Below are 62,596 nucleotides of genomic sequence, written 5' to 3'. Positions count from 1 at the left end.
AATAATCATCTCTTACATAGTCAAGTGTTAACAAACTCAGTAAGCATCAGTACCTATTTATAATATTATATAATACTTGTACGTCATTAAATATTCGTGCTTTACATTCGCGGGGGTAGGGCGCGCCAAACTTACATAACCGGAGGCAACCAAGATATGAAACTCACCCCAGTTTGTGTTTGATAATAATCCAAATTAGATATATAAATCAAAAACAACTATTATAGCGCTAGCTGATGCTACGTTCAAACCTGCCTTCCTACTTCATTTAGATTCATAGTTTTAATTAGTGTGTTTATAGTAAAAAATATAGTATTATATTATCAAAGTAAAAGTCAAAAATCTTTATTCAATATAGAAGTGTTTACACTTGCTTATTGATTATCAAAAATCTACCACCGGTTCGGAATTTAGCACCTCGGACCTGAGAAGAACCGGCGAAAGAAACTCAGCGGGATATATATATTTTTTTTTTTTAACCAATTTCCATGTACAATGATAATTATATTTTAGTTATTTGAAACAGCCTGGAGGCGATCATTTCATTCCCAAGGTGTGCAGTCAACTAAAAAGTCATTAGTGTTGTAATATCCTTTAGCACACAAACGCTCTTTAACGATTCTTTTGAATTTTATAATTGAATAATTTTGAGCGTTTTCTGGGATCCTGTTATAAAAACGTATACATTGCCCCAAAAAAGAGTTACTAACCCTGTGTAATTGGGTACTTGGAGTAACAAGTCTATTCTTGTTCCTAGTGTTAATAGAATGTACGTCACAATTTCTGGGAAAATCGTTTATGTTTTTGCGTACATACATAACATTATCAAAAACAAATTGAGAAGCGACAGTCATTATTTTAATTTCTTTAAATTTACCTCTTAACGAATCTTTTGGGCCCTGGTTATAAATTGCACGAATAGCCCTCTTCTGCAGTACAAAAATAGTATTAATGTCAGCTGCATTACCCCAGAGTAGGATGCCATACGACATTATACTGTGGAAATAACTGAAGTCAAATCAAATTAACAAACATCATCACCATTAAGGAAAAATTTCCACATATTTAGATTATAGAAGATTTACATACAAAAGCCACTAAATAAAATAATTTAAAGGAAAGATTGAATTATCTATACTATTTAATATACATACTCGTAGACTTTAAATACTCAACATAGTTATACTAATAAGTCTATTTTTAATATAAGTTTATAATAATATTAGTTTAGTTCGTTAGCTATAATATAGGCGTAATCAATTAGACAACCTACGGACCGTCTAATATTTAGAGATAAACTTTGGTCGGCGATAGGAAAGAGAACCTGTAATTTACTAACCGTGTCGATTAACATTACCATTGTACGACCATTGCTTTAATACTCGAGAAAACTCTATCTCTATCTCCTTTTGACGACCTCCGTGGTCGAGTAGTGTGTACACAAGTTTTCATGGGTACGCCACTCCGAGGTCCCGGGTTCGATTCCCGGCCGAGTCGATGTTAGAAACTTTAGAGTTTTCTATGTATTGTATTGGATCTAAACATAGTGTTTGTGGTATCGTCGTTATTTCTGATTTTCCATAACACAAGTTCTTTAGCTACTTACATTGGGATCAGAATAATGTATGTGATGTTGTCCAATACATATAATGAAAAAAAATGTAACCTGCATATAACACTGTACAGCAGTTTAAAGAGATGAACAATGTATATGACTATAGACTTCAACGAGTAATATGAAACTATGACGATAGCGATGAAAAGAAACAAATGAAATGGACAAATCTCAAATCGTTATGTAATAATCGTATACATATATACGTGTTATCGAATCGCTAATAGACTATTGCTCTAAGGTTGCCAGAAAGACATATCTCTTTAGCTATAAGGTCCGCTTATTTCCTATTTTATTTTATTGCTTTTACTAAATTGTTTTGTCTCGATGCAACAAAGTGTATTAATTTTATTATAACCTTCATTAAAAGTATAACACCTCCTCCTCCTATCCTCTCCTATATTGCCTCCACTAGTATATATATACAACGGCCGGTTCATTTTCCGCCCAGGGGATCGGCACCACGAATGGTGGGATGAATTTCCACGTTGAGTAGCAATTGCTATTCCACGAAATCATGATTTATACAGTACCTATTTTTAATATTTATTTGTACATTATTAAGGATTTAATGTAAATAATCATGAAGTAAATAAATGTTTATCATATTACATATCAGTAATATCAATCGAAACTCTGTTTTTAGTAAGATTTCATAATATTGAATTCTTTCATAACAATAAAACTAATTTTCTTAAACATACCAAAGATCTCATTATTCAATCTCATACCTTATGAGTAATATATTTAAGTTTTATAATTTGCTTTTATATTCCACAGTACAGTATTTTATCTTTGTTGTCTTAATTTGTTATTAAAATTTGATTTTATATATCACTTTGAATGTTACCCACATCAGATACTAATTTTATGTGCTTAGTGATAAGTGGATGGTAATAAATGAAATAAAAAAACAAGATCTAGTTTAGTTAGACCTGATTTAGTTAGCCCTAAGCTAAGATAATGCTAAGTTAAAAGAGATAACTATCATAATTACATTCGTTGTCTTTACTAACATTAACTAACATAAGATTATAACTGACATTCTCCTACTGTCGCAAACAACTCGCAATCAAAACTTTCTGGTACTATTATATGAGTGCGCTACTTTGTCCAATGACGCGAAGGCAACTGTGTTATTGTTATTAATAATGTTTTACTTTAACTTATTACAATAACAATTTTCTATTACTAACTGTCCGCTGAGATATCGCAAGAGTAAATTAACTTTTCTTACGTTTATTTATATTACTAGATTTTTATTTTTTATTAGCAATTTATGTTCTTTAGCATATTTAAAGTGAACATTACATTTAAGTATATTTATTTTGATATGTGCAATAGGTTTTTATTTATATAAGTAATTGTGCGAATTATATGAAATTGGTATGGAACTTTATTAAAGTACTAGCTGCTACCCGCGGCTTTGCTCGCGTATAATATGAAATATTTACAAATTAACTTAAAATATAAGTTAATGTAAGACCTTTTGTATACCACATTGGTGTGTATTTCAGCCTTGAGGGTAGAATATCCAGAAACGCTTAAATACGTATCTATTCATTTTTAATCGGTGGCCTAAAAATAAAATTTCGCGCTTCTCACTTCAAAATGACGGCCTTCCAGACTAACCTGTATACGAAATGTCAACACTTATTTTTCCCTTTAGGCCTAAAATATCAAAAACGCTTAAATAGGTATCTACTCATTTTTAATCGATAGCCCTAACATAAAATGTCATGCTTCTAACTTACTTTGTATAATTACTACTATAAGTACTTGCTGTGCCGTACAACAATATCATGTAAATAATGTTGGATCACTCTGCATCTTCTACCGAAATTTTCACGGGGACTGTTCCGAGGAATTGTTTAGATTAATCCCGGTTGCTGAATTTCACTTTCGGACATCTCATCAAGATCCAAATATCACCCGTATCATCTAGATGTCCGAAAATCCTAAAAAGCGCGTTTTTTAAGACATTTTCTGCCTCGCAAAACGACTCTGTGTAACCAGCTTTCGTCGGCGGTTTTTTCGAAACAATACGAACTGGGAACCTTCAAGAAAAGAACGTACTCATTCCTTAAAGTCCGGTACCGCACCTGCAAGCTCCCCGATGTTGCAGATGTTCATGGGCGGTAGTAATCACTTTCCATCAGATGAGCCTCCTGCTCAACTCCACAAAGTCAAAATAATTAAATTACGAACTTTTAAATCTTATATTAAATTATAATAATTAATGCATAGATAGTTCTCTATACAAAATTAGGTATTGGTATTGGGTACAAAATTTCGTAGAGTTATGATCATTCACTTTCATACCGAACATATAAATAGCATTCTATATATTTAACATATATATATCGTATATTTTATTGGTGAAAAACAACTTCTACTAAGTTTCTAGCAGTTCCCGTCTTCTCTATAGAATCAATATTTTTTTCCAAACCGGTAGCGTTAATTAAATAAAAATCACACACACACACACTTATCATACAGCATGGTTTCGCTAAAGTAGTACCCTTAAATCTGTGAGTGCCGTAAGAGCCAAGTAAGGAAATTTATGGTAACCACATTAATCTACCGAGTACGTAAGCGTTCAACCAACATTACGGTGCTATGTAACCTGTCCATTGGCAAATAATTTCCAAAGTCAGTCCTAATAATTGTAAGCAAACAATATTTAAACTAATTATAATCTGTGAATTATTTTATAAATAATAAATATTAATTACTTTATATTGCGAGAAAAAAATTTAATAATACCTATTGGAATCAAATGTTCGTTTTACTAATAATCGACTTATAACCGAAATTAGGATTTTATTATCTGTCGAAAAAAGATTGATATTTTTGGCGGGCTTTTACTAAAAAAACACACTGACAACAATAAAAATGGCGGCCTTCGAATTTGTATAATAAATTCAAAGATTACTGATTAGTGTTTATTTACATACATATTAGAGTTTGAAATTAATGTTACAGTAAATTATTTAAATAACTTAAACGGTAGAAAGATATTTTTCTAACAAAATCCTGATTCGATGTTACGAGCTGCTGATCTGGTGTTATGGGAACTCTATTATCATCACTTAATTATGCTCCATAGGAAGAAAATGCAAAAAAAGGTACACATGATGACAAACTTCCAATAAATATAAATTATCAACATAGCAGTTGAGTTATACTCCATACGATATATCGTAATACATATCTTTATTGGTCAGTATATCTCAGTGAATTTACACAAAACCTTAATAAATTATACACCTACGTTCCTCATAAACCAGTACGTCCATTGCTGAAAACCTTACAAAAAATCTGATTGGTAGACCTTTATAAAATAAATAAAAAAAGTAAAATAAAATATATTTTTTTTTACTATATAGTTAGGCGGACGGGCAAATGAGCCACCTGGTTGTAATTGGTAACCTTGACATTTGCACCGTTGGAAATATTAACCATTCCTTACAACAGCTTGTACAAATTTATGTAAGCCCTTTCATACTCTATTAATGAGATTTTAGGTGTTAACTACTTTCATTTATAAAAATAATTTATTAAAAAAAAAGATTTCCTTGGAAGATCATGATTTGAATAGAGTATACATGATGCTCATAATGTAAACCAGACGATTCGAAGAATACCTAAGCGATACAATGATAACAAAAACAGCACGAACCCAAACTTGAAGCAAGAATTAAGACAAAAGTGAACACATATTTATAATAACACTAAAAAAATACATTTTACGCCTTATCCCATGGTCAGCGGTAAGTACTCAGAAATATGATTTCATCTGATCGGAAAAAACAAAATTTTTAAATAATAAATTACTAATTTCAAACAAACTAAACTTAACGTCATGTATAAAAATCATAAAAGTAGCCCTTATTCCGCTACCACATGCTTTGTAGAACTGACTCTTGATACTAGATGAACCCTAAAATTTAAATATCATCACAGAATTAAGAATAAACTTAAATAATATTAATATTTTTTTGTTTATTATTTTTCTAAAGAAAATACACACCATCCAAAAGATTATTGTGACTTTGTACGCAGAAAACCTCCTTTCTTAACTGCTAATCTATGTAAATCCCAGCTCTTTGATTATATAAAAAAACTTTTAAACAAAAGCTTAAGAAACTTGTTGTGAGATTGTAAATATATATAAATATGTAAATACGGTTCAGTTCATTTATAACAGGTGATCCTTTAGCGCTGCTCTGTTTTCATGATATAGTCCATAATTTACTTACATCGTTTTTCCGCCTTTCAAAGACAATCTTCCATAGAAAGTTTATGTACACTTAGGTAACTGTCTCTCTGCAATCTGTTAAAGTAGTAAAATAAAACTGCTTTGATAAGTAAAGTAACAGTTGGTAAGTGCCCCACGGCTTGAGTAGCACCTCGTCTCCTTTTTTGTAGATAGATAGATAATTCCATCTGACATATACAGGTTTTCTACTGACATTTTCCTTCACCGCAGAGCAAGAGCAAAGTAATTTCCCAGTTACTAGGTCATCTCGACCTAGTACCTTAGTATCCTGCATTTTCTACGTAAACCATAACTACATATTTTCTCCTTATCGACACCCGGCCGATATTATCCTGCCTATTTTTATATATGTAACAAATATCATAGCGATCAGTTGAATCCAATAGTAATCGTAATATTCATCTTGTATTGATCTGTTGCAGCGCCATCTAGTGGCAACTGGCAGTCAAACCGTGTGAAAATCCATTTACATTTTTCGCATTAAAGATTATGCGATGTCAGATAAAATACTCAAAATATCTTGTATTTTAATATATATATTAAAATTTAAAAAAATATATTCGACTGTTTATAGATTTTGTCAACAGCCTCCCTTTTGAAAGAGACGCCCAATAGATGAGTAGGGTTTGTGAAATAATGCAATAGTCTACAATAGTTTTTGTTGTACTGTATTAATGTTTTAGTTATTTATAAAAATAGGCCTTTCCAGCACATTTTTATAATTTAAAACTAAAATTAACAGTAAATTAAATAAATAAATGTTCTTATTTAGTTTAATGTTTGAATATATCTTCTCTCTGGATCTAGCTGTACCCCTTCTGGTGGAATTAACGTGACGTACGTTCATATTATTCAATGTAACTATAACTGATATGGAGTCAATATTATTTTTATTTTGTTTGTTAATATCACACAGGAAATGAAAGCGTTCTTCGTTCATATAAAAATTGTATTTTCATGTTCAATGTCCGCAAACAAAACTGCTAAATAAAATATTTATCTATCTTATCTATCTTATAATTATTTTATATCACATTTTACGCATAAACACAAACGTAACACTTACAAATTAATATCAAAATATAATATATATTCCTTTTTGCCTAAAAATATAATTACTTATATTGCACTACCACTTCTTATATAAACACCTTAATATTATATATCAAAGTACATCACATTTATGCCCGGTTACTTTATTCAAATAATATTTGTTACGCTTATGGGTAGTAAATTTATCTAATTGACGTCAATTTTTTTTTATTTATACACTGATATTTTTATCATTTACCGCACTATCCGTAAGTAGCAACGCAATGGAAGCTGAATTTATATTACGTCTCGCAAACGTACTTCCGTGAGCCAAACAAATTGTCTCTGAAAATAGTAACCGGGCGTTATGGTATAAGACCTAGCAAAGTCGCGAACAAAAATCGTTTACCGTTACTAAAATCGGACTCCAGTGGTCCGGAGTTAGCAGAGTCAAAATTGTCTGGCCATTTAACTTTGTATTACTAAAAGAATAACAGAAAATTATGATGAAATGAAAATTAGACTGTATAATTATTTAAAAATTCGTATTTAGCAACAAATGTACAAATGGGATACGCACAGGGAAACGTAACCGAACCCAGCAGCCAGGCGGGCAGCATCCCCGAGCTTTAATAAGAAGAGAAAACCAGTTGACTAAAAATTTTGAAAAATTTAAACTTTGCTAACTCTCATACTATAAGACGACACAAAATAATGTATTATCAACATGAAACTCTTTTTTTCATTCGCGTTATACATATAACAGACACACAGTATCTCGTTTATTTAAATGTAAAAATGAATGTGTTTTTATTTATCCTGATTCGGGTTTAATACCTAAGTTGCGCGCGAGTTGTATCGAATGACTGTTTAAAAAACAATTTAAAGCGGCATTGCGGCCCATGCCGGGTATTAGCTAGTTACTGATTTCATTTCAAATTATCCTTCAAAAATGAGTTTAGGATGGTCTATCGAGCACCCTAAACTGACGTGTCTCAGGTAATTGCGCCAATATTGCAGTTGACTTGGTACATGAAGGTTGCTAACTCCTCTCTACTTAGCTCCTTATCGAGTTCATGAAGACTGGAATTTGAAATGCTTCGTGGTGAGGTGCAGGAATCTGATCTCTCGGGTGGATGTTGCTTCCAAATCCAACTGACGTCTGGAACCTCCTTTACGATGGTGAGATCGGACCGATGATAGGACTGAAAATAAAAATAATTAAAGATTAGTTTATTGAAAGTGTAATCATTATCTTATTACATTTTAATATTTAAAACATTACTATCTACATATCATAACTGGCATTTGCACACGCACAACAATGTCCTTTTATATAAACATATGCTTAATTTAAGTAGGCTCTTACGAGCAATATTGAGTGATCATTTTATAAGATGCATTCAAAGCCATCGTAGATTCTATCGAACAAGCTAAAAACACAGTTGTTACTCTTTTCCAATAATGAAATTGCATAGCTTGAATAAAATAAAATAATTATATGTCCTGCATGAAATGAACGAATGCTCTCTACTTTTTAGAACAAACTCGACGTAAAAGCCAACTAAGATAAGCGTTCCTTGAAACAAAAAATCGCAACAAACAACAAAGATAAGTTATATAACAGAGTCGTACGCTTGCGTCGATTTACTTAACGATATCGTGGTTTGGAAAATACAGTTTTGTTTTCTTTTTGTTCTTTTTTTATATTTAGAAATAAACGACAATTTATTTTACTAATCAAATCTGGGAAAAAAATACGCCCTCAAATGACGCTACCTAATTCAAACGCTTTAATAACTCCGAAATATAATGATAATGTTATGGCAGTTTTAGAAAAACTTTTTATCTTTCTTTATTTTAAGAATCTTGCCCTCGACGTGCCATGGATTATATTTGTAGTAAAACTGTTCCGGTCGTAATTTTCTCTACCTTTCAGCTTAGGAATACGAATATCTACTTCCATTGAATACAAATGAAGTATCAAGTCAGGAGTAGAAGTAGTATTCATGTAATTGACTTCCCGTTGGTTGAATAGCTAGTCTTATAGTTAGCCAGCTATAGGGGCGCTAAAAACACTTTCCAGTCATATCGGATTACTGTCCTTTCAGATTATGAGAGTGACGATAAAGATACTCTCATTTGGGTTTATGCACACACTTCTATATAATCCCTTTCCCAATTGTGTAGACATAGCCACCTAATACAATTAGTTGGAATAATTTTATGAAGTAAAACCCAAGAAATTAACTTCAAGTGTAAATGGGAACGGAACTACGGAGAATAGCACACAGATGAGTCTTGTAATTAATAATAATAAATGAAAATCAAAAGTGTCAGAAAAACAAAAAAACCTTCTTAAAATTAATTAATATAACATATTTTAATTACTCTATTATTTTATTGTGTTCTGACATTTAAAATGAAGGATGAGAAAAATGGCGAACATAAAACTTGAAATAAAAAAAAACTCATAAAGCAAACAGGTACTTATTGCTCACATTTTTATATAATATCCATAATTATATTCATTTTGTTTCCCAAAATACAACTTTGCTGGGAATTTATTGAATAAAACATTGTTTAAGAATAATATAATATATATCATAATGTTTATCTTCGAATCCGCTTCTTCAATATAGGTACGTAATTATAATCGTAATGTATTTTAATTTAAAGTATTGTAATATTTCATTCTTTTTCACGACACATTCGTGTAGTAATTTTTGTTATAAAAATAATATTTAATGTATATTTTTAAAACTCGTATTATATTTAATTTATTACTTAATAACCAAAAAATAATATAAAAATATGTATATTATTTTTTGTTATATTTATGTGTCCACTTCACGTGTCTGTCTGCATATTTTTATGACCAGGTAGAAAACCATATTAGAAGTATTAACTCAATATAACGTATATTCTAATTATAATTCAACGGGGAAATGCTGCTAGCATTCCTGCCACCATTCCACGCTGTCAAGATTTATAGAGTAACAATTTTTAATTCATATTTGTATACATATTTAAGCACTTAATGTTATCAATTATTGTGTTAATAAATATAAAAAAATATAATTATACGTTTTAACTATGGCATTCTCATACATTTTAGGACGTTGGATATTATCAGGGATTTTTAGAAATTTATAGAAATCTAGCGTAATTGCAATGGTTTAATGTAGCGTTTACATATTCGTGTAGCTTATCAAAATATAAATTTAGTAGAAGTATTCATTATTTTTTCGATTTTTATATTTATATTTTCTATAGAGACACATTTTAGATTGTTCATATATTGCATCAAAATCAAAGAGTCCAAAAACAACGAAAATTTAAATATAATTAGTATTCAAGTAGGCTTAGTCATTTTAAGAGATATTGCCGGAGAGATCGGACAAGGAACTCGAAAAAATATAATTTAAATATCCTTTTAAATCTGTTTTTAACCGTCCAACCATTTATTTTACTTTTGACAGCTCGAGCGCCAATCGAACAGTGTTCCTAATGCATTACCAACTCCATTTCTTACAACCATCGGAAATTTTATATGAAGTTTGAATCGATCTTCCCCGTAAGCTGTAATCTTGCAAAATATCGAATATCGAATTTTGTTATCATTTTAAACCAGTTATTGGTCTACATAAACTTTTTCGCTAATATCTATGTTATTATTTTATCTTGTATTCAATTTTTTCATATCATACATGTACAGGTGTGCTTTAAATTATGAATAAAAATGAATGAAACCAACCTAACCCGTAACAATGCTTCTTGAACACATCTACTTACATTAAAAATAACGTATTAATCCTATTAGATATCTTTATAACGGAAACTGACAGATGACAGCCATTGTTTTGTAATGCACAAGAGCATACAAGCACTTCAATTCCTTGTTCCTTTAACAATTCTACTTCGTGCTATTTACCACTTAGGTCTTGTATACCTTGATGTTATAATATTTAAGTATGAAGGACTTCTTTCTGCTGTGTGTAATTTGAATATATTTTTTGTTCTTCTTAATAATATAAAATCAAATTGCCATTTCAATCAAAATATAATTCATAGTAATATCAGAAAAGAGTTATAAATGCTACTATATGCTAAAAGCTAAATTGAGTCTTTTATGTCAAGAATATACCACTACATAATATAAAACAAAGTCGCTTCCCTCTGACTGTTTGTACCTATGTATGCTTAAATCTTTAAAACTATGCAACGGATTTTGATGCGGTTTTAGAAGTTGGAGTGATTCAAGGGAAAGTTTTATATGTATAAACATTGATAACTTTAGAGGTTTATAATGTGACGTCGCAAAAAAAAAATTTTTTTTTCGCTTCCACTTTAAACCCTGGCTGAACCCTACGAGATAGATCAAAATAAAGCTGTGGACGTTCTATATAAAGACAATCGTAGTATATTTAGTAACAGCATTGAACCCGTGCGAAGTCGGGGCGGGTCGCTAGTTTGATATAAATTTGTTTTTAAATTTAAGTTGGCATAAAGGTGGCTATCGAATGTTCATGTTCACAATTGTCTAGGTTAAGGGAATTATTATACTGTCTATAAGTTAATAATCTATGTGAATTATGTAGTTTATTATTTCATCTGTTTGAGGAACCTCGGTTTATCATAAAAACGAAGAAAAATAAAGCATCTGACTTAAGTTACACAGCAATGTCACACTTTAGAAAATCTTATAACAGGTTTATTTTTAAAAAAGTTAAGGGCAAAACATTTTTAACGTACTTTAACATAAACTATAATTCAACTATTATTTAATTTATTTTATTACTAATATCATAGTACCATATTTGACAACTGTTTTAAAGTATTTAAAATTAATAATAATGTCAACATATAATTTCACATGCTAAGAATATGATTAAAATAATTCGAAAGCGATTCGATTAAATTGATTTATGAAAATATAATAAACAGAAATCGAAATTCATATTCCTATATGAAATCAAACTTCCTAAGGCATCCTCAAACCGCAACAAGATGTCATAAAGTAATTATAAATCAATAGAATCACTACTTTTAATGCGACAGTTACCCTTTTCTTCTTTCTGGTTCTGATGAGACGCACTAAAACATTTTCTTGCACATTATTTTTTATACTATCCAATATTCGATTATGTCCTTTAAACTAGACACAATCAAGCATATTCTGTATATTTGTAAGACTAACGTAGTCTCAATGACGACTATCACAAAACAGAGTGGCGCCAAGTCTTGTGCAAAACCCTTCGACGTATTATTTTTGGTGTCTATTTCAGAATTTCTTTCCTTTTCCTTAACCCGCTTCTTCAGACATTCAGATTATTCGCTAATATTTTCACATGTATGAGCATGGAGGAATATTTTCCATTTTCATAGACTTTGCCACCATAAAACACTTTAATGATTTCTTTTCCTTATGATATATTCCATCGTTCTAATCCTGATATACCGATGTAGAGCAATTATCGAATATTATCCCATAATATATTTTATTGAATCTTGAACCAGCCCATACACAAATGTGTTCAAAGAGCGACTTTCTTACAAACTCACTTACACCAAAAATATTTATATATCAAAATATTATTATTCTAATAATAAAAATGTTGTTAGCTTACTAATTTTATTTCAATTCTTAGTTGCGATAACGTAAAACAAATACATAGGTATGGTTTTAGTTTCTTTTTAAATCATTTTGACATAAAAAATATAATTTATTGCAACTAAATATCTTGTATACACATACGTACATAGTTGGCCCGCATAGTTCTATGCATAGAAAGACCTACTTGATATGAGTCGTTCCATGGACACAACTATGCGCAATATGCAAAACTATAAGAAATATTTGAAATATAAGTAGTTTTACTAAGTGGAATTTTCATTGTTTTGTCTTATCGATGACATACCGTAGCCACATAAGTATCATATTTACGAAGCAAACTTATTCAATGACATCTCCATGTTAAGTTTAATAAAAACATGATTATGCAATAAAATTGTAAAAGCTTAACTATTTGACTGAGTGACTGAATTCTGTCGGTGGTCAAATGTTTAAACGAAATCAGAAATAACAGTGGAGCTAACGAGGTTCAATAAAAGTTATTATATTTTGATAAAAATATAGCAAGACGTTTGGCTTTGCAAAATACGTAAAGCCGTTCAGCAGCTGATTTCCTCTCACATATCGTGTTAGTGTGAGTTTACCCACACACTCGTGCACTATATTAGACTTGATATTTTATTCATGTGATGATTGTTTAACATGATATAATTGTAGTGGATCTCACAATTGAATTGATTATGGTCTGTGTTTTAAGTTGAGCAAGGAGCATAACATCTCAACTTCTAGAGACTCCTCTAATCAAAAGGGGAACAAATAGACACATTATCTGCATTATCTAATGGACAGTTATAAAATCATTGATCGTGTTATTTAGTCAGAACATTATTATTATGCCTAATTAGGTACTGCAATACAAACCCATCATTTGGCAACAGGAAAACCGAAATTAATTTATTAATTCATATGCAAATATTCAAAGTTATACAAAAATTAAAACATAAAAACTTATACAATTAACAATTACTTAATATCATTTGGTTTGTAAACATTAATTTTATTAATATTATGTACATTCATACAATTACAATTACTGCATGAAAAATATATAACGACGAAAATATGTATGGTATTTAAAGATGCTGTTATTATTATGTATTTATATATATTTATGTATTACAGTAAAACGAACTTTTATTCATGAAAATAGAAAATACATGATTATATCCTCGCCTTAATGCCTACACTGGTGACAAGAGGGCTGGTTCGTTTTTTGCGGTCATGATTTATTCTAAAACCATTTTGACATCTTATTTGTATATAGTTAAAGACTTAATGCTTATTACACAACCAAAATATAAAGCTAGAGAAAGAGAAAGATATACCTAATATACTATGACTGATTCGACTTATTACCAATATTAAAAACATCATACCGACATTAAAAGACTATACACGCAAGCGTATCAGGAGACTGTTTATACCAACAGCGATACGACAGTGCTGACTCACTTCTAGCTCGCAAAATTAGGTATGATGCCCGTGACGATTCCTGGCTTGAATATGTGAAGTGATTTATGTTATGATTTTCACGAAAAATCTAGGGCACACACCCGAACTGCCCTTTTCTATCATTTGTAAAAATTTTCATTCAGAAATATGACCTATTTACTTAGTAATTACTAACTATCGAGTATGTTACACTCTTCGGTGACTATTTTGCCTAAACTAAACTAATATAATTCTGCAAGAATTACATTACTGTCTGGGTTCTTTTAATCTTTGGTTAAGATATACCGTGTTCTATCCACTGGACCATTTTAGCTCCAAATTAAAATATAGGAATTTCGGCAACCAATATCCTGCAATTGGATATGGAAGTTACGAAAACCAGATAATGGTTTTTGTAATATAAATCACGTTATAATTAATGTGCGCATAAAATGCGACCCTTAAATATGAAACGGCAGTTAGTTTAAAGGATTGACATTTCCGCCTCTCGACCTTTTTTCGAGGTAGTAAGTATAAAAAAAGCAAATTTTTTGTCATTGAAATATTCACGTCGAAGATATTTATTATGATGTCACTTTTCATCGTACCCGCCAATAAATAAAAGTTAAACAGGAGATTTTTTTACAACTTAAAAGCAAATTATCGTATCCCTCATGTGTAGTAATAGTCGAAAATTTGTCTTCCAAATTTTAAATCTTTGAGATACAGAGTTAAAAAAGGTTATAAAACAGGGAAGCTAAGATTTATTGTTTTGAAACCTCCTCGACCCACTTCGAGATTATTTTTTGTAAGTGCTCGTTTAAATGAATATCTATAAAAGGATCTAAAGCTGTAATTTCGAGTTTACAGAACTGCCTATAAGTATATCAACTTTCCTTGCTTTTTGTTTAGTGGATGTTTGTTAGTGACAAAAAATATTTGCTGTGATTTTATTGGGCGAGGCATAATTTTTAAACTCTATAATATAAAATATTTTTGGACAACTTTTACAAAGTTTTGGGTCTTTAGGATCAATAAAATACAATTAATTTATCTTAGAATTATTAAAATACTTTACAATAAGTCTATATTTGTTACTTTACTAACATTATACTTGTCTTCGTTCGCCCTCTGAGTATAGACCCTGTGATGTTTAGATTGGCAACAACATAAATACAGACGTAGCATACGGACGTTGCACGCTCTCTTGCAATGTAATGTCGCGTATACCGAGATTGCTGCGGACGTATTCGTCGTCCTACTACTTCTTATCAATAATAAGTAACACTTATAGATATTAACATTACATGCGTAATATTAAAATCGCCTTCATAATCGCCAAAAACAAATGTAAATAACAAAAAATGATGCAGTTAGATAATAATTCAAATATATCGAACAAAACAATTCTTAGCATTGCTATCGGGCGGTAGAATATCAGACGAGTGGAGGTACACAGACGGGCTTGCTCAAAGCCTTAACACCAAGGAAATTTATCTCCTTCCGTCATATTAGTCGTCAAAATACAGAATCTAATCTTATCTAGCAAAATCCGGCTAATGTAAACCTGCTTTATGTATGTCAATTGTTGAATAAATCGCGTCATCTACCTAAAACAAAACAAAACCATCTTCATAAAAAAAATCTATACGTATTTATATATACTTTCTTTATCCGGTGATTTAAAAGTGCCAAAGGCGTTACAATCATTTATGCGATATAAATAAAAGTATAAATCCTACTGAAGGACGGGCAGCGCATGTAACGTCTATCCATCCATCCATTTGTAAAAAACATTGTATTGTGCAAAAAACATTTAAATATCGCTAGCCTGAAACAAATTTAAAATGTTCAGAGTCGTGAAAAAAATAGCGGAAACATAGTCATAACCATGAAAAGAGACGAGGCGGGTGACTCAAATTTTTAGATATTTATATTCCATTTTGCATCTAAAAGTATATTTTATTTTGCAAACCAACACCAACTGACGCGCTGTGTGCTGTAACCCAAAGCTATAATGAATTTTATTTGCCTGACCTTACCTGCGCTATGGGTGGCGCGTCGTACAGTTGCGAGGAGGCGGTAGACAGACGCCGGAGCAATCGGGAGTTGGGAGGTTGCCTTTGACGCTGTGCAGCTCTTATCGCAACACGATGCCTTTGAGAAGCTAATATAGCGCTGTATGATCTTTCTAGCCGCGAGCCGCCTCGCCTACACCACTTCGACAACGTCACCTAGATAAAAAAAATATATGATATCATCAAAACCCAATAAATACAACAAAAAACATTTATATTTGTTTTTATATTTTTGATTCTGATTAATTTACTAATTTAAAGTTTTATCTTGTTAGACGTAGCAATAAAATATTTTTTTAAACGAATTATTTACAAAAAAATATTACAATTAAAGGTTTCGCAACATTAATTTGATTAACATAAAGATTAAAAGTGTAGTTAAGAAACCACATGAGTGTAAAAAGGATGTTTAGTTATACTTTATACAACGATAAATCGGCATTTCTTGTGTACAAATATTAAAAGTTCATTTGGTCATTCAAATGAATAAAAAATATATATTACTACACCGTGTTTTATATTATTCATGAGCAAAATAATAGACTCCATAACAAGTTGTTCACCCAAACGACCCAAAGTCAGAGCCTCCCTACTAAAAATAGATCAGATTTATAGTTGGCCTTCGCTAGAGGAAATGAGTTCAATAGGTCCCGCTCATGCCATAAAACGATGTCGATATATACTTACTACTATATAAGTCTGTAGAGTCTGTCTGTGCACTCAAGTTTTTTGTCGAATTTCGTCAAAAATATTCGTTTTATGGCTCACTGACTTTACCATTTTTGAATTTTTTATGTCTGTCTGTATGTCCCGGTATAACTCAAGAACGGTTTAACCGATCCTTATAAAACTTGGTATAAAGTAAGAACATTGGAATGCGCAAATGATAAACTATATATAATGCCGGAAAATTCATGGCAGCTATAACAAAAATACAATAATATAACAAAAGTTTGTATGGAAATCCGTATTTTTTTAAGTTAGAAACATTAAACTTTATTTTTTGGTTACTAATTAAAGAAAAGGATATACGTATTTAAGCCTTTCTGGATATTTTAACCCTAACGGGTGAAATAGGGGTTGCAATTTCGAATATAGGTTAGTCTTGAAGTCCGTCATTTTTTAAGTTAGAAAATTGGCGCGCCAATAATATATACTGAGGAATTTAAGACCTAGAAGAATATCTTTGATACCATCAGAATATCCCTTTAAATTCAAGAGAGTACAGTTCGCGCTTAAACTCTGCTTGTGATGACAATTGATAAAGCAAAATGTCAAATCTTTAAAATGGCAAGAGTAGGCCTAGGGGAAGATTTTTTTTCGCATGGACAGTTTCAAATAGCCTGTTCGAGAGTGAACTCTACGAGCCGTCTGGTTGATCTAGCCCACGAAAGTTGAACCACAAATATTGTCTTGTGGTATACAAAGAGGTCTTATATTAACGTAATATTTTAAATTATTCTGTAGATAATATATCAATTTCCACGCGAGCAAAGCCGCTGGCAACAACTAGTTATAAATAAAATTCGTTTAACTTATTGTCTACATAGAACATAAATAATAAATATATTTAATATATTTATATAAGGCAATCATACACAGAAGGATTTTTATTTGGCTCTGAACCTTGCCATTATAATAATAACTGTTAGCGAGTAACCCCAACCTCCAACACGGTGTTATATCATAATTAATAATATCACATTGCATATAATGGTTATAATCGAAACTATTTATTTTATATTATTATGTAATTATAAAATTATTGTTGTAATTAGTTGTTGTTAGTGAGCTAAGATGGCCCAGTGGTTAGAACGCGTACATCTTAACCGATGATTTCGAGTTCAAACCCAGGTAAGTACCACTGAATTTTCATGTGCTTAATTTGTGTTTATAATTCATCTCGTGCTCGGCGGTGAAGGAAAACATCGTGATGAATCCTGCATGTGTCTAATTTCAACGAAATTCTGCCACATGTGTATTCCACCAACCCGCATTGGAGCAGCGTGGTGGAATATGCTCCAAACCTTCTCCTCAAAGGCAGAGGAGGCCTTAGCCCAGCAGTGGAAAATTAACAGGCTGTTAATGTAATGTAATTATGTAAATTAGTTGTTTAATAATTTGTTAAACTTTAATTAATACTATTTTATTTGGCATACTATTTAAGACGGCACAAATACATACTTCTATTTTTTTTTAAGATTGATCTGTCACGATGATTAAAATTAGATGGTTGCGAGTGATTGAGAAATATATCTGTTGGAGAATTATTATCAAGCTTGAATTTATTTTGTCATCCTGATCTACTGAAATTACATAACATAATTGTACGAATGTCATTGTCATCTTCTCACTATTTACATCATTTAACCAACTGTAAAAATATTAAATGTCCGTCTAAGTGGGTATACCACACTCATAATTAATTAATATTACTGCTATCCGATTTTTATATAAGAGAAAAATATCCTTATATAATATCGTAATCGTATCAAGCGAAAATGGCGTAGTGATAAAAACACGTGCATCTTAACCGATGAATACGGGTTCAAACCCAGACAAGCATCACTCAATTTTCATGTGTAATTTGTGTTTTAAATCAACTCGAGCTCGTTGTTAAAGGAAAATATCTACATGTATCCTACAAGTGTCTAATTTTAATGAATCCAATACCCGCGTTAAAGCACCATGGTGGAATAAGCTCATAGCGAGAGGCAGCCTTGACCCAGAAATGTATAAATAAGAATTATAAATATATAATTTATAATATGGCAACGCATTGATTAGAACATCAACAACAATAACGATTTAATGGTATCAAAATGAAAATCTTTATTTAAGCCTAAAGCCTTAAATAAAGATTTTGATTTTGAAACCAGGTGACAGTGAAAGTCTCCTTGGACGAAGAAACACTTAAGTACTATGTGTCTAATTTGTAAGCCTATCTAGCTAGCTATATTGAATTTAAATAAAATGATAAATAATTTCCTTGCGTAATTATAATTAAAATATATTTACATTTAAATTTTCAAACTTCTATTTAAGCACTTCCCGCAATTTTTTAATCTTTATTAATACCTAGATAAAAAACAGTAACTATTTTTAAATTATAAAGTAAATAATTATCATTTTTCGTTAATGTAAATCTCTAGGATTTAAAATAACTTATTGGAGTTGTTACTACAAAATATATACCCTTGTATAATTCTAACATTGTATATTTTATTTTTTATCGGGCAGAACACTTATTATTTTATAATTATTTATTTGTGAACATTAAGCAACGTTGGCCAATACCAATTTTATCCGAGAAACTAATAAATTGGCAAGACTTATTCGAGTTGAACAAAGTGTGGTAAATTGAAAGAAATAAACAATAGTCAAAGATTTACAAGCCACGTACAAGGACAATCTTTTTAGAACTCAAAATTTACGATACACTCGTACTATACACTCTAAGTATATAATTACATGGGATGGTAAACATTCAAGCGGTTGGGCAAATGGGCCTCATGGGAAGTGGTCACCATTGCCCATAGACATTGGTGTGGCAGGAATTTTTACTATTTCTTACATAAGTAATGCATCCCCAACGTTGGGAACTGAATTGTCTGTCCCTTGTGCCAATATTTAGGTATATCATAATATGGCATGGTAATCATTGACGCTACCTCATATTCTATTCTTTATGACATAGGTAAGCGGGTGGGAAAATGGGCCACTTGGTAAGTTATCATCACTGGCCAAAGACATAGGTGACATTTATTATATAACCAATGCACCACCAACGTTGGGAACTGAGTTGTCTGTCCCTTGTGCCAATTACAATTAAAAAAATATATATTAATTTAAGTGTCTAATAAATTTGCCATATGATAAAAAGAAAAATATAGTTGAAGTCGTTCCTCCTTTCAGTTTCAGCTCGTTACACTTGGGAAGAATTCTACTAATTTATAACGGTTACATACGATACGTTCCAGGTTCTACTCCGACCTAACTTCGACTTAACCGCAACTGGATCGTTGTGTTAGTTGAATAGAGAAACAGCTAAATGGCAAGTATTATGTCGAATCGATTGCGATAAAGTGACAATTTGTTAGTAGAATTGTTCCCCTGGCTGGCACCCATCAAAGTGGAACATAGCACTCATTCCTCCCTATATATTTATGTACCATACCTCCGTAGAACAAAAATATGTATACTTTTTATTTAAAATATTACATACGACCGAATTCAACGTTTATACGAAAACCAATTATTTTTAGTAAAGTATTCGAGACAAAAATAAAAATAAGCTTTTAAGCCAGCTGAATAATTTAAACGAGATATTTTTAGTTCACTTTAAAATTTTCGTTAATCCGAACTACAAAGTGCAATATTTAAACTGAATTTTATTTCGTCTGTTAATTCATGAAGTGGATTCGAAGTCCAAGATAAGCTTAAGCATTTTATTTATAGAAGTCATTCGTTTTAATTTAAAGTTTTATAAATTAGATATACATACATATCAAAAGGAGGTTCAGTGTCAGTAGTATTGAATTGTCAGTAATTCTTGTATGTACTTATTTAGCTTGTATCTTACTTAGCTAATATTGTAAAACTGAGTGTATTGTTTATTTATTTATTATGCTTTCACGTCTTACTCAGGCGATCATCATAACCAGTCCTTACAAACAGATGAAGCAATGGTCGGAACCTAATCTTATATAATCTAAATGTTCCTCATGACTGTTATTCCTTTAAAAAATACATTAATCACTAATTTACCGAGTACTTACTAATAATAATCACTAAACGAAATAATAGACCAAGAAAGACATTTTTGTTCCATTAAAAACTTCTCTGTCATTCCGTGTAGCGAAATAACACAAAATGCAATAAATGTCGTGGCGGAAGTAAGCTTCGTATTTATTAAATTGTTTTTGTCTACGTTGGATGTTTATTCTTGTTGATTTAATAGTAGGCTTTTACAAAAATCAATGTTTTAAACTCATATCATGTGTAGAAAAAAATGATCTAATTTGATGCAGATATTACTAAGTGGACGAATAAAAACAACACAAAATACTGCTAGTATTTTGAATATATATCAATTTTAAATTTCTAGTGAAATCAAAATCGTGAAAAACTAAACAATCCATAATGGCATTTGGATGTTTGTCTTATGTAAACTCCTAAAACATTGATCCGGGAAAATTCGCCGGACCCGCCGGTTCTCAAGACGCCTAGTGCGCACTAGTACACCGTAACACCCACTAAAAAAACAGCGGTACCCTCTCCTTTTCGGCGGGCGTCACAGGATCACTTTCGTATGCTACCGTAAAGCCCTGACAGTCGACCCGCCTATATGGGGGAATTACCAGGATACTGAAAGCCCCCTAGTACCTGCGGCGCCTATTGAGGCGGGAAGAAAAGGTGTGCGAAACGTTATTTCCTCCTCCCCGGTCTTCTTCGGCGGAACAGATCTGCAGCAGCGTCAACCTTCCGCTCCCGTACCGCTGCGTCCTTCTGCGATATGACGTTTTCACATAAGGAGCGCATTTCCAACCAACACGCCTCGCTGTCAAGCATACCGTTGGTGACACTCGGCAGCGAGATCTTCCTCCCATCAGACTATCAGGGCTTGCTGGGCCCAGCCCGACCTCCGCCGACCTTGGACGATCGCCGCCGTTCCTCGCCTCTGTGCGGAATATCTCTGCGAGCACCTCCGCCTGAAGTTCCCAAGGTGGATAGCCCGCAAGAAGTGTGTACCGTACGGTACCCTCTTATGCCTCTCACCGCTATGACCCTTTGCGGTTTCCGGAAGTGGGCCCGGGAGGGCGCAGTGAGGCCTTCTATCCAAACGTCTATGTATGTCCTTATTCTACCCATAAGAAACTGAGACGGGTAGCCAGTATCATATTAATAATAATGTACGTTCAAACTACACAACTTATGACCTTCATGAAATAACTTAAAAAATAGAATCCGTTTATCACTAATAATTACAGATATTATGTACATATTGTATATTATATACATATACATACAAAAATATATTACTGATGTGGTAATATTGCGAATCACCAACCGTGTGTATATTTCAGATAAGCTGATAAAAAATTACGCTTTTATTGCTCAACTATTTTAATGCGTACTTCTAGCAAATTACCTCTTATGAATATATTACTAAAGCTATTCTATAAACAATAACAGTAAATACCCATAGTGAACAATGAGTCATAATTTACTAACGACAAATTGAAGTAAAGCGCATAATGTTTCAACATTAAAAATATTAGTAGTTTTACATACAATATTTGTTTTATAAAAAATATTATTATTACAGAACAGAGTATTTTTTTTATTTGAATGATATATTAAACGAGCATATTATGTCCACGTCCGTTAAATGTCTAACTTACCTAACAGCGGACCGCGAATTCAAGCGCGTGAGCGAATCCAAGTAAAATGAAACTTTCAAACTTTGATGAATATCGTTATTACTACTCGTAGTTACAGAAAGACGGTATGTAGTCTTGATATAACAATATTATAATTGTGTAATGAGTTACATATTCTGGGGTATTAAGTTCAGGTGTTTTGTTAGATGTGTGCATATCTCCAAAATGTCTACGGAATAAGTCTAACAATATGTTCTTTGACACGGTAAAGCTTATTAGTACTCTGTCGATTGTTTTTTTATAAATTATCATACTTTTTATTTACAGTATCCAATCCCCGAATAAATTATATATATATATATATATATATTTTAAATTACAGTAATATTGTTATTAATTGTACATACTTTTATTTATTTTTTTAACCAAAAAAGTATTATTCTTATTTATGTTTTTAATTGAAGTACATACTTGCAAGCATATTATATCGGCAAATAAGTGTCGTAGTACTTATACCGCCCAGTTTCCTTAGGGATGCAATTTACTAATAAAGAAAAGAGTGCGCTTAGCAAGAAAATGTTAATGATACATAAAATAATACCAAAATTGGTATGAGTCGTATTTTTATAGTAAAACATAGATCAAAATTTGTTCATTACCTAAAGATTACAATTCGGGGGAAAATCTTTGTCGTCACAGCCAGTTTATCTGTTTCGTAGCGAATATATTATTTATGGTTGTACCTAATTTGGAACCGGTGATTTATTCCAAATTATCCATAAAGCGTATGAGACTATTTTAATCTATATTAAACACCCAAGGTAACTAACATATTGATCAGAATAAGTATTAATAATTAATTAGAAAAAAATGCTTCGCCAATAACCCAGTTGTTTTTTACTAACGTGTTACAGCTAACAATAGTTATAATGGGTATACCTTAAAAGTTAAACACGTGCTATACTGAACTTTTCTTAAAGCCTATTTAAGACATACAATTTTCCAATACATTGATATACCTCCTATGATTAAGTCAGCGTGGAAAATATTTGATCCATATTCAAATTTCGACTCAAATCAATTTACATTTTATTCATTTTTTTATGACATACTTTATTAAAATAATAAATAAATAAATGTTATAAAATGAATATACCTATCTACTAAATATTTTATTCCTTCGAGCACGCTTCATTTTCTTTATCAATAAATTGTAGCCGAGCGAAACTGGAACGGGTCGCTAAGAATACGGGAAACGGCGTCGTTTAAAAGAGACAAATTAAGAATTATCTAGTTTTCACTCAAAAAAACCCCAACGAATGAAATACTTCCTTCTTGATTAAACTCTGCTTTAATTGTATGGTATTATATAAGTAAATTATATTTTAATTACATGTACATTAAATATTATTTTATAAATATATAACAGGCTCGATGTATGTGACCAGTATAAACGATATAATCAGATAATTTACTGCTTAATATTATATAAACTAAACTCGTATTTTAAAGCAAATTAAAGCAACGCCTCCCTGCATGCCAAGCGTCGTATAAATATCTGGAGATGAGTTCACACGTTGGTCTTAGCATTGGTATTAACATAAGACGATAATCTTTAATTCTTGGTAGAGATTATTCTAATGTTATGTGTTACTAAGGCGATCGTAAAGAGTGGAGAAGGTCTGTCCGTCGGTCGGCAGTCGAGATAAGCTTAATGGTTATTGTTCACAATATGCTAATGAATTAGTATAAATCTCTCAATAAGTACGACTTTTCTATACAATTACATTAAACAATTAAATATTACTCTAAAATGCCTATTCCTTATAAGTTCTGGCAGGGTAGAATGCAATAATCGTATCTTAAATGATGTGAAGATGATGATGTCGTCCTGACCGATTTCGGGCACGTCCAATCTCAAGGGAGACCAGGAAACGCAAGACATATTATTGCACAAACACAGGTGCACTCTCATAATCCAATAGGACGGGAAAGAGGAAAATAGTTTATAGTTTAGTACTTTGATAGATTTTTTATTAAGCGGATCAAGAGCATATCAGCATATCAAAACAGTGGCGGGGGTTTACCCGCGGCAAAACCATTTTCAAGGCGGTTAAGAGTAAAATTCTGCCAATATTTTTTTTCAAATTGTGATGAACCTAGATAAATACGATAAGAGCTACACTATATTATTATTAATCATCAGATGAATTATTAAACATTACGTATCGCTCGTAACGATTATATTGTAGTATTTCACAATCATTGTTCCCTGTTCGTTTTTCTTTTGAGAAATACATAAATTTAATGTTTATTTATTCTCACGTTATTTATCATACTAATTTAAAGAGTAATTTGTTCGTGTATCTATTATATATAAGTGTATCTATTTTTTGTGTTGTAATTTATTTTAATAGTATATCCCTGATGTTAAAATGATAATGTTTTGCTCAATTCATGGATGTACAATTCTAGGAACAGGTAATAATTGTACTGAAAAACTACTACGCACAAAAGAGGAAGATGTTTAAATTATTAATTTAGCCCTTAATTGTCATTAATCTTACACATATCAAATTTATAGCTAAAAAATACAGAAACATGCTCGGTTTATCAAGTAATTACAATGTTTATATAATACCGTGTTGTAATTACACACCTATCTACACGTACATATTTATAGCAGAACGTTCTGCAATAATAAGATAAATTTTTAAAATATTAAGTGAAATTTAATTTTAATTTTTGAAAAATATTCTGATCTTATTTTCCGAGGTTTCCGAGGGCGTTTCGGTTGATCTCCGGCACATTGATAGATTTTTATAAAAAGGTTCCCATATAAACAGTTTATTTGTGTCTCAGATTTGCTGAAGATCAGTTTATCCGAACATTCCATGGACTCGCGCACTTCGCTCCGGCTACAGTGGTGATACGGCAAGGGCGAGATCTAATTAAGAACGAGTACCTTTACATTCTTTTGTCAAACAGGAGTGTAAATACTGCCAATTCCTTGCTACACTGCCATGTTTATTCTCGGTCCTGAATTTCTTAGCTGATGAACTCCGGGCTGCTACTAAGAATTTTTAACACTAAATTAAGTTTTCGGCGAAAATAAATGTGAAGTCACTGGAATGTTGAGAGGCATATGATAAATATGTGGTCATCATTTCGGAGCCCGAAAATAAGCAAGATTGATAGTCCTCAATCAAATTAAGATAAATTGCGTCTTTGTCATTGAGAATCAGTAACAAAAGATAATTTGATATATTTTTAATGATATTAAATTATACCGAAACTTAGAAATGTCGTGATGGATTAATGTTTTATTTGATTATACAAAAAATAAGGTTGATAATTTTTTAAATACAATTAATCATTCGCTGGTCTCCCGTATTCTATAAAATTGCAGGAATAAGTAAGCGGATTATAACAGTTCGCCTGCCTGCCGCCAAGCCACTTAATTTAATGGTAATGCTTTTGCTTGTGGTTTGTTTCCCGACATCTTAGAGTTTGTAGAGTTGCTAAGCGCTGATGGTATTAATAGGTGCGTTAAACAAGAAAAATCATAGTCGGATTTTCTTTACTCTGCCTAAATGCACTTGGCTATAGTACAGTATTATATATAATAAACATATATTTGTATCTATATATATAAATATATTTTATGTACGTCGATAACATGTAAAAAATGCCATTCAAACTGTAAAATTGTAAATGTTACGAAATATAAATTGGGTTTATTTTGAAACCCCTATTGTAGAATATTTTTATTTGATTTTTATTGGATTTGCAGCTTATAACTCCAATTAGATCGCCCTCGGTGTCAGTTTAATAACAAAAAAAAAAGTCTAAAACCGATCCGAATAAATTAAGAAAACTAGCGAATAAATTAAACTGTAATCTCGGTTTTTGCAATCGACTACAAAAATGTTCAAAAATAATTAAATAGACATTAACTAATCGAACTGCGCTTATTCATTAAAAACTCACCTTGAAAGCGTTTCTGAACTTATTCGACATGATGTTGTATAGAAACGGGTTAATCGCCGTGGAGAGGAAATAGAGAACTCCTGACAGGTAGGTGAGTACAATGTATACCTGTTAACAAAAACGTGTATTAAGATAAAACAAACGAATAAATTACTGAAATAAATATTCAAGTCTGAAAACTGGTCTTTTATTTGATAATTTACTACATTATTTAATAAATATTGCTTATATATTATAATTATCTAGTGAATATTCTTATATTAATTATTTAACGTTATTTTATTTATATTTTTTCAGTACAATGACGTTAACTTTATGACTGCAATGTTTGTTTGTACCGAATAAATATTGTCTTGTTCTTATGCAAAATGATCTGTAGTAGAGTATCTTTACAAATGCAATAATAGAATAGTTGGCAACTAATTAGACTAATATGAGATAGCTCAAATTATATAGAAATAAATTAATGGTTCTTATTCAGGTATTACTTAGCTTCGTAAAAGAAGATCCCAATATCACGTACCTAATGAAAATATACTGCGATAATTTTTAGGATTTTTTTTTAGGAAATTGAGACCGACCATATATTCTCACTGAGTGGTAACAATCATAAAACATATATACTTAGTGAAAGGTTACAATTTGTTATTTGTGTTATTAAATAAAATTTACATGAATATGTAATAGAATGATTATTATTTGCTTCAAATGCTGTTCGGTTAGGGTATTTTGAACCTTCTTTATGCAAAAGCAATCCGATTAATTTATTGGATAAAAAGTCTGTTTCAATTTCAAAATCACCATATCAAGTGTCTTTGTAACTGTGGCTCTCAGTGAGACCTGCGCCGTACAATAGCACACATAGGGAACAAGTTTGCGTAGGTGGCACATCACGTTGCTGATTTCATTCCAAGAGGTTGAATCCTCATCGCATAATAATCAAGTAATTTCATACAATAACTTCGAATGTTATTTTTATAAATATGAAATTCAAGGAGAATATATTATTCTAACGGATTAAAACAAATTAAATATAAAGTATTATTATTATATAATATAGTTAGTCCTTTGTCTAACTACATATTATTTTTCTGACTGTGCAGTAGAATACCAGATGAGTGATACCAACCCAGATGGGTCAATTCTAGTAAAACTTTATCACTTATAACTTTACTATACGATAGCTGCACATAAGCGATTATGTGCAGCTATCGTCCCATAATAACCGAGAAAAAATCGGCTTATGCTATATAAGATATGATATATATGCTATTTAAGCTATATAAGATATGCACCACGCTTTATTTTCCTATATGTTTATTTAAATAACTTGTAATTTCTCAGAAATCACTGATACAAATTGTAAAATGTTATACTCGTATATTTAGAGAAAACGCTTAAAATTAATGTTATAATTTTTGATAATACTACTGTCAGAAATAACTGTGTCACAAATGGAATAACGATATCAAATATGAGGAAATGTGTGTATGCGATAATACAACTAAAGACTAATTTTAGTAATATTACAAATATATTATTTGCTATTTCCTGTGACGATGTTTCCTTTACATATGTATATATATAAGATCACATCGGGATATATATTGCAGCCTTATAAGCCGTTGACTGCTTCCTTGGTCATATAACCGTGATCTAGGAAAAAATAGTTTTGTGGGATTCTCCCCCACCTAAAACCTCTGTCATGGCCGACCGAGATTTAACTCAGAGGCGGCGCTGTGGTATCTATTAAGGCTGTGCGAGAGCTGTCTGGCTCAGCTTCTCCACGTCTAGTGACTATACTTGACGAGAGAAGCAGTAAACAACATAATAAAGTCATACCAAGAATAGAAAAAACAACAATAGGAATAATAAAATAAAATAGAAAATTAATGTTACATTGTTTGTGTCGTATACATTGCTAAATCAAGCATTCAATTCTTGTTAACACTTGTGTGAAGGTTTCTGGCGTATCGGATAAATATCAAATGCTTGTCTGATATTAGATATTTTTATAATATTGTTTTATATAAAGAAAAGACAATCCATACCTTATAAAATGTATCAGTCGGATGCTCTAAATTTTTTCCATAAATAGCTATCAGCCTTTGCACGTGGAACGGTGCCCAGCAGAGGAAAAATGATAGCGCCACAGCAACTGAAATTAAACATAAATATTTTAGAACACAAAACATATATTACGAAATTACTATTGGATAAACTTAATTACATAGTCATATCTATTAAGAGCTAGTGGACTTTATCGGCCTGTAAGTTAGTAGGTATGCGTGGTTTATAACCGTTTATATTTTTTATTCCCGTTAATTGATTTTAATAATGTTGCCATAGCAGTAAAAATACAATGCGTGTCAACTATTGTAATTAACATTGTATAGCGACTATTCACAATACTTCGTCTTCTTATATATCAATATACTTAAATAAAAGCGAAATACCACTCACTTATTAATCACGAAATCTCAAAAACGATAACAACTACAAACTTGAAATTTGGCAGGTAGGTTACTTATAGTGTGTAGACATCCCCTAAGAATTTACGAAACTCCACCCCTAAGCGGGTAAAGCGGTTGTTGATGGTTTGTATGAAAGTTCTATGTTTTTGAAGTAAGCTCTATAGATGGTGTGGTGGAGTACTAATAATTTATATTTAGAAATCATACCATTTTGGGCTTAAAATAGAGGATGCTAATTTAGAATATACCTAACGATGATAACAGTGCTATTCTATAAGAAGACACTTCGTTTCTCAATCGTGAAATGTTATTTTGATGTGTGTATTAAATGTTGTAATATGAATTAAGCTGATTTTTGTGATTATGCGATTGCACATAAAAAATCGGTTATGGTCTCATTTTGAAGAGCTCCAGCCATAGATGTGCAGAAAAATAAAGAAGATTTTTGATTTCATTTCACTCAATTGTTACGATTTGACAAAGAATTAATTTTAGAGAGCGGAAAAAGTTACTGGCCGGTTAGAGAGTGGTACTACGGCTGTATAAAAAAAAAATTAAAAACGTTTACAAAATTAAAGTAAATTGACATTGACAAACTCCAATTCTAATTGAACTAATGTATACTATTTGACATTAAAAATTTAATTTAAAAAGTTTTCATCGTTTTGGCGGCAAATGTAGACGAGTGACTTGCAGTTTACAATGAAATGAAATTAAAATAAAACAGGTCATGTTCGAATTTCCTAAAAAATCTTTTGAATAAACGCGAAGTTAAGTTATTATACACACCAGTATTATATTTAATGTCACTAATTCTTTCGGTCGTTTTTCTTTCGTGTTCCGCGATGAGTTGGTAATTGAATTTGTTCTTACAGTTTAACTCTACGATAAATATCGGTGAGTAACTAGTCACTACTCAACTTATTAGTGAGCATAAAAGTTTATAGTACACATACTGTTTAATGCTTATGATATTTTTTTCTTACAATATCAAATAAAAATTTAATTACTATCCAGAAGTATTATTAATTCCATCAAAAGATTCCGTTTTAAATGTGTATACTAGTGTATTACTCAATGTCTGAGCTGTATATGAAGCATATGTAAAATAAGTTTAGTATTAATTTCGAAAAATATTCACTTACATTAAACACGAGAAATAAATCAAAACAAGACCGACCTTATTACGAAGTTGGTTATAAACACTGATACATTTAAACATAAAAAGCGGCCAAGTGCGAGTCGGACTCGCCCATTAAGAGTTCCGTAGCAGCAAGTAACAAGGTTTATGATTATGAAATTCAATTTTTATTTTTATTGAGTTGATTTAATGAAAGGTAAATTGCGGTTTAAGATTTATGACGTATTAAAAAAAACTACTTACTAGATTTCGTTCAAACCAATTTTCGGTGAAAGCTTGCATGGTAATACATCATATATTTTTATAGTCTTATCATTCTCTTATTTTAAAAGTTATAGGGGGAGGACACATATTTTACCACTTTGGAAGTGTCTCTCGCGCAAACTAAAATGATATTAGAAACCTCTATATCATTTTTGAAGACCTATCCATAAATACCACACACGATTGGGTTTGATGAAAAAATTTTTTTTGAGATTCCATTTATTTAGAATAAAAAATAATTGGGCGTATCTTTTTTTATAGCACTTAGGTAAGGGTATTGGCAACTGGGCCACCTAATGATAAGTGGTCACCACTGCTTATAGACATTCGTACTTTTAGAAATATTAATAATTTCTCATATCTCACATCTCTCATCGTAGTTACAATGGCTCACTCACGCATCAAACCGGAGCACAACTATGTGTTGTTGTTTGGCGGTATGATGATTGGTTTGTACCTACTCAGAGGTACTTGCACAGAACCCTACCACCAAGTTAAATTGAGTAATCTGCAATAAAATACGAATTACAGTATTTACAATTAGCATACACAATAAAAAAAATACAAAGTTTACTTACCTAACATTCTAATGACCTTTCTTTGTGATGCACCGTTTCTGAACCGCGGCGCTCCATTAAAGCGCTTACTCTCATCCGAAGGTTTTTTTACAATATGAAGGATATGTGATGAACGAAGTTTGACACCAATCAACGCGTACAGCACTGTGATCAACGACATCGGTACTACGAAAAACACAAAACTTGACGTAACGAACACTTGATGCACACCATGACCTTTCACGGTGCAGGCACTAATATTTTGACCTTTCTCACTATATGTCACTACACCGAATTGCATAGCTTGAGGCACGGCCGCGCAAAGGGCACAAATACAAATGAGTATTATGTAACGCACGGCTCTGGACGACTTGGACATCGTGTGTGATATAAAAGGGCGACATATTGCAATGTACCTTTCCACTGTGAATGCTGTTATTGTTAACACTGTTGCGTTCGCAGATGTTTCTGATATAAGTCCAAATGTTATGCATACCACTTCACCGAGAGGGTAAGATAGTGGTTTCCATAAGCGGTATACTTCTAGAGGCAATCCGCACAATAAAAGAAGTAGATCGGAAATTGCTAGACTGAATAGGTAGAAGTTCGTGGCTGTATGCATCGATCGATTCCTACCGATCACAACACAAGTGCTTATATTTCCTAGCACGCCGGCAATAAAGATAATGATGTAAATAATTGTGAGAGGAATGATCACATTGAGCGATTCGGGCTCCGAGAAACTGGAAGTTTGGTCAGTTCCATTCGTTCCGTTCAGCAAATATATTTCTTCGTCATCATACTCCATTTTCATATCACTAAAATGTAGCACCTGAAACAAAATTAAAAGTTTAATCCAATAAAAAGTTTTATTATTAAGATTGTTTCAAAATAATTATAGTTAATTCATTATATATATATACCCAGAACACGTTACTGATTTCATTGACAATAATATAGCTTATTATTTACTTTATAATTAATATTCTCGTTACATATATCCAAAGCTCTATATTATACTTCGTACAAACCATTTCGTTGTTACCTCTCTATTATATTTTTATACACAAAGATATATAAATAAATATTTTAGTACAACCAGTGTAGCGTCAAGTAATGTCTCCGTCAATATAATATATATGTTTATTGATTAATAAGATTATAAGTAATCAAATAAAAGACATTTGTATCTTGTTCGTGTTACGCACATATTCTATCCGTTCGAATATTGTACATCCGATTGAGATGAAACTTCGTACAACTGTTGTTGGCTCGTGCGTAAAAGTTACTAGTATAATATATTAGCGAGCCGCCCCGGCTTCGCGCGTCTTCGCTTCGAATGCCTTACAACGTTCACAGTTTTTCAGTCATTAGAGAAACCGCTATGTCCCTGCGTTTTAAATCTGTAATATCTTCGAAAATATTCATTTAAATTACATGCTATAAGGGACCATATTGATTTTATTTAGTTTTGCTAGTACAAGACTGTAGTTAGGTAAAATATTCGTTAAATTACAAGATAAATAATAGATAAATTTAGATTCATTTAAAAATATGGCACCAATTATTTAAATTAATGATTATTCATATAAATTTAAGAGCTTTTTACGTGCAGACATTATCATTTTAGTACGAATTATAAATTTCCTACAAATTCAGCTAAACGGCTCTAATTCCGATAAAACTCCTCCTCCTGATAAAACTCCGGCCATAACCTAATTCCGTGAAATGATCAACGTAATTCCGTAATATTCTTTTAGCTCTCATTTTTGCATGAAATATACAAAATAAAACGATTGTAAATTATTTAAGTGTTTTCCAAAAACGACAATGTTTTAGATAGTTGGATTATTCAAACACAAATCTGGGAATTCAAAAATTGTATTTCTTATTTAGTATTCTACAAATTTAATAAACCTTAACCAGAACCAAATTACGGGGGTTTATTTTTTAAGCCTATTAAATATGAATCACTAAATATAACGACTACTTATTTTTTCTATAAATACATTATATCATACAGTTTATATAGGGAATCAGAAATGTGATATACAATTTTTTACACATGATTCGTGTAACCTTAATTAAACAAAATAAAATTAAAAACAAAAATTTATCCCATAATTACGTCACTACAATATACAGCACTTCCCCAGTTATTACCCCAATTGGAAATAAATTTGTAAATAATTCAACCCTATTTTTCTTAAATACGAGAACCTTCGACTCTCTGAAGCGGGTTCATGGTAAGTTAATTAATTAACGTAATTACTAGACTAAAGGATATATATTTTTAGTAAACTTAGATATTTAAATAGAACAGCTTTGAAATACACGAGTTACACATACCAGTCAATCATTCAACAATGGGAAATAAATTGAGAATATATCTTTAAGAATACTGTTTCGTCGCTTACTGAAGCGCAGTACGACAGTGATTGATCGATTTTAAAGCTTCACACAACTTTTGCAACATAAGTCCGTATAGTACTAGCATATGATTTTATGTTTTCCTGTTTTATAGGTAATAATAGTATTCCGAAATAACGACACTTACATTATAAAAGTAACTAAATGTCTTCTAATTAAAATAAACATAAATAATTGTGAAACTAAAATCTTATGAGATATTAAACAAGACTATTATTAAACAAAACTAGCAGGGTAAGTACTCGGAATTATTTTGTTTAATTATTTGTGACACAATGTATATGCTTTAACAACAGTATTTAAGAACACACTAAAAACGTTTGTCAGTAAAATTTTAAAACAATGTTCTCCGTCTGCTAAAGAAAACTATAAAAGTACTTTTATTTTTTATTTGAATTTGTAGGTAGTCTAGCAAATGGGCCATCTGATGGCAACCACGGACACCTGCAATACCGAGGGACTTGCAGGTCTGTTTCCGGCCTTTAAGAAATGTGTAGGCTCTTTATTTTAAGGTTCCTAAGTCGAAAACCGCCGGTGAAAGCTGGTTCCACAGAGTGATTGTGCGAGGCAGAAAATGCATTAATAGTCGCGGTGTTGTGGATTTGCAACCGCACCATTTAGGTGGTGCGGATGTTACTTCGAATATTGACGACATCTACAAAGGTGAAATTCCATAAGAATTCCTCGGAACATTCACCGTGAAAAATACTGTATCTAACGCATTTTTACAGAGTGATTCAACATCTCTACGCGAAATAAAAAGATCGAGCTGTTCAGAAAGGGCTTCATAGTGAAATATTCGGTAGAGTATGTGATACCACTCGGTATGGTACCTGTCCTACCCCTACCTACTGACGAAAATTTAGAAGACAACGTACATTAATATAATTATTCAGCATTATTGTTGTTGATTGGCACCAAATAATGTTGGTACATAAAAATATCATATAAAACAATTGTAAAGAATAAACTATCAAATAGGATTACAAAGCGACCTAATAATCTATACATATAATAAATTCGTAACTTATCGAAATATGCACATGAGAAATGTTTGGGAAAAATATTACGGGGGAAAAAATATTATCTATTGACGCAATAGATCACGTAAATATGTTTTTAAAAATTTTTGTCTGTTTGTTACCGCTAATCTCGAAAACGACTTACCCGTTAAACCCCATTAGTGGATGTCTACACCCTATAAGGAAACCTACCTGCCTAATTTCAAGTTTGTAGGTTTTATACTTTCTGAGATTGCATGATTAATTATTTTTTTAGTGGTATTTCGTTTTTATATGTATATGTATATAGATAAACCTTTAAGCATTAATGAAATAATTTTAGCTATTTCCTGTTCCTACAGCATATGACATTTTATGCGCTCATATTCAATTTAATACTGAATATACTACTAGAACTGAATACACTATTATGTGTGCCAAATGCTATAATAGATTAGAAATTGGCGGCACCAAACGTTTTTCAATACCGCTACAAAAATATATGATTATACACCAATGTACAAATTTCAACGAAAAGATTTTCATTGATAGTTGTAGTCTTGTAGATCGATTAAGAAGCTATAAGTAGAATAATAATGTTAATGTATAGAATGAATAGGTATTTTAATGTAGGTTATTAATTATTATATGAAATAAGACGAACAAAACAATGCACATTGTAATTGTCTTACGACAATTGTGCAATAAATTATTACAATATATATTTTACTTAACCGACTACAGTTTTTCTATAGGCAAAATAGTCTAAATTCTAATAGTCTCGAAATTTCATTAGAGCTCTCTAATTAGATTCAATTTAAAGAGTTTTACAATCACGTTTTGCCTAATGAAAGCGCGATAGAAACTTTTTGTCACGAACAAACATCCATGCGATCTAAACCGCATCTAAACTATTCATCTACAAATATAATATTTTGAACAACACAAATAGTCTATTTCATTTCATAACCAAGTTTCTAAAGAACAAAATGTTTTTAAATTGAATTATTAATACCGATAAATGTAACATTAGAAACATTAGTCTAGTCTACCATCGTGGTAGTTAGCGCGCTAAGCACAATTGTAAGCGCTTTGAAACATAAAAAAAAAGTAATTCTACATCTCACGATTACTTCTTAGTCTGATGATTAAATTCCTTTCGTATAGACTGATAGAATGATAAAATCGATGAATCTTACATCCAGGCCATTAATATTCCCAAGGTTTCGAACATTTTCCATAGTAGAGATATAAATAGTTAAATCCCAATAAAACTAGTGGTCAAACAACATAAAAATATACAAATAACGTTTTGCATGAATTATAGTTAAGGTTAAGGTAAAAACATTACAAACATCGTCCCTTTGAACGATTATATCGCTCGTACACAATGGTTATACTAGATACCTATGTATGAATAGTTGATCCATAGGTACGAGCCGTAGGTGCCAATTCTCACATTATTTAAATATATAAATATGACCGGGTTATCATACTTCACCTTAATACGCTTTATTTATGTATAAGCACTGCGACATAAATTATAAATATCAAATTAAAGTTACCATTAAATATTCGCAAAAGTTTTATTTATTCAAGGAGTTACTATTTTTTATTTATAAATAGATGCAGTCACGGCCTTTCCTGTTATAGTTGTTAAGGTCGAGAATTTCGTTTATAAATATAGTACTATTTTTTTTTCTTTTTATTTGAAAAAAATCCGTCTATATCTTTATAAAATGACACTTATGACTGTGTGTAGGTCCAATCCTACAATTGAATTTTAAACTTGTATAACTCCATCCAACCGAGTTAAAGACGACCGAGTAAATTTTTGAACTCTATTGACAATACAATCAAAAAGTAAATGTTCTTGTATCAAGAACTGCTTAAAACCATTTTTTATAGTAAAACGTATAGTAACTTCACGTGTTACCAAAGTAAGTTACGTGTTACTACCAAATTTAGAGCTTTTTAATCTTTTAATATTATATTATATTATCTGATCTGGACACGTCTGACTAAAATGCTGACCAACACAACAAAAACCTATTATTAAATAAATTCAGGTTAAAATAGAAAAAAGTAGGAGGAATTGATGGAGTAAATAAAATATTCCAGAGTATCACTTGTGACTTGGCATCAAGTAATCGGGCTCGCTATGAAATATTTTTATACATGTATATTTTCAATTATAAATTGCATAATTTAATAAACATTTTAAAAAAAACATATAAAATACAATCGTTCAATAGAAATATATACATACTTCATTTATATTTTGAGGTAACCTTAACTGCAGTGTCTTAACTCATAAAATATTCTTTTATACAAGAAATAACAAAATTAATTGATCTAGTGGCTACTGTTTTCGCTTGCTTATACAACAGCATACACTTTAAATTAAAGTGATACTATTAAAGGTCAAACTTGTATAGTTTGTTATTTAATATAAGTAAAATTATTCTTATGCATCCGCATTGAGCGTTGCACGTTTCTTGTGTTGTTATTTTTTATATTAATATTTTAACTTTGTTGTCATGTTCTTTTTTTCTATAGCAATATTTTTAAATAAGGACCTACGCTCTGTTTTTATTTATTTTTTATCAAAAAAGCACGAAATCCACACGAGTTTGACTCGAACTTGACCGGCTTTTTAATAATAATTAATTATAGTTAATGTTCATTCTTTATGTGGTTAGTCCATAATTTGAATTCGAATGGGAACGATCTTGTTAAATCGACAATATACCTACATATTTTCGTTTAACTATAAATCTTGTTGGTAGATAATAAGAATACTGACCGGTTTTCGATTTGATTGTCAATTTGAAGATTTTCAAATGCCTTGAAGAGGATTTTTTGGAACGAGGATATTATTGCTTGCAAGTATTATGATAAAATCGAATGATGAAAACACGCTTTTTTCTTTAATGACGTATACAAATCCGTTGCCCTTAGATCTTATAAACTTTTTATAATATTTGTGAATGTACAAAAACTTACATGAGTATTTATAACGAAGTTTGTTAATTGATACTTTTAGTAATTGATGCAGTGAAGACTCCGTTCTGTCTATAAAGTTAAATTTGAGATGTAGTTTTTTAATTTATTAAAAACCACACCCGTTTTGAATAAATTTAGGACAAAAGTACCTATATAATTTCAAAGTTTTCCGAAGAGTGTTGTAATTGGCATCTCCTATATATTCCATAACAATGTTCTCGATACTATCTTTGTTATGATTGGCATTATTAAAACAAATCTTGAATTAAATCAATAATTACTGATTTACAAAAATATATATTTTTTTCTGTTATGCTACTAAATATTTCTGACATTGGGTGATCCTACTAAATATTTCTGGTTGGGTTGGGGTTGGGCGTATTTGTTCTTTTTGCTGATGAATTGATCTCGATTCTTGCACTTAGTTCTAGTACATTATATCGATGGACAGGCTTAACTAAAAAAATCTTAGTCGGCCTCTAGTAGTTAATGTGATGATAATATTTATAATGAATTATATATATTATGCGTACTATAATTTAAATACTATTTAATGTTATATGACCTGTTTTGGCTGCAAACCCTAAGTTTTCTTATATAGTATTTCAATAGTTAAGAGGCAGAGAGCAGAATAAAGACATGAAAACACTTAATTCGGAATTATAAAAGCAATTCAAAAAACAGTAACATTGAAGTTTAATTTATACGAAATATTACTAACCAACTTAAATATTTTATATAAAATTTATCAATATAAAAATAATGCCTTTGCTTGAATTCTACATGATACATGACAGATTTCATTAGCTACGAGTAGATATGTGCTCGTATAACTTATATTGTGGATCGATACATGGCAATCGTCAACTCAGATACCGATTGCAAACCAACACTATTTTCAATTACAATTCCGGATCCCTGGAATAAAGAGAATTTAGACTCCTTTGTGCTTAATGATAGAATTCTCAAGGTCAAATTGAATTGCAACCTTAAATATGTCATTAAAGTAAAAAGGTTTTACTTCTAAAACGTGTAAATATTTTTTTTTTTTATATGGAACTGAAATAGCCGAGTGCTGAGAGCACATGATCCTTAACCACTTTTTATATTTAATTCTGTCGTAGTAAAGTAAGCACATTTTAATTAGAAATAATGTATTAAAGAGGGAGATATCAATTTAATTTATAAACTAACTTCGCATGGATGCACTCGAGATTCTTATATATTTTTTTAAATACATAGATACTTATAGAGCTATATTTCAGACATTTTTTTTTTCTCGTGAACAAGACATTCGTAGATAATGTCGAAATATCGACCTCAACCAAATAAAAATAAAAAACATGGTAAATATCCCGTTTTAAATACTGATAGTAATTCAGACATTTTTCTATATGTATATCTGAATATCATAATTTAACTTCGTACGTGAATTGTGCTTGTTCGCCAGTAATTCTGAGATTTTTTTAATATCGACACATGCCATGTGTTGCTTGTACATGGACGTAGCCACCGGTAAAAGCGTGTCAAATTACTCCCTGACACTTTTCAAAGAAAAGAAAAATAGCGCTCGCTACTGGTGGACATGTCAATTTTATTCTAACTAAAAATACAGTGAATCAGAATTATATAAGAATAGAATTTATTAACGATTGTTCGGGAACCACGAAGACCAATGTGGTGGAAAAGGACAATGAACTTATTAACAATAATAATTCACGCAACTTCTGCCTTCTGAGACGATATTTATTTATATGTAAGAGTTTTTGGGTTCCGTCAATCATTTCTCCCAGTTAATTCTTATACTACGATAGTTCACAATCAAATGATCCATTATAGTAATATTATAATTTTTTTGAATGTTAAACGAATCAATATAACAACTAATATTTTTTTAACGGTAGGGTAATCGAATACCATTTATTATATAGAAATCACAAAAAAAAAATTATAACAATATTTCAACTTATTAAAACATTTCTATGAATCGTTTTAAAACAATTGATGGAACATTTTAATTTTTGCAAATAGGTACCGCATAGGTGGGCTATTAGGCGACCAGTAGTACTTATAATTGTACTATAATTATGGTACTGTACTATACCGATATTTATTTATGTGTTACTGTAGTATCTTGTTTTTATTTATTTATTGTTTAACATTCGTGCCCTAGGCGCTTTAATTTTTAGCATGTGATATCGTCTATACAAAGGTCTTGGCTGTTTTACTCGTAGCAATAAGATTGCTTTTTTGTAACACTTTTTCTGTATTTTTCTTCATCATTTTTCACTTGACGTTCAGTAAATTATTGTTGTATTGTATTGCTGTCTGATATTATGTGTACATTTTGCAGATCAATCATCAATGGAAGCGTAATATTTATTTTATTTCTAAAATTATTATATAATTTATAATGACGAAAACAAACAAGAAATTAAACAAATATTATCTATATTTTAAATATTTTTGTTTATCTGATCTTATCGAGAGCCACGAACTTTGGTCTGTTCATTTGTGAAACCCGGAAATTATGAATACAAAGTATTGATAATATAAGTTTTAGTTCCAGAGCTCAAATATTTTTTCCTCTATTTCAGTTTCTATAAATAATAAAAATATACCATTTCCCTAGGCAAAAAATGAATCAAGTCCCCTGTCACCAGTGAAGGTGATGCACCTACATACTTTTAAAGAACATTTTTGTACTATTACTCCAAGGTTATAATTGTATACATTTAAGGAATTTATTCCAAAGTCCGAATTCCTCTTATAAAATTAAAAGTCGTATAACTTGTTTACAAACTAAACTGAGTTGCATCAGTATTACGAAATATTTTGTTAATGTAAGTAAAGCTGCGTCCATACTCGTAAAATAAATTTAAGGGTCATATCAACCAACGCAAATCTGGCTGACATGAAATCTTTGTGTAACTAAACATTACACTCCTTTGGCATGTAACAAATTTACCTTGCAACCTACTTTATATACAGCAGTCGTAATATGTTTTGTAAATAAATATAACTTATTACAATTTGATAAAAGTCGAAGCGGGGTTGCATTAAGTTTGTACAACTTCATTATAATTTAAAGGTAACTAATTAACCGTACCAGCTTCACACGGGTAGAATAAGACTATATTAAAAGATTATTTTTTGCTTTCCCGGGCGTGCGCAGAAAACCAAATTTTCATCACAATCGGACCAATGCTTTCGAACAAATATCACCCATACAAGCATTAATTTTAATTTATACAAATATAAAAAACAAAGCAAATTCGCTTTGATAGCGTACAAAACAAAAATATTGAACTAACTACATCATTATATATAATAACCTTCAATCAATAATATAAAAGTGTATTAATGTAAATCCAGTTTAACGTTTTCATTTATATATGTCGCTGTCAACTTGTTAAATTAGCCATTTAATTGACAGCCTAGGCACTTTACTAAAGGGCGCCGTTCAACCAGGCTCCTGAATGACACCGGCTAATACCTCTTCCATTCATAGAATAGGGACTCTCATGTAAATAAAAATATTTATATGGTTGCGGTTTAATAATCGGGTGCAGGAAGAGGGGTAGAGGGGGGACGTTCTATTCTCCCTATCCCCCGGTACCATTATAGAAACCATTAGAGAAATAGGCTGAGTGACATTCAGACCACCGATTGAACAGCGCAGTATAGTAAAGCGGCTAAGCATTTCATTGGATGGCTGATGAAGCTACTTGCCTGCAACATATATATATATATATATATATATATATATATATATAATTATGCATAAAAAACTGTTAAATATTCATTGATGAAAGAAGTTTATTTGATCTAAATAAACAGTTAATTGTTACATGTCAATAGTCACATTAATTTTAATCAAATTACATTTATAGTATACTAGTTACCACCCTCAGCATCGCCTTCATATGAAGTATTGAGTCAGGTACTCTATGTTTTTTCCATATTTCTCAAAAAATTAATATGAACTTGAGTAGTTAGGCGTGAAAGCGTAACAAACAAACTCACTGATGCATTTGTAATATCAGTTATGATAGTATTTAATCGTTCAGCTGAAGAGGACAGAGAGCCTGTGTTCATCAGTTAACGGGATTTTACCAAAATATAAGAATTGAAATACTTTTACTAAGTCAAAATAAGAAAAAGAAATAATCATCTTATTGACTAACTTATTTAATAAATTCGTTCGAATGTTTGACATTCATGGAATTGACAAGACTTTTCCTTTACGAACCGACGAGTCGTGGTCGCTGTGCCGAGACAATTATGCCAAGACTGGGTCTAAAAACATGACACTTACACCATATTGTCGTCCTAGCTAGCGGGTTCGTTATTTTCATACGGCGGGAAGCCGAAATTACTTCCCACTGCTACGTAAGAGGTTTTAGAATATCACTATTTGGGCGAAGAGTGCGAAATATTAAAAAAAAAAAAAATCTAAACAAATTCAAATTTGTTACTTTCTTTTTTTTATTAAATTTCGAATGAAAAAATATTTGTTTGCGATGAGATAATTTATTACGATTAAAACTCAATTATGTAACACCTTTAGTTTGATATACTGCGTGTATAGTTATAGAGGTAACCTTGTCACGGCTCTATGTAACAAGGTCTATAATGAATACATTTCCACGAGCCTCTTGTTAATAATATAAGCCCATAAGACGTCTTAGTGTAGGACTAAGGATACTATACGGCGATTAGATAGCCCACAACAAAGGTGAATGTGCATATATGTATATATTAAAAGCGAACTTCTAACCACATAGTTGTGGATCGTACCTATTTCCAGCTAACTTTGTACGACGGTAGGTTGAAAAAGAATCGTACTATACCCACTTTACTTATAAGTAAAAAAGTAACTTTACTTTATATAATATATAAAACACACTTATTTATATATATAATTATTTTTTAATTTCATCTTCAAATCTTATCTTTAAATAAACTAAATATAACTATAACTTACTGGACAAATTATGGTCACGTGAAATGGTGGCAAGAACGCTAGCAGCATTTCGATATTGTTTATTTTCAGGCAATATACATTTAATTAGCCTAGTTGTTAGAACGCGTACATCGATGATTGCGGGTTCAAACCCAGCCAAGTTCTACTGAATTTTCATGTGCTTAATTTGTGTTTATAATTAATTAATCTCGTGCTCAGCGGTGAAGGAATAAATCGTGAGGAAACCTGCATGTGTCTAATTTCAACGAAATTCTGCCGCATGTGAATCTACCAACCCACATTGGAGCAGCGTGGTGGAATGTGCTCCTAGCCTTCTCCTCAAAAGGGAGAGAAGGGCTTAGCCCAGCAGCGAGCAATTCAAAAAGAAAGAAATGTTTATTTACAGGGTATTTTTAATAGAAAAAAGTTAACCACTGAGTTTCTTGTCGGTATTCTCGGCAAAATGACGTTTCACATGTACTTGTAAGAGCCTACTTAAATAAAGTCTAAATAGATTTTGCCTTTATATGTAAAATGTAAATTATTTTTCCACGAAATTGCTAAATATATTGTACGCCTATTTTGGCTGTTGCTATAACAATTTATTTTCAAACTCGTATTGCTCACACTCCATGGTGGCTGGAGTAAATATCTCCTACAGAGATAGGCTTTCGCTGATTTTTTTCATGTTGAATATTTTTAAAAACCCAATTGGTACATAGAAAATAAAACATCGATTCAATTTAAAATTAAGCGGCTTCTATCTTCATCAACTCCTCAATATAAAAAATGTTGAACTCCATAACATTGATTTTAAAATGCGTTTAAGTAATTATTCAATTTAAACTTAAATGTATCCTCATCATATCTTGTATAAAAGTACGTATTAAAGTTTGTATATAAACATTTTTACTCGGCGTAGTGTATTGTAAAGAAAAAATCTAATAATACACTGGTTATTGTTTTGAACCCAATATATTTTTTTGTATTATGTTGTAAAGATGTGTTCAATGGCTTAGGTGCTCAATACGCACATAATATTATTCAGTAGTAGGTAGTAGTAAATTAGTCGTATGCTTATAAAACAAGACTAAATATTAAAATATAAAGAGAAAGAAAAATTAAAGTATTCTCGTATAACATATGTATATGTATATAAGAAAATACTTCATATTTAGCTACTATTGAATTGCAATGAAATAAGCAAAGCAAACATTTCTTCAATATCTTGACATGTAAGTATAAATTGCACAAAATACAATGAAAAATTGAAACATATTTAATTAACGCGTTTGATATAACATAAAGGTCGATTAAAAGGTCAAAAACTATTATAATATTAAGTACTTCATCTCATGCTTATTCATGGTCTTGCTTTAAAATACAACTAAAAAACACGTATTAATGAACTCAAAATTAATTATGTGAATAGCATTTCCTTAAGAAAAAACGCTACTTTATATTCGTTGTCTGTCTTTGTGCAGAAATAAATAAAATTTTAATTTATACATTGGTCATCGAAGTATAATATGCATACAAAATTTTCCGTCAGCACTGAAATAGGTTAAAATTGTGCGGCAAAATTCTATTACATTCATAAATTACCTATTGTTTTATTAAGTTACATAGAGTTACGTTAACGTAAATCATGTAAAAATTAAATGTTTATATTATAAATGATCTATTCATCCAATATCCAATTTATATTCATTTAATTAGTGGTTTCGAAACAGACATAATTAAAGCCATATTTTAGTAACGATTTATTCAAATAATTTTATTCTGGAATTGTAATTTATCACCTATATGAAATTTATGAATAAATAAATCTTACTGAAATATTTAGCTTTATTGATAGTTATTATTATTAAAACTAATGACGATTTTATAAATAAAATTACTCTGATTACGGTAAATAAGTATAATAATTATGTTCAAGTATCAAAACAATTGTTAATTGTCGTTTAAAATTAAATGATCGTCAGGTCAGACCTCATTGTACAATGTACAAAATAATAAATAATTTCAAGGTTTCAAAGTATTTTATTTTATTTCAAAAGAACACTAAATGATTTAAAACACAATTATTTCATGAAATTCGCTGGAATTTTCGAAATAAATAGAATACTAAATATCTACGATAAGTGAACTATTTTGTATTTAAATAACTTATATAAGTCGTTTATAATACGGTAATAAGATATACTATATTAATTATGGTATGACTCAATATAGTTTATTTTTTAATACATTTAATATTAGAATTGTCTTATTTATTATTAGCAGATTTATCAGAATTCAGAACAAATTGCTATTCTTGAAAATTTTTTGTATGTTCTAATGGGGACACTTAGTAAATCCAGAGGCCCTACCAGTTTGCTGGAAGAAAAATACGTTTAATACATACTAAATTTCTGTAAGACATAAATAATAATAAATATAATTGTAATTTTTACCTCTAATTTAAATACCAATTAATTAAATGTATTAATAAAACACAGGTAATAAAATAATTATAGTCATAATGACGCCGGAAGCCATGTTGGTAACTGTCATATTTTACGATAACTTTCAACAATGGCAGCATGTTGAGATTTATGGGGGTTATTTATGACGGACATTCAGATATATTGTCACAATTCCCTATCCGCCATTAAAAGCATCTACCTATAAATACTTTCGAAAAATATGTCTTTTATATTAGTAATAAGGCATTTAATAAACATTATGCTTCCATATCATAAAAAGTAACAGTGTTAGCAATAATAATAATAGCCGTATTTTACGGCTTAGATAGTTCTTACCATGATTAAATAATACAGTTAAGTTTCATCTAGATGCATTATTCACATGAAAGGAGGAGAGATGACGCCTTTTACAAAATATAGCGTCTGAATTCTGACATATGATAAACCTATAAGATGTCGTCCAGGAAACACTTGATTAGACAAAAATTTAAAAATATATGAACTTATATTTTCCAAATACGTAACCGATGTTACACCACTTAAAAATGTAATATTTTATTAATAAATACCAAAAGGACTATGTGCATGCCCGTATCGACGTGTAAGTACCACCCTTTCATCAGTTATTCTACAGCCAAACGGGAATATTTGTTATCGCTGTGTCTGTGAAAATATGTGTATGCAGTGGTAGAATAAGTAGGTATATAAGTGGTACTCGTCCCGCCTTAAGCCCAAGCTTAAACAAAATCATACCTATTATATTTAATATTTTTTTTGAATTTTAATAAAATTATTCTATTTTATCAGGAACAAATAAATTACGAGAATGTATAATTGAAAATAACATAAAGAAAAGGGTTCAGTTTCCGAGTAAACACAATTGGCTCACAAAATTAGGATTATTGGATTGTTACAAAGAATATAAAAGAAAAACTTCCTTAAATGATTCAAATGTGGCATGCAAGCAAATCAATTACATATAAATAAAAAGAAACGAATTCTCTTATGTTTTGACTAATAACAGAATTATTTGTATATACGAACGCGCTAATTTCCGAAGCTACAGGTACAGGTTTTATTAGAACGAAGTTATATATTCTTTATGTTTCTAAACATGTATGATTGTTTTTTTTTGTGTATGTATTATTGAACATATTAATAATACAATATATTCTATGTCCAACAGCAATATCTATAATTGTTGTGTTCCAGGATAAGGGGACATAAAATCATTCCCAATGTTGGTGGCACATTGACAATGTAGTTAATACATCTTACAATGTAATAGTCTTTGGATGAAGATGACCACATAGCATCACACGATCCATTTGCCAAGCTTCCTAACAATTTTCTATATTTTAATTTGCAAATTGCAGCATAACGATTGACTGGCAAAGAATGCATAGATTTATTTACAAAATAAATAAATATGCACTTGATTATATCATCATACAACATATTGTACATCAATAACAACACTCAATAGATATCAATAATCCTAATTGAATGCATAATTAATATACAAACTTCATTATTTTTCTCTGTACGTGTAAACTATAATTAAACTATAAAAAATGATTTTGGTAAAGATTATGCATCCTCCTGTATAAAATACTAATAAACAACGCACAAACAAAAGCACATTATAGGCTATCTTTAATTCTTTAATTATGTTTCGGAATAAAGCCGAAGCTACCATTACGAATTACTTTTAAAAATTACTCCCAACTTATTTAAATGTGCATTTTGTGCAATATAATCAATGAATTGTTATTATTATAACATTAAAGGCGTAATTAAAATTATGTCCAATGATATTAACATGAATACCAAAATGTCTATAATCTAGGCTTCGGAAAGCGATCAAATCGAATGAATTTATAGTTGAGCAGCAATATGTTCGTGAAGCCGTAGTGAAATGCAAAAGCCAATTGTAAATCGGACTTGTTTAAACGTACAACCTGATTTTACGGTTGATAATGTCGAGCTGACCGAATGTCATAGAGCAGAAGACACATTTGTCCGGTTGATAAACAGCCAGTTCAGTTTTACTTATTTATGATATGCACCTAAAAGAATTTATCGTTTGTCAAGTGTTTTTATTCGACATAATATTAGGAAATAAGAGTTTTGACGTTGACTTTATTTATTTTTAAATAGTAGTGGGCGGCGGCTTCTCTCACGTTATAGAAGTAGGTCACCAGGTATTAAGCATAAAAAGTAGCCTATGACCTTTGTTGTAGTTAAAGCTTGATTCATACCAAATTTAACCAAACATAAACAAACAGACAGTTACTTTCGCACTTATAATATCGTTTTACATTTGTTAATAGTGGAGAAATTTCATGTTTTGTTTGGGCTTAAATATGGCTTAGGCAGAATGAATGGTAAGGGTAAATAACTCTTAAAAACATGTACAAAAACATCAAAGGCGGCATGTTTATCTTAAACAAAAACGCCTTAACAAAACGATTATCCCTAATAGAGAAAATTCATGAAACCTACAATTGCAACAAATATAAAAAAAAATACTTTTCCATGTTAAATAATGGATCTCCTGAAAGTGTGTTTATTTATAAATCTCTTTATAGCTATTATTTATTTGGTTGAGCCATGACATGCGAAAACGTTGTTTTAGCAGCAGTGGAAGTCACCAACGACGGGTATATTATTTTGCATCCATTATATCCTCAAAATATTAAACAATATTTCACCAAAAAACTGGTTGAATGCAAACCATCGCTTGCATTCAGCCTGTTTCCCATTGGGACTCATACATTGCATCGCTTATCGTAAGCATACTTTAACTTTTATTGTGACATTTTTTAAGCACTTCGATTAATATTATAGAAACTTGGTGTACATATCTGTTAAAATAAGCGTATTAATCGCCCAGAGCGCCAACTTTCATTAACAGCTTATTTCCATAAAATTTTAACATGATATCTGCGAAATCTGTATAACATGACAGGTCAGTGTCATTATCTGATCTTTGGGTATAGGTATTCTCTAAGAAGAAACTCTAAACTCACCGCCGATCACAAGCGTGAATTGTCAAAATTTGATATTCAACATTTACTATAATCATTATTTATATATACGTATCCAAAGGGTATCACCGTAAGTCGGATGTAAATATTTCACTAGTAATATACAAAGTGAATTCGCACAGAATCGCAGTGTTGTTAATTGAATAATTGTTTTGTATGAATTCGAAACGTACGTATAAAAGATGAAAATAATGGCCGTACAAATTATACGAGTTAATGAAAGGTAAGAAAATAAAAGATAAATTAAACACCACTATATAAACATACAGTAAAATCTTCTATTAGTTAAATTAATAATTGATAAATGAAATACAATAAATATCTCAGAATTAATTAGAAAAGAATCATTTTTAGAAGTCGTTAATTTAATTATTTTTATCATAAAAAAGTCAAATAACTATAACGCACGAGTTAAATAGTCTCAACAAGTCATTATTTTTTTCATGAAATAGTTGGCGACCTGATGTAAATGGTCACCACCTGATATATACATATATATAGTTTATACATATACATTGCTGCCGTAAGAAATTTTCACCATTTCTTACATCGCCAATACGCCACCAACCTTGTTGGACTACGTTATTATAAACCATGTGTACAGACAGGTAGACTGACACACTCACCCCTCAAACCGGAACACAACATTACAAAGTATTGCTACTTGGCGGTAGAGTATATGATGAGTGGGTGGTACCTACCCAGATGGGCTTGCACAAATCCCTACCACCAAGTCAAAATACAGCAAGTAACCTGCAATAAAATTTTAATTGTTTTGTCCTACCTTCAAGTGATTAATAGTATATATTTTTTATTAGTCATCGAGAAAAAGTAGCGAAAGAAGATTTTTTATTAATTTTCATTATCACTTCTAATTTTTAATATTACAAATATCCTGGATATGCTATTCTACTACAGATCCAATCACTCATGAAAGCGCGCCCCTCTACACAAAATTAATTAATTTCAATAAAAGAAAGTTAAGAAATATAATCTAATTTGTAATTTTTTGTTACAATTATTATTTTCACTCTTAGTCGTCTCACGCACACTAAGACATCCTGTAAGCAGAAGCTTCACTCACTCATATTAATGCACCCCGATAAATTTATATTAATTTTAAAATTACTATCAAATTTCAATATGCATTCAAATTTCAGGCATACTAAGAATTATCATTTTTTATTAGTATAAATTAATACCAGTATATTATACCGTTGCACGTTTTTACTTTTTTATATAAATAATTTTATAGTATATAATATTCTGACTTCCCGACTTCGTTCAAGTGAAATAAGAATTGTATTTAATCCCCGATCATGATCCCGAGCGCCACCGAGTCCAACCAACTAAACCTAAACCATCCAGGACCCAACTAAACACTATTTTTATAGAAATCGGTAGCTTTTAGGGGTTACATACACACATATAGGAGATTATATATACAAACAGCTAAACTCCGAAACTATTTATCCCGTTAATATATTTACCAACATTCATAATTATGACATATAAGTATAACAATATTATAAAACTGAATAAAACTGAAGTTTGTTTGTTTGGTTGAACGCGCTAATCTCAAGAACTACTGGCGCGATTTGAATAATTATTTTATTGTTAGATAGCCCATTTATCGAGGTAGGCCAATAGAAGCGCAATCGAAGCGAAGTCGAAAACGAGCAGCTAGTAATATATATGTATATAGAAAAGTTGAATGTATGTGTTTCTACCATCCAATCGATTAGATCGTACAAAGAGATAGGTTTACATATTTTTCTATAGAAAACAATACAAAACAAAATAGACTATAAGGTATACATGATTACACGACTTACTAGTGACAAAAACATCGGTAACATTACATTGAAATAGCAATTGTTTATTTATACTTTTAGGATCGTTTTCATTGTCGAGGTTTAATACATTTTTTTTCACTTTTAATACTATTTTTATATAATAATAATACTTTTTTTATGAATATGGAAATAAACACACACAGCACAAATGTGAGTAACTTTTATGTTTTAAATTTGTATGTAAATTAGTATATAAATTATTAAAATAAAAAAGGATATATTTTATTCATACTTTTACTGTAGCTCATGAAAATTGTTGCCATTTCGCAATGTTTTATAGTATTATAAGATATTTATATATCTAGAGGTACATAATAAACGAGGAGATGAGAATACAGAAAAGAAACACTAAAATAATATACATAAATCTGTTATCAAAAGATGCAGGGATTAAGAGAATATTTTAGTACATAACATTATTATATTAGAAGCAGCTTTTCGCAGTATCACGCTATAAATTTAGACTATTGACATGACAAGCGTGAATTTCATGTTCTTATTTAAAATACAACGTACAAATTTTAGAGCTTATATATTTGTATACAAGAATGCAGCAAATTGTAAAGATCGTTTTTTTTTAATCGCTTGTTAAGTTAGTCTTTGTATCAAAAAATATATCTTAATAAGGTTGATAACTATTCTTTTATTTTTTTTTCCAATTTAGATAAAAATATAAGTTAAAATCAAAATAAACTTTATTCGTGTAAGCTCCTACGAACACTTTTAAATCGTCATTTAATAAGTTAGATTATATTTACAGTTACCATCAGTTCAGATTCTACTGAGAACCGGAAAGAAACTACTCGTTACACTTTTCCACCAATTAAAGAAATGAAAATTAACAAATACTTAATCCTACACTATTTTAACATGTTTAAAAAACTCTAATGTTATTTATCTTTTTTTTTTGTAAATAAGATTTTATTGACACTTAAAATTAATTTATGTAAAAATTAATGTAATGTCATCATTAAAAAAATTTCAACGCGTCTTCTTGTGCCTTTGAACGTTAATAAAATTTTCAACTACACAGTTTTAGAAATGATTCGTGGTTCTACATGCAGGAAAAGCGCTATTGAAACATATTTATGATGCCTTGCAGAAATCACAGAATGCTATTGACGTTCTGTGTGATTTATCTAAAGTGAGATCAAAATATGATTTGTTACTTGGCACAGTCTTTAACAAACACCTCAACGACAGAATGCAATATGTACCTAACTAATAACGAGTATCTTTTGTATCTTTATTAGCGATGTTTACTATCCTAACCTTATTGAGGTATCGTATTTTTATAGAGAAAAAGAAGGTGGATTGGTCCATTAATTAAGTCAATATTAATCACACTATTAATTAATTATAATTTAATGTACTCGTTTAGAAAGTTCCATTCCTAAATTATTTAACAGTTCCTTTTTTATATAAGGAACTGATAAAAAAATTGTGACACATTAATATTCGGTATTAAAATGAATCTTTGCTGCAAAATCTGTTTTTAGGCTTTGTTTTCCTAACAATATGAGAGATATTAAAGGATTATTATTTGAAACAAAGCCAAAAATTAGGGTGAGTTGAGTAAATTTCGATAAGCAAGCTGAGAATGGGTGGAGAGATCACAGAGCGAGTTTTAATGAATGTTTGGAATTACGATACATTTCAGGTTAAAAGTTTATTCGTAAGTGCAAAGTCACGTCGGATCGTTTGCTGTTACATGTCGTATTGAAACAAAAGGAGTTTGCACTCACTCATAATCCATATTATTATATTTAATATTATAAATGCGAAAGTAACTCTGTCTGTCTGTCTGTCTGTCTGTCTCGCTTTCACGCCAAAACTACTGGACCGATTTAAATGAAATTTGGTACACAAATAGTCTAGAGCCTGAGAAAGGACATAGGCTACTTTTTATTTGGAAAAAAGTGCTGTAATGGATTGAAAAGGGGGATGAAAGGTTGTAAGTTGTTGAAAATATTGTCGTTTTTAGAACTAGAAGCACAAAACTTATATTTTAGGCTACGCTTATAAACTAACATATCATGACACCCACGAAATTTTACCCCTAAAGGGTGAAATGAGGTTTGAAAGTTTGTATCGAAGTCCGTCATCTTTAAGATAGAAACATGAAACTTTGTTTTTGGGATACTGATCTAAAATGAGTAGATACGTATTTAAGCGTTTCTAGATAATCTACCACTAAGGGGGTGAAATAAGGGTTAAAAGTTTTTATGGGAGTCAGTCATTTTTTAAGTTACAAAATAGAAACTAAATTTTTGGGTACTGATTAAAAATGAGTAAATACGTATTTAAGTGTTTTTTTTAATATTCTACTACTAAGAGGGTGAAATAAAGGTTGAAAGTTTTTATAGAAGTCGTCATTTTATAAGCTAAAAATATGAAACTTTATTTTTGGGGTACTGATTAAAAATGATTAAATACGTATTTAAATGTTTCTAGATAATCTACCTCTAAGGGGTATAATAGAGGTTGACATTTTTTATATAGATTAGTCTAGAAGTCCGTCATTTTTTGGGTTAGTAGCATGAAACTTTAATTATGGGCTACTGATTAAAAATAAGTAGATACGTATTTAAGCGTTTCTGGATATTTTACGCCTAAAGGGAGAAATAGGGTTTGACATTTCGTATACAGGTTAGCCTGGAAATCCGTCATTTTGAAGTTAGAAGCATGAAATTTTATTTTTGGGCTACCGATTAAAAATTTGTTGATTCGCATTTAAGCGTTTTTGGATATTTTACGCCTAAGGAGAGAAATTGGGTTGACATTTCGTACATAGAATAGTATGGAAGTCCATCATTTTTGAAGTTAGAAGCATGAAATTTTATTTTTGGGCTACCGATTAAAAATGAGTTGATTCGCATTTAAGCGTTTCTGGATATTTTACCCTAAGGGCTGAAATTCATACCAATGTGGTATACGAAGAGGTATTACATTAACGTAATACTTTAAGTTAATTTGTAAATATATTCATATTCTACGCGGGCAAAGCCGCGGGTAACAGCTAGTAATATATAATTAGAACGATACAAAAAAAACCATTGAAACAGATTTATACAAAACATAAGCGTCAATATTTTTTAAAATCAGTATTATTTATGGAAATTTCTTAGCGTTAGAATTTTAGATACAAAAACGATATTAATATAAAATTATAATAAATGAAACATATCCTTTCTACTAGTTTCTAATTTTATTTCTCGCGTTAGGTATATATTCTCTTACAAGCTTTAGTGCTTCAAAGGGTATTATTTAGTTATTTTAATTTCACCATGACAAGAACGATTGAAATTGGCAGATATTGGCTAAATCGTATCTAAATACGTAACACCAATAGAGGATAATCTGATATTGAATGTCAATATTATTCGTCCATTATATTTCGTTTGTTCTTCTGATTCACTGCATTTATTCTGAAGCACCTTTCTAAACTAGTACTTATAAATAAAATACACTATTTTATTTATATTAAATCCTCTTGCATTAATTGATAGTTTGAAAATTACAACAATTATATTTAATGAATAAACAAAAAAGGGTATGGAACTGTACATTATATTCTCTTTAAATCGGTTAGAAGTTTAATAGTTAACAATCTTCATTTCTTAATAAATACTTCTTTGCGATTTTAATATATAATGTGAATCTCAATCGTTATACCTTTAATACCTTTCCTACCCTGTGAGAAAAGGTATTAAAAAAAAAACTAATCCTCGAATGTTATTCTGTAGGGACACGTTTTGTAAAGAAGGTGTTCGACATTTGAGTTGAATAGTATTCGAATGATTCCAATATGGTTCCAGTATCATTCTTTATTTTAAAAAAATGATATTCTTCCTCACTAAATGTTTTATATTACTTTATACTAATGTACTTGCGTACTTATTGTAAAAATATATTAGGTTGAAACACGTGTGCAGACAAACAGCAGATAATCAAGAAATTATACACAATGAAATGTTATTTTCCTTTTTTAATTTAACACTTACCTCAAAATAACGTGATAGTATATAATTGTTATATTAACATTACTTCCAATTATCAAGTTTAATACTGATTTTATTGTAACACCACACACATTTATTTATACACACGCGTAATATAAAGTGGCGGAAACTTTTATTAAATTAATTAATTTAATGTTGTTTACATTTATATCGTATTTAAACAGTACCGAAACGTGCTCGAGTGTAAACAGAACGGCACTTCCATAGGCAGTCAACACGCTACTAAAACGGCGCGCATTTAGTGGCTCGGAGCTCGGCGTGTCTTACCTAGGGTCAATGGCGACGCAACTCCAGAATCGGAAAAGCATTTTACAGAATGTAGAAAATATTAGTAACAAATATAAATATAATATGATATGTCTTTTCACTTACTTAATCGTGCGATTTTGTATTGTGTAGAGCAATGAAATGAAAGAGAACCGAATGACTAGAATGTTGCAAATGAGGGACCAGAAAAGAAATGTAACCAATGAATCTTGACCACCAGTCCCAACTGTTATTTAATTTCATTTCAGCTATTTACATCCTTTTATATTTTTGAGAAAATTTGAAAAAATGTTTGCATTTTAAAATCACTCTCTGAGTGCACAATTAGACTTTTTTTTTAATCTTCATACACATAGTATATTGTACTTTATACCTATTGAATTTTTGTTTTGTGTGGCTGTTAAAATATTCTACTCTCAATACACTAAAATAAAGACTTACAATAAAGACCACTGCTACTAAAAGCCAGTGTAACTACAGACACAAGGAACATAACATCTTAGTTCTCGTAAATCGTAATAGTTATTACATATGTTAATAAGAAGCCTAGATCAACCTCTAGCCGTACTGTAACAATTTTTTATTTTCTTAAAAAGCTACTAAATTTCTTTTTCAAAGTTTATTCTGAAGTTCCGCTTGCAATTTCAAAAATACTTGGAAAAATATTTGAAATGGATTTTAACAGACATTGTCGTAAACCGCAGACCTCTTTTTTATCCTTTTAAGTTGTACCCGTCTCGTACTCGTACTTCAAAATATAGTTATCTGTACGTTATATCACAAAATAAATAATAGTACTACATCATATCATACACTAAACTAACCTTTCTTGAAACTAACATAGGTATAATTAAGCTCAACTTTTTTATATCAACTAATTTTACAATAAAAACATAAAACATTTCGATGTAGCGGTGGCGCTTTATTAATATTTCAATTTATAAATCCTTATATTGTATAAAAATACGATTTCTTATAAAGTAAAATAATTTATATGTTGTCCTAATAAATATAAACTAGTGCTAGCATTTGTTAACATCAGACAAGAGAGTAATAAAATTGCTCTATCGATTTGAAGAAAGTTTTTAAAATTGACGTTTGTTTTTTATTCTGTATTTAGTACCTACTGATTTAATTATTACACGAGATATTAAATAAAAACTTGTAACACCAAGGTTCTACATATGATAATGCATAGGCAATATTGCAAACACAATTCATTCCTTAGCCAAGACATTCGCTTTTACGATAAAATTCAACAAATAGCTTAAAATAAATAATATAATGGTCATGTAAAAAAATCTTATTTCGATTGAAAATAAATGTAATTATACATATTTAATTTATATAAAATAACTTGACTATGAATTAAATTAGCGGAAAAGACTTAATTTCTCATCAATTATATTTCATTAGTTCTTTTATCTTGATTAAAATTTTTTGTTTTGATTTTTGCAGTACACGCAGATTAAAAAATATAAAAAGACACCACTATATAAAAAAAGATACCTTAACGCTCAATGAAAAAACTTATCCAAACCATTACATCGTATATTAGTTGAAGATAATATACCTGAACAAAATATATATGTATATAATAAAATATATGTTTGTTTTATTATATAAATAATATATGTATTTTTTAGTTTTAGTCTCAAAACTATTTAGGCTAGGCTATTTTATTATGTTATTGTTGCTCTTCTATTTCTCCGTCTAAGAAAAACGAATATCTATTTATGAGATTTATCTGTAGCATATTCCAATCGCAGAACTAGTAGTAAAAAAATCCTTAAATTTATACATCCATGCGATTTGAATATAGCGTTGTTTATAATATAACTATTCTATATAAGTACTTTAATTTTAGTAACAAAGATTCGATAACAATTGCGCCGTCATTCAAAGCGCCATTTTTTCTGAATACCATAGATCTAGATTTCGACTGTCAATTGAATATCAGATTTGTTTACTCGACTATGATTGGAATAGCTTATACAATATTTGATTAAAGACCATGGATATAACGCAACTGATAATCTAGCTTGATAAGACGGCCAGCGTTACCATAGCTGGTACTGTATAGGCTGTATCACTTAATATTATATTATATCATCGAAATGATCATTAGATGATTATCATAAGCGACAATAATAAGGAGATAGACTTAGTTACGTTAGCTTGCTCTTTAAAATCCTGACACCTAATCTCGCTTATCACGCGGGATTTCGCGGGATTTCGTTTGATAAACATGCGGGTCACGTAAAATTCAAGCGTATATTACGATTTTCGATTTCCCATAACCAATTACAACATGACGAACACAAAACACTAATTTTAAAATGCTGTAACTTTTTATCGTAAACCGTTTATATAAACGTTTTAAAACAAAAAATATGTTACTTGAATATTCAAGGAATACATTAATTAAAACTATATTAACATATTGTTCGTGTTACTTATGTGATACGAAGCCAACAATTTACAGATAGACAGAGAATAATTTGTGTGTACGTTATAATTTTTTATAAATCATTTAGAATCCTCGCAGTTATTTTTGTAATAAAATGAAAGAAATATATTTTATATACCGTTTTACAAAAATTGGCATGTCATGTGTACCCACAAATCACGTATAGATTAAATTATAGGTAAGAAATACATATTATTTCTCTTCTGTTGGTTTAAAACTAATTGCAAATAAAGTTTAATCTCATTTTTATTAGTTGCTTCTCTATAAAATTGCCGTTGTTTAATGCTAGCTAGTGTATATATATGGCGTTCTATATATTAAAATCATAAAATTTATAATATATATATATATTTGTTTTAAAAATCAGTTGTTCATTTGTTTTACCACCGTTCGGTTTTATTTGATATCGCTGTGACTATGGAAAAATATAAAATGCGCGTAATTTTCGAGATTAATTCCGTCATCGGTGCCAACCAACACAACACAGATGGCACGCAAAATCAAGGACGTATTTGAATCAGGTGCCAAAAGAGAACGCACGCTGCTTTTTCTATTTGATCGCATCCGTTCAACAATAATCCCTGGAGCTAACTAACGAAAAAAGTCGATAGCGATGAAATAAATTATAATTAATTAAATTTTACTACTTTTGACATCCCGTGGATCATGTATAATAAACCGAAACCTCCGTCGCAAAACTACAAATATTACAACTGGAAACTCTATGTCACCCACCAGACCTTGCTCCATCTGATTTCAATTATCTCAAATAACTTTAAAAAAATAATGTCGACAAAGTTAAGTTAAAGATATTTTATACTCAGTAATCAAGAAGCATCCTAGGTTCTATTAAGATCATAGGATTAATCTTTGAAACAAAATGGAATCTCCTAATTCGCACTCTTATTCTTCTCTTCTTCATCTATTTTTGTTCGTTAAATTTTTTTTTAATAAAGTACATTATACTCCATGTGAATACTTCATTATCTTATTTTTTGTTTAATGAAAATATTTTAGTGACTAAAAAATTATTTTAATTATGAAAAAGCACGTAATTAAGTATACTTGAAATAATACGCTGAGATTATCTAACAATTCATGTAACACAACATATAGAGGAAATATATTAAGCAAATTTATTTTAAGTAATTAAAATAAACGCCGACAATGCATGTTTCCTAGAAATAAGTAAATTTTTAAACACTTTTAAAACTAGCCGAACACTACACTATTTATGGATTGATTATAAAATAAGATAATAACTATATAATACAAAGTGCAGTACATAATTTTAGAATAATATTCTAAAATTTTAGAATATTATTATTATTATTGAGATAGACAGACATCATCCTCAACTTTTTAGAACCTTTTAAAGGTGTACAATACTGTAGTACATTATTTTGCTCTATCTCGTAGGGTTCAGCCAGCGCAGCGTTTGCAATGTAAGCGCAAAAAATGTGTTTATTTACGATATCACTTCAGAAACCTCTAAAATTATTAGTGTTTCTCTACTACATTATGCATGTATGCCTTCCTCTTGAATCAATGTATCTATTAAAAAAAATCACATCAACATCCTTTTTCTAATTTTAAAGATCTAAGCATACATAAGGACACACAGCGGTAAGCGACTTTGTTTTAAACTATGTAATAATTATGTACAATTTAGATGCATAACACACCTGTTTCAAAGCTGATTCCACCACGGTTCTCCAGTTCGAATTAGAGGTTACGTAAAACGTTGAATTTAATCTGGTACGTACTGGTTCCATCATAATATTTACATTCAAGGCAAAGTAATGAACACTAATTTAAACTAAATAAAACACATGAAAACTCATTGCACTAATGATCGCCCTAAGCTCAACCCTTGATCAAAACATATTTTTTATAAACACAAGTTTGTAGAGCTGTATGCAAGCCCGAATGGGTGAGTTACACCTACCCACGGCTACCATTTACTTTCTCACCTCACATCAGGCAAAGTTAGTATTGCTGTATTCTGTTTTTAAGGGTAACTGATCTACTTTAATTACAGGTAGAATATACATAACATCTTAGACTTCACGGTTGGCTGAGCATGGTCGGTTTGGAATGCTTAATTAGAGTTCGGGTAATACCCATATCTATAGGCCATGTGAACCACTTGCCTGACTGTCTTCCATAATAAAAAAGGAAATACCAATGTTGCATTTTTTTGATTTTTTATACCAGATATTTGTTTTCGTCATCGACGGCTAATAAAACATTGTAAAAACTATTTAATTTTTAATTCTTGGAATCGTGGGTTGTTCTTAACTATTACTGCTTAATTTTAATGTTTTGGAAGCTTTTTATATCAATTATTTTATTTATTATATGCTTAGGCTTATGTATGACGCCAATATAAAACAGTTCTTAATAAACATCAAACACTTTAGATGTAATCCACCAATGCACAATAATATCTCCTGCAAAGTAGTCTCTTCAGAGTAGCTGCCTTGGCCAAAATCTGTATTTATCATTAGCTAACCTTTCAATTGTGTTAAAATGTTATATCAGACGTGTCCATAGTAAATTGTTGTATAGAAAAAAATATACATTATAAGGTTAGTAAGTAGAAGTCGCAAGTTGTTTTGAAAAACTAATTTGGGTATACATAAATGAAATAAAGTATGTATCTCTTTTTCTTCATCAATAATAAGCAAACAGTGTTGATTCATAAAGGAACTGTTACAGACGACACATTATTAACAACGTACGAGTTATAATACACACAAACAATTATATTTATTTTTTTGTACAAATTATATAAATAATAACTAAAATAATATTCTAGACAAAGTAATAGAAAAAACTAGACTTCCTTGTCCATTATACGGTTTAATTTATCTAAGTTAATTCTTAATTGTTCATAAACTGAACAATTACGACATTTCCGTATTGGAGGAGGTAGAGTGCCTTCGGCCTTTAATCGCTATTAATCTTCGTTTATGAACTAGTATTAAAGTACCTTTCTTCAGGATTACTATCGATTTGTCACTGGGCGTTGATTATATTTTTAAAACTTCCATTATAAAAATAGGTAAGGTTTTTATTGCATAGATGGACTGGCAAATGAACCACCTGATGGAAAGTGGTCACCACTATAAATGGCCTATAGATATTGGCGCCGTAAGAAATCTTAACTATTCCTTGCATCGCTAATGTGCCACCAACCTTGGGAACTGAGATGTTAAGTCCCTTGATTTGATAGTTACATTGGCTCACTCATCCTTCAAACTGAAACAGAACAATAATAAATATTGCTGTTTGTCCGTCGAATACATAATTAATGGGTTTTACCTCCCGGTCGTACAACGCGACACGTCAAGTAGGACTTTTGAAATTGGATTGAAAATAATGAAATTATTATGCTATTTGTAATTTCAACTTGTATATTAGAGTAACTTCGTTTTCTTGCCGGTTTTTTTTAAATCTTTCTTATTGGCATTCCAAATAGGTAGCAACCTTAAGTTGAACTAATCTTGTATAATGTCGATTTAAAGCGTTTGTAAGAGCCTAGTTGATTAAAATTTACTGTGTTTGTTTGTATTTTTATAAAATAGGGACCCATTACAAAAATATATTTATTATAAGATTTTGTGTAAAAAATATATTTTAATGAAAATTTTATAACCAATACCTATCGAAGATGAGAGTAGTACAAAAAATTTAAACAGTAAGAAATAATAAGTTAAAGAAAAATATTGAGTTAAGAAAAATATTTTAGGGGAATTCAGCATTTTTTACAGTTTTAGCTTCGTCATAAGAAATATATGAAACAAATATAGTACAAAAATATTTATCTTCTATATCGATTTATGTTCGAGTTACGGTTCTTACCGGCGGCGAGGCGTATATCGTTGAAGAAAATCTTGTCGGTCCTTAGATTACGGTTTGATTGATTTATTCTTCTTTTTTTCTAATTATTTTGAGAGGAAAAACATGATTTCTCATTATAATTTGCCATAGTGAATAGGCATGTTAGAGCTGCAAATTGACTCATTGTAAATAAAACTTCCTAACATATATAGATTTATATTTTGAAATATTGATTATGTAGATGCATATTGGTGTCATATCGTCCTCTGAGGCTTTTAAGATTTTAAGCCGAAATAATAAAAACCCTAATATAGTACCTTAAAGTTATAATTAGCAGTTCGAAAATACGCTCGTTTAAAATTTATAATAAAGAAACCATTTTAACTTTCGGTAAACATTATAATAATAAGCCGGAAATTATCAAATGAATTAAATCAAATATCATATTGTAAAATAAAGCACTGCAAGCGTTGTTTTTATGGAACAGAACCACAACTTTATAAATTATTAAAAAATGCCAAATTGCAACGTTTCGACATTGATTCGCAACCGGACGAACCAACTACTACTTATTTTTTTGTTTTATTACGGAGAGAATGAGCAAAAAACAAACATTACAGATAGGTACCCGCCTAAAATAATATTAAATCTTATAAAGAGGACCTATTTCGTCGATTTCTTTAATAAACTCGATACTTTATTTAAAAGATATCGAATTTACGCAACGAATAATGAACGCGTTTAATCTCACTAACATACGCCACATATGCTGGCAGCAAATTGCGCCGGATAAAAGCAAGTGCTTTCCATGTGTGCGTACTACATAGATACATATATGGTACTGCATAGACACATCTTATACAAACTTCATCGCATCGCTTGATGTTGATTAAACTAAGTTTAAAAATAAAATTACTAAAGTCCGGACGCTCGTAAATAAAAATCTCTCAAGATTACATTCCCCACGTCCGTCAGCTAGTCACTAGTGATACACTACAAAAATAAACAGATGACATTACTTTACCCTTGTATTTTTAACAGAGCAATATTCTGCTTAAATTTTAATTTTAAACATAGTATTCAAAATAAAATACAGTACAAAGTTACAATAGTTATTGTTAATTCTTCAACAAGGTTACATCGTTCAATCGTACAAGGTTCATCTGTTATATTATTGATTAATTTTTATTTATAACTTTAGTATTAAATCCCATATATATGCCAATATGTACGTTCATTTGCATATAAATACCATGACATGTAAACTTTATCTATAACAAAATTACATTTCAATTCATCTAATGTTTGTGTAACATTCGTACACCATTTTAATATTGGTAAGGCGATAAAATAGACACACAATCAATCAAATTTTGTTCTTACACGATTGTGCGGTACTTTTATTAGTCTTCTCGTGTAATAAAACTACGGCACCATCGTGTCTTATTAGAATTATTTCATTCAAAATAAATCATGTCCAATTATGGAAAACTATTTTAATGAAATCTTGTATATTGGGTTTTACCCACAATATTTTTTTATTTGCCCGTTCATGGTATGAATCAAGTCGATCACCATAAAGTCATTACTGATTTACAAAAATAACTATTTTTATTTTTCATTTGAGACTTTTTTTCAATGGATGCAAAATCTCTCTTTATATTCCAACTTCTTAGTCAATTCAAGGCAAAAACTGCTGAACGAAGATGTAATTGTAAATTATATTGATATACCTGTATGTATTTATGTAAAAAGTAAAAATTAATGTTGTATTTATACGTATAAATAGTACTACAAAATTAAATATGCCATGTTTAGTTTACGTATAATGTGAAGCACTACACAACGGAATCCATTTTTAAGCACACACAACAGCGCAAAGTTCAACATAGCGTGAGAGACATTACTTAAGGACAAATGTAAAACTTAAGGAAATCGTTTTTCTTAGAATAATAAGAAGATTTTATCATTTTAATGTCTCTTTTAACGGCGACATAAACAAGAGGATATCCGATATAATGTCTTTAACGTACTCTTTGACCCAGAATATCGGTCGATTATCTTGTTCATACTATATCAAAGGGAAGATCCCCAGAAATATCCGCTATACCGTATACAGAATACCCGCAAATTGAGTAATATCTTTATAATTTGTTACGGTAATTTTCATTTTTTTTTTTTTTTTATTAGGTAAGCTAACGGAAAATGGGGCACGTTTTCGTTAATGGTCGCCCTCGTTCATATACATTGGCATCGTAAGAAATATGAACTATTCCTTACAACTCCAATACGCCTACAAACTTGGGAACTAAGATGTTACATCCTTTATTCC

General features: G+C 30.4%; 1 protein-coding gene across 2 annotated transcripts; it reads right to left on the bottom strand.

Annotated features, from left to right (window-relative positions):
• Positions 1–7,701: 7,701 nt before the first annotated feature.
• Positions 7,702–31,706, bottom strand: LOC113391899 (pyrokinin-1 receptor-like). Of its 2 annotated transcripts, none has more exons than XM_026628031.2 (5): positions 30,904–31,706; positions 28,498–28,604; positions 26,447–26,554; positions 16,038–16,229; positions 7,702–8,134 (listed from the first exon to the last, which is right to left on the bottom strand). In XM_026628031.2, the coding sequence occupies exons 1-5, from the start codon at positions 31,694–31,696 to the stop codon at positions 7,925–7,927; spliced, it is 1,410 nt and encodes a 469-aa protein (XP_026483816.2). In that variant the 5' UTR covers positions 31,697–31,706; the 3' UTR covers positions 7,702–7,924. The 2 variants fall into 2 exon arrangements, with proteins under 2 accessions (XP_026483816.2, XP_026483823.2); XM_026628038.2 differs by having other exon boundaries at positions 7,963–8,134; positions 16,033–16,229.
• Positions 31,707–62,596: the final 30,890 nt, after the last annotated feature.

This window comes from Vanessa tameamea, chromosome 10, assembly GCF_037043105.1.
Source record: "Vanessa tameamea isolate UH-Manoa-2023 chromosome 10, ilVanTame1 primary haplotype, whole genome shotgun sequence".
Taxonomy (NCBI): domain Eukaryota; kingdom Metazoa; phylum Arthropoda; class Insecta; order Lepidoptera; family Nymphalidae; genus Vanessa; species Vanessa tameamea.
This window is presented reverse-complemented; position numbering and strand designations above follow the sequence as displayed.

Bases quoted from the DNA above. Each gene is read 5' to 3' on its own strand.
- LOC113391899 (XM_026628031.2), bottom strand. From the start codon at position 31,696: ATGAAAATGGAGTATGATGACGAAGAAATATATTTGCTGAACGGAACG. The intron at 26,555-28,497 runs GTATGGATTGTC...TTTTGTTAACAG, and splicing joins CGACTGATACATTTTATAAG to GTATACATTGTACTCACCTA. The intron at 8,135-16,037 runs GTAAGGTCAGGC...TTTTATTTTCAG, and splicing joins ACGCGCCACCCATAGCGCAG to TCCTATCATCGGTCCGATCT.